Here is a 72,089-nt window from a genome sequence, read left to right on the forward strand (position 1 = left end):
GTGGATTCGCGCGTAGCTCTCGGCAAACGCCTGTGAGATTTGGTTAGCAGCAATCTCAGTCGTAGACCACGTGGCCCAAATATTTGAAGCGTCCATCGAAACGGCCGGTCCCCAAGTCTCACGCGTTCCACATGGTGAGGCAATAAAGGAGAAGAGAAATAAGCCTACAAATTGGGCCTTAACCGGTTACAAGCCATTACAGACCATCTTCATAGTTGCTCCTGGGCCGATGGACGCGAGCACGTGCCTCGCGAGGCCCAATATCCACATCATCGCGTGGACCCCGGCTCCGTTCAGAATCCGAAGCTCCGAGCTTGTCTTCTGCAGTCCTGCCGTGTTCGTGACAGTTTGCCTGAGCCTGTCATTAATTTCAACTGCTAACTGCTAAGATATATGCATCTCACCATCGGCCTGTTCGCTGGTTGGTTTCTGAGCTGGTTTGGGCTGGCTGGTGCTGGTTTGTTGTGCAGGTCGTAGCTCTTATCAAATGCTATCTGCTACTATTGATCACGGGCCCGTTCGCGTGCCCTTAAACCCGACTTGAAGCGTTTCTTTTTTCATCTAAAACAGTGTTTTTCTCTCACAAATTTCTCTAGAATTTTTTCAAACCATCTAAATTCCTCCAGAACCATACCATCCGAACGAGGCTAGGTGTGCATGCCGGATCCTGACATTTTAACCTGCTGTAGCTCTTATATATAGCACCCCACGTCCATATATAATAGACGTCCATGCTAGTGGAAAAATGGGTGTTGTCCACGGTGCCAGCCCCTTGGCACTCGCACAGCCGCCGCCCATGCTTTGAATTGACACTTGTCGCGGAGTTGATGGGGCAAGCCGCCGCGACGACGAAGTGGATGATGAGCCTCGGAGCCCAATGGCGCAGATCTTCAACGATCTGTACATCGTTGCCGCCGGCCATGGCGGCGCGCTGCTCGGGTCCTGTACGGCATCCTGCTTGCCTGGCACACCGTGGTGGACGCTGCGCGCTACGTCGCGCTGGTGCTGGACCCGGTGAAGGACCCGCGCACGGTGTTCACCGGCGTGGAGGGCGTCGAGTTCAGGCGCAAGCGCTTTGTCAGTCGCGGCCTCAGCCTCCACGACGTCAAGAACGCCCTCGGATGCGTACGTAGCAAACATCTTTTTTTTGTTATTTCGTTTCTTTCTATATAGTACTTCGGAATCGTGACCATGTTCTAAATAGCGGGATTTAGCCTCCGCAGGAATTTTTCCGCTATTAGCGGCTAATAGCGCGCTACTTCCGCTGAATGGATGTCTATTTAGCGCCGCTATCAGGAGACTGTGTGTGCTTCGATTTCGCTCCGGCCCAAATGGCTAAATCACGCGCAGGCCCAAAGTGATATGGCAAGAGCAAGACTCAATAACTCTAGCCATTCTCTCCTTCAGTCGTTCCTCTCCGAGCTCGCGAGAAATGTTGGCGGCGGCGGCGGCAGCTGTTGCTGCTGCTGCACGCCTGCACCCGACGAGCAGCGGGAGTGCAGGGCCGGCGAGCCGAGGGAGTGCGGGCAGCAGCAGGACTACACGGGCTCACAACGTCGGGTGTGCAGGTCTGTAGGACTGTAGCTGCGAGGGGCAGCCAGAAGGCAAAATTCCTCTTATTCTTCTCAAATTTCTCAAATCTTTTGCGTATTTTAAAAAAAATATAACGCCCGCACCTACCACTTTGTTTCGATCAATCATATTAAAACTGCAAACAATCATATTAAAACTGCTTCCGGCTAGATATTAATAAATTTAGACACAGGAAATCTCACCGTATCATAGATCTCATAAAGATATAAAACGATGCAGTTGATAACTTTTTCATTTAAAATAATCTATTGTCCTAAAATATTTATATTCAAGTCCTCAAATTTAAAATTTTCAATCAACCTCAGACGATGAAACGACAAAAAGCCAAAGCTGTAAGCTTATCAATTTTTTTTAATAAATTTTTTTATTTGAGTCACTTTTTCAAGGAAAATTATGTTTGAATTTCTCACATTTGAAATCCAAATTTTCAAAATTACCACGGATGGTGAAACGATCAAAACCAAAGTTGTAGTACTCGATGATATCTACAACTTTCCTATCGAAATATTTTTCATTTGAATTCGTTCAGGGTCCCAAATATTTATTTTAAAATCTAGAAAAGTGAATACGAAGGGAATATTTTTGCCCTTTAGTCACAAGCGGCTTTGAGATAGAGTGTTTAGCTACATGTGAGGCCACAGGTCGCGGGTTCGAGCCCCATGGCCGTCTTGTGATCAGTGACCGTGTGGATCTTCTCTAGATTTCAAAAATGGCTTCTTGCCCAATATGTAATTTCTAAAATACGATTTCTAGTGGCAGCGCTAGAAATGTGATCCATAGAGGCGGCTCAAAATTGATTTCTAGAGGCGGGTCTGTCCAGCCACATCTAAAAATCACTGATTTCTAGAGACGTCATAGTAGAGTCGGTTGGGCCAGCAACCTCAGGCTTCCGAGCCACTTCTACAAATTGTTGATTTCTAGGAGCGGCTAGATATTAATGAATTTAGACACTGAAAAACATACGGCATCATAGACTAGACCTAGATACACACATTCTAATAATCATTTTCTGATATAATAGAGATCAGGCGCTATAAAATACTGATTCTACAAAATTGATTTTAGGAGACAACTAGTTTTATTAACAGAGGTGGTCACAAGATATACCTGTCTCCTAGCCGATTTTCGGAGGTGGTTGTTTTATTTACGAAGACAACCAAAAATTGCTTGTCCCTCGAAATCGATTTACAAAGGTGAGCAAAAGGTTCGCCTTTGTAAATGAGTCTAAAGCACGGACTAAGGGTTTCGGTCGTCACTCTCTCTTCTCTTTCTCTAGACTCTCATGGCCCACTGCTCTTGTCGCCGAGGCGAGGAGGCATAGGAGCGGCGACGGCTCATCTGAGGTGAGGAGGTGCATGGCCCAGGAGCTCCTTTGATGTCAGCGCGACCAGATTTATCAAGGATTGTGTGGGATCCAGCAGTCGAGAAGGACGACGGGGACCTCGGCGATCTAGGAGCTCCTCCGACTACGGTGCTCGACCTAGGAGCTTTTTCGGCAGCGCCCATTGCTGGATCTATCGAGGATGGTGTGGGATCGGGCTGTCGAGAAGGACAACGGTGACCTCGACGGCCCGGGAGTTCCTTGAGCAGCAGCACTCGATCTGGGAGCTTCTTTGGTAGTGCCCACTACCGGTTCAATCGAGGAGGGTGTGGTGGGTGCTACTGCTCGGTGGCTCGGCTTGGCTGTTAGCATCTTGTTGTGATATATCATTGACCTCGTGCATGTGGGCTTCAACACTTTTTTTTTTGTTTTAGGTGATGTTTGGTTTGTTACGTACCTTTGTTCCTTGCTCTGTGTTACAATATATCTATTATGGCTACAATTTCATCTGTTTCCGCGTGTGCTTTAGTCAATGTCTACCTTTTAATGGGATTGGGCTGTGTCGCTTCTGCGTATTAGTTGCCTGCGGTGTTGCGGCTTCTGAGGCCAGGCTTCCCTTTATTTTTGGTTCGTTATTACTATTTATGTGGGATGGGATTTATGTGCTCTGATTCGGCCTCCTATCCAGGTCTGCCACATTTTTTTCAACTGCATTGCCTTGTCTGTTTACTGTCTCTTCCTATTGTCCTATTTACAAATTCGTTACTTTTTGTAATCTGCTACATTATTTGGTGGTTGTTGCGACCCTGTCATTCCTTCCGGTTCCAGGAGCCGCTTCTCTCAGCTCATAGTGTCGCACCATGTTTACTTCATGTTCCTGTTCTTAGAGTCTAATTATTCTCTCAGCTGATCCTTCAACCCGGCCAGTTCACGTTTTGTTTGATCTGTACTGTACCACCTCTGCTGCTACTAGCGCTGTACAGACACCATATTTTACAATATAGGATAGTCTCATATGTTAGCTAGTACGTTCTATAATTTTTTTTTGAAGACATCACCGGAGGGGTGAGAGCCCCACCTGAATGGATTTTCCATTGATTCCGGCGAGCCGGTGGATGGAGGGTGCCAAGGCACCTACAGGGTCGAGGACCCGTAGTCATATTTAGATTACAAATGAGGAGGTAGGAGAGCTTAGTTCATTACAAACATTGCGCACCACTTGTCAACTATCCATCGATCTTCGACTTTTAGGCGACAGCTCCAGAGGCGACATGCTTCTTTGGCAGTAGCAAGCAGCCGCCGAAGGCAAGGCTGTTGCTGACGGAAGACGACGTCGTGCCTATGGTTCCAAACTTGCCAGCAACAGAGGAGAATCATTGTAGAAAAGAGCTTTGATGGCACCTCAGCCGGCCTGGGCAATTCCCAGAGCCTGTTGACAGGAGGGATAGGCAGGTCTCTCCATCCAAGGTGGTTCCAGAAAGATCTAGCGACCGTGCACTGGAAGATGAGATGGTCACATGTCTCAGCGGATTGGCCGCAGAGTTCGCAAATGTCGTCATCCAGGACATGCTTGTTGTGGAGGTTTGCTTGGCACTGAATTCTTTCATGGAGCAGCAACCAACCGAAGAACCGAACCCGGGGGGGGGGGGGGGGAGCACGGCTTTTCCAGACGAAGTTGTCGATCATACTGACTTGTCCGGAGTGTGTCGAGACACGGTATATGCTGCCGGTGTCCAGCCTGTTCGCCGTGCAAGTAAACTTGCTGGAGCGTTCATCTGGCTGCTGTTGTAGGTTGATGGAAGCGATGATAGCCTCGACCTCAGCCTTCTCGCTGTATGCCTGGGGAGAGAGTCGCGGCACCAGGATGGTCGCAAGGCCGCGAATGCATACTTCCCTGACTGAAACATTTGGCTGAGTGCAGTGACTGAGTAGGCAGGGAAATTTGAGTGCCAGCGTGGTGCCCTCTGTCCATGAATCCCACCAGAACGTCGTAGATGCACCATCTCCAATGACGACCTTGGTTATACATCTGTATGCTGGCAGTAGAGATTTCAGGCCATCCCAGTGGTTACCATCATTGGCCCCCTCCAATGTTGATAGGTGTGTGTTGCCGTGCTCAGGCTGCCCATGCTGACTCTTCTGGATGGTGTAGGCGGTGTAGCAGTTTAAGGAGGAGGTAGGCGTTCTGTGTAGCCAGATCGCGCACCCCCAATCCTCCTTCAACTTTTGGCTTCTGGGCAACCTCCCATCGTACTAGGCATTTGCTTCCTGAGGTCTTATCTGTTCCAGCCCAGAGGAAGGCACGCCGTTTCTTGTCAATGGCCGCGATCACTCCCGGTGGGAGGGCCACAGCTTGCATCATATAGGTTGCAAGGCCGTCAAGTGCCGAATTGATGAGGACAAGCCGCCCTTGGTGGTTCAGGAGGGCTGACTGCCACCCAGCAAGCCGACGGTCCACTTTGGAGATGAGCGGGGTGAAAGCGGCGAGATTCAACTTGACATTGGACAGAGGCAAACCTAGGTATACCTGTGGGAAGGACCCCTTTTGACACTGCAGGATACGCACAACGCGCTGAAGGCGGTTCTCAGGAACGTGCATGGGCACCAGAGTGCTTTTGGAGGAGTTGATCTTAAGTCCAGTGGCCAGTGCAAAGTCATCTAATGTTGTCTTTAGCCGCCTGACATCAGTCAGCTCCGCACGGACTAGCAGTAGCGTGTCGTCTGCATATTGTAAGACTGGGCATGGACCGTCAATGGAGGGGTGACGGATGCCCGAGTCTTGTTTGATCAGCTGCTGTAAGACATCAGCCACCAGAAGAAAGAGGTATGGGGACAGTGCATCACCTTGCCGCAGCCCCCTTCTGCACTTGATCCATCTTCCTGGACAGCCATTGATTACGTTCTATAAATATATATTTATAGACATGGCAGCTCTTGATGTTTTAAACATGTTGCCCTGGTTTCCTAGGGGGCTACAGGTTCATGTTCTGCTATTACGTGCTCAGTCCCTCACGGTCCTTTTTGATGGTCTGCTCGGTGTGCTTCATGCTCATTTGTTTATCACGCATCAGGTCCATGGTTCCTTTCCTTCTACTGCATGTATGTCTTTGTTTATGCCTGCTCCTTCTGTGAGGTCACGGTTAATTAGAATTATTATTCGTGCTAATTAGTGTTGTCCTTGCTTCGTTGTTCGTACTGTATGCCTGCACAATAAAATATATGACCCTCCTTGCTCATCAGTCTATAGGTTTTCGTTGTTGTTCCCCTTTGATGGGCCCCAGTTATTCAGTTTATGTTAGTTTAGAGTTTGAGGTTCAGTTATTCAGTTTTTCCTTCAAGGTTCAGTGATTCAGATTTCAGTTTTGTTAGTTTACAGTTTGAGCTTGAGTTTTTCAGTTTTCCCTTTGAGGTTTCAGATATCAGTATTTCAGTGTTCTCTGTGATTTTCTGTTTGTTTTCTGTGATCCAGTTTCTCAGTTTTTGTTGTACATTTGCTCATTTAGGACTCATGGCTGCTAGGAGCAAATGTTGTTTTGGTAATGGTGTCCTAGAGGAACGTTGGATGTGATGAAGAGAAGATTGGTCCATGTTTTTGATTTTTCAGTTACTGACAACCATCTCTATTTTCCTTCTGATCCTAAGCAGAAGTACTTGCCCTGGGTTGATAAGTGTTTTTCTTCGAATGTTTACCTCACTTCGAATTGCGGTGATGAATTATGAATTAACTAGCATGTCAGAGTTCAGAGATGCTTCTGGCATCCATGAGAAGATCTTTCATACTACTGAGCAAAGGCGATCTTGCTCGCAAAAATAATCTGAACTATTTTCTGGGTGTCTTTAGTGTAATAAAATAGTATTCGCACTGAATTTGAATATTTGTAGCTATAGTATTAAACAAACAAAAATTGGGTTTAACTTCTAAACTGTTTTGTTATGTCTTGCATGGCCGCGCGCACTTACTTCCATTCCAGATTACACTGTAAGCTTGAATTGCACAGCAGTGTCCTATTGTAATTCCTAGACCGAAAAGCTCGATGTGTAGGATAACAAAAGGGAGTAGTTAGTTACACAGACAGAAGAATGACGCGAAATCTCACTCTGCAGCTTGCAGTGATATATGGTCCTAAGGCTAATCATGAAAAAGGCTAATCGTGAATACGCTAAACCAGACTATGACCGTTGCACTAGCTCCTCTAAATACATTAGCAGTTCATTGGTGTTTGTTTGTCGATTTTCTTCCTACAAAAATGTTCCATGAGTATATATAAGTTGTATTAGAAGTTCTTTCTCATAATTGTTTCAAAAATAATTTATCACTTGTACCTGTATGGTATTTGAAATTCAGTATATTTGTTAACCTTGATCCCTGTGTTATGTTTTGAAAATCTAATTCTGTTGGTCCGTATAAATTGTTGTATCTTATATGCAGTTTTCCAAAGAAGAAAGTATCTACTCATTTAAGCTTACTATTATTATTATTATTTTTGCAAATTTTCTAATTCCTAGATTTAATATTGTTGTAAAAGTAATTGTACTTGGCTAATATGTGTTCTGCTCTGTGAAACTGGAAGAAGATTGCTTATATACAGAGTTATCTCTATTTCAAATATGTACAAATAATCATAGAGATACATTAACACCCTGATGCATACATAGTGGGTCATATCTAGTTTTAAAATGACACTTATCATTTGTTAAAGTATCAGTAGCTTTCTTTTTATTTTAAACTTGAACTTCATGCTTTTTTTCAGGTATGTGACACTGAAACAGATTCACTACAGAACCTGAGTGAGTATTTGATGTTAGTTAAGGTGTTTCAATTCAGTTTGTCATGTCATTTCTAAGGAAGATTAGCCTCTGATTTCCACTGATAAGTCTATGCTAAATTGTAAGTTACAATAATATCTGATTATGTGTGCATAGGAAACTCTTATTATGTGTTCTAAATTCTGTTCACCTTGAAATAGTCCTGCATATCTGATATCTCCTGATTTTTTTGTTCTAAATTCTGATTAGAGCTGCCGCGAGATGTCTGCCGGTGGCGGAGAATGTTAGCACTGGAGAAGTTTCTAGGTAAGTACGGTTAGAGCCACTGAACATTCCCAAGCCTGTTATATATTGGAGACTACACCTTTTATATTCCAGTCCAAATCTTCTCAATATAGAATAAACGTCACAGTGACACACTTTCTTATATTTTTAGGAACACAATATGGTGAGTCCCATACAAAGTAAGAAGGAAGTTCAGTAACGAGTTCTTGCAGTGATGAGGCCATAACGGGGGTATGTCAGCAGTGTCATGTACTCATGTAGTAGTTTAGAATGACTACTCTAAATGGTTTCATGGACCTTTGATGCCTACATTTTTTTTGAAAGGATGACAAAAGCTGTCACAATTTTATTAGAAGAGATTGGTATATTTCAAAAAGACTGATGTTACAACTACAGCGCAACCATATCGAGCTTTGGTGACACATTTGGATCCAGTGAACCTGCACATCTTGATGCCTGTTTTTGGAGAGTTGTTATGTTTTTGTGTTATTAGTATTTCCTAGCAAAAGTAAATGCAAATCTATTCAAAAAAAAATTTAAATGCAGGTGCTTGGGGGTGGACTAGTTTCATGGATTACCTCTGCGTCTTGTTGTTTTTCTTCTGATGTTGATGTCCTTTTCCTTTGGTCTTCATTGGCTTACTCTTGTCTTCTACGCCCAAGCCGTCGCCACCGTCATCTACGTTGCTGTGAATGTGGTCTGTCTTGGACGCTGGTTTTCTTTCTTTCTTGTCCGTCAGGTGGTGTACCTGTGCTGTATGTATGCTGGATATGTGTTGTCATTCGGCTGTCATTGGGCAGTTTATTATTTTCTGGAAGACAGCAGCCGTAAAAATCTTCCAGAAGATAACGACTATAAAAATCTTCCGGATTTTGTGTCATGTGACAGTACATGTGCTGTTTTTTCAATTTGTTTAGTTGTTTTGTATCATGTGACGTGTCAACTACTGCTTTGTTGAAAAATGTGGAAGATAACAAACAGCAAAATCTGCAATGAGATGTGTAGTCAGGTGTTGGCGTCGAGCCAGGTACTTGCTAAAAATACATTGTTTTTTTGACCGATCCGAACCCGTCCATACCTGGCACTTGATCAGGTCTAAGGCTTGATTTTTCTACTGGTTTTGCTGGGGTCTGTCAGCGTGTTCGCTTGTTGGTTTCAGCCAGCCCAAACCAGTCAACCAACAGTATTTTTCTCTCATAACAAATCAGCACCAGCCAGCTCAAATCAGCTCAGAAACCAACCAGCGAACATGCCGTGTATATGTTGGGTTGGGCTATTGCTAGTGGTGGCTTGAGGGGGCTGCGTGGTGGTGTTGGGTTGGGTGCTAGGCCACATGGGTGATGGTCAGCTGGTGTTCTTTTTTTATTTTTGTTTTCTATACTAGTACGGATGTAGGGTCGGCCTGCCAGCTAAAAACTAGGCCTGCGCCCGACCCAAATTTTGCTTCCGGTAAAATATGATGGCCAACAACCACCTGCAATGGCGACGGGGTCAGGTTGGGTAGGGTTTTTTTCGGGCGGGTCAGATTGGTTTATTGGGTTTTTGGGTGAGCCATGATCAGGTCAAACTAAAATGCAATGCATCCACTAGGCCTACCTGAGCAGGAATGCTCAATTTAATAATACACATGGGCTAGGATTTTCCTTTATTTTGTTTTTGTTTTTTTGTCGTTGATCTATATTGGCAACTAAATAATCATGATATTATATGCACCCATCGGTGCATGATATATATATATATATATACTTCAAGGGATGTCCAAGGCTTGGCTTCTTGGAGAAGGACAATGCTCGAATTTGACGTGAGCGGTTCAGCCAAAACATCACCACACTTGACACAGTCACGAACATTCCAACGGCAAACTAAGGAAGTTCTATTCATTGGGCTGGTGGCCATCACCAGACACCAGACTGCTCATACAACAGGAAGAGCTAGCAGGTCAAGCTTACAACGCGAGCCTCCACATGATCACTAGTACAAGGTCTGAACATCAGAGATACAAGGTATCTAGGGATACAGACTGATCCAAGACTACAAACTGAACTAAGGAACATAGGATAGAGGACACTTGTAGGCCAAAAGGGCAAGGGGTAGGCAGTTACAAGACTTCGCCTATGACTAAAATTGCAGGCCCGAGGCCTACTAGTTTGGCAAAGGGAGCAGGCGCAGCTGGTCGATCATTCCGCCAGGGACGGCGAGGCTGCCACACCCGAGAGACTAGCAGCGACCTTGACGAGGTTCTCATCGTCACCTGAGGGGGACATAGGGTTAGAGAGCAGATGAGAACGAGCAAGGGCAGTACGAAGGCGTGCAGACGCACCGGAGAAGTCAAATTTAGCTTTCTGAAGACGGGAGGCCTTGTTCGCAGGGAGCTCGAAGCTGGGCTCCTCCTTCTCCATGAGACGAGTGCTGCGGCGGGGCTTACGAGCACTGTCTGTCGCACGCTTGCGCCGGACAGGGCGTTTACGTGCCTGGCTCTCATGTTGTTCAGTGGCGCCCGGATGGAAAACTAGGGGCCCGTCCATAGCCAGGGTGGCAAACGCACTTGCCCGTTCAGGGACCGGCGTGGTGGTGTCGGTCACCAGGCCAGTCACCGGCAGCTCAGGCACACCCCCAATTCCATACCAAAGTTTCCTCAAAAAAATTACATACCAAGGTAGAGCCAGAGCGCTTGGAGCAGTGGCCGGCTGCAGCGGGGGAGTGGTAGAATTTTGCTGGGTGTTGACAGGACGGAGATTCGGGGGAGAGACGGAGTCACAGGACGGAGATTCAGAGTCAGAGTCCTGTTCCTCGAAAACCTGCAGAGCGTGTACTGATTAGCTATCCTTCCTACTCTGTTGGAAGGACGGTAATTATTGGACAAAAATATCTGTACAATGCATACATTAATAGCTCGCATGCATGTTTGTGCACCTATTATTCTGACTATCATTGCTTCAACATATATAGTTAAATATTCTTTTTTTTTGGACAATTAAAACAGATGTTTTTTGTCGAATAGGAGTAATTGTCTTATGCTACTCTATCTTTCTTAACAGAAAGAAACTCTGATTGCGCGATGCCGTTTAGGCGTGCTAGCTGATTAATGCAAGTAAGTGAGGCGGACGGAAATTTCATAATTTGTTCCACTGGTGGTGTCAGTTTGTCCTATTATTCTATATAATAGCAAGTAAAATGGAGTACAGAATATATATTAAAATAACCGAAGATAATTAACGTGATGCCGGAAAGAAACAGCGAGTATATAGTTGTATTACGAAAATCTAGAAGGATGAAAATAGATACTATAGTGCAGTTCGGCGGTGAACTTACTTGAAAATTATTTATGTGAGCCAGCTTCGCCTTGTTCTCTTCTGATTCACACCACTCCTTCAGTTCCTGGGTGCAGTACCTAATCTCTAGGTTCTGAAGCTTGGTGAGTTGCTGTATAGATGCAGGCAACGACATGATGCTATTGCAGCCAATGACAAGGCTTTTTAGAGAGGAGAGGTCGCCTAGCCATTCAGGCAGTGCTGATATGCCATCATAGCAGCATTGCAACGTCAACGACTCAAGGGAAGTGAGGCTGTGCATGCTTTCCGGAACGTTCGTCAGGCGATATCCAGTGATTGTCAACTCTCGGAGTAGAGGGAAGTGGTGAAATATTAATAGCCTTATGCAGGAGTGGCCCGATAGTGTCAAATCCAATTTGATGGCTGGACTAGAGGAAGAACAGTGATGATTGGTTTCGTCTACCTCCTCCAATGAGGATATAACTTGGTCGCTGTATTCTATATAGCACTCATGAAATGTTGGTGGGCATGGTTTCAACCTCAACCTCGGACATTCATCTATAGTCAGACTGTCCAGCACAGGGAACATGAACTCCTCCACACCCTCCTCAACAGAGTATGTTGTATTCCACTCCTCCAACCCATCCATTTTGGAGACATGGAAGGATGACAATCGACGGAATGCTCCTTTGCCACCACAGAATTCCCTGTCGATTCTTTTAATGCCAGGCAAATTCCGGAGCGACAGCTTTTCCAGGTGCCGAAACTGCCCAAGTGGTGGCAGGTTGCTACACTTAGGCAGATCTTGCAGCCGAATATAAACAAGGTTTGTGAGGTGTCGAGAAATATCCATGAGCCAGCCTGGAAAGCTTGTACAGCTGTAACCTTTGAGGTACATGCTCTTCAAACCTGTTGGTGGCGCTAGTTGTTCCAACAAATCTTTGTCCTCCAAAGTTTGAACCGCACGCTTGGTCGACCAAGCCAATGTTAACTCCGAGAGATTATGTTTGTCAGACAACTTTACTTTGTTTGCTTCTTCTAGAGACCTTACATTTTCAAGAGAATGTATTCGTAACACACTGACATGGACACCCTCGAGCAGATGAAGATTGCTGCAACCATTGACCTCATCAGCACAAACCCAGAAGATTGGTAACATTGGTGAGTAATTTACCACTGAACTGGCCTGATCGATGAGTTTATCCGAGCACCCGTCCAGCAATAAAGACTTCAGCCCCCCAAGTGTACCTAGACTCTCTGGTAGGGACTTAAGGAAAGAACATTCCGTAAGATCCAGTGTATGCAATCTTTTGAGGTTACCAATACTTTCTGGAAGACATGCAATATTATAATTATAAGATAGGTCCAGGTGCTCCAGATTGGTAAGGCCACGGATCCCATAAGGGAAGACATAACTAGCCCTGCCGTGTATGATTGAATTGCTTAGGCCCAAGTACTTGAGATTCGTGAGGTTGGCCAAAACATCTGATAAATCTTGAAGACCAATATCAAATACCCATACCCGTGACATATTCAGGTGCTGTAGTGTGGTGAGGCCACGCACACCTCCCAGGTGCCGCATTTTGGTGCAGCATGACAAATCTAGATGCAACAAATTTTGGAGGTTCATCAGTGACTCTGGAAGTTCTCTGATTTTTTCACAGTCTGACATGTTTAAATATTGGAGTTGTGTGAGGCCACACAAGGGTTCAGGTATTGCTTTTACACTTGAGCATCCAGATAAGTCAAGATGCTGCAAATTCCTGAGCTTACCAAGCGAGTCTGGCAGTTCCTTTATCCCAGAGCAGCCTGACATGTCAAGATGCACCATACATTTTAAGTCGCAAAATGACTCTGGCAGTTTTGATATACCAGAACAACCAGACAAACATATATATTGCAGACATCCAAGCTTGCCGATTGATTCTGGCAGTGCACGAATCTGAGAAGATCCATTTATGTTTAGGTGCTGCAGTTTTGATAGCTCAGTGATACACTCCGGGAGACTCTCGTTTTGCATTCTTGGAGCAATAAAACACCTCAGGTGCTTCAGTTGGCCAATTGAAGCTGGAAACAATGTACCAGAGCATTCACAGAAACCCAAAGCACGCAGGCAGTTCGCAAATGAAAATGCACCACTCTGTATATCCAGTTCGCCACTATCTGAGAATCGAAGTAACCTAATCTTCGAAGGAAAAGTACTTGCCAACTTCATTGTCTGGTCATAATTGAGCAATAAATAGCGACAATATTTCTGGCCAAGTGTATTTCTCTCCTGTGCAGTGAAATCTATTAGCTCGTCAACCATTGTCAATCTTGCCAGGTCGTGCACCAGGTCATGCATGGTGTACCGCACCACTTGCTCTTGAGAAGTCTGAAAGGATAAGTATATAACAACATTGATGAGAGATGTCAACTGATGCTCACATCTTATAAAGAGAAGTTAAGTCCTTCTCGCACACATGCAAATAAACTGCATGGAAACCTTGTTTATTACTTATGAAAAAGATTAACAATATTTTAAATTTTCATGACATAGGCATATTGCTACACAAATTAAATGAGAATGGAGAGAAGGAATTAAGTAATAATGTATTGACAAAAAAATAGACATCCAACTACAAGTTGCACAGAATTCTAGTGTAATTCGTGTGCAGAATTTTTGTTTTAATTGCATTGCCTTTAGGACGTAGAAATAATAGATCCTCTAGTAAAAAAAACGTAACGTCTTTCTGAACAAGGTTCCGTGCAAAATTAATTAATTTTCTACAGTCTAAGATATTTAATATCGAATATCAATTATATCAATTAATTAGGCTTCACAATTATACATCTTAAGCATGTAAGACATAAGTCCGACCAATTAATTAGGCTTCACAATTAATTGCCTGAAGTGTCAATTGTTTGTTACTCTGTACTTGAGTAAGTAGATAGAATACAATGATATGTAGTTATGCAAGTATAAAATATTCTTCATTGCATTATTAAGAAAGTTTCTTATATACAAATACAAAGAATGTAAACGGTTCTCCATGAAGTGCTTCAGCTACATCCCAAATTGTTATGGTTGTTGATTTACTAGGTATATGCATGCTCATACGTTACTACAGAAAAAAATAATTTTCTCACGTTCATACCCGACAAGCATGCTGAAAAGGCTAGATAAACTTCAGTTTATACCTTCCTGCTAGGGGGATTGCTATGGTACTCCCATTACCCATAGTAGGAAGGTAAGAGCTAGAATAAATCACGGCCCATGACTTTTTAACTAAATGAAACAATTAAATAATAAAAAGAATCAGAGAGAAAAAAAAAGGAAAATTTCACTATCTCAGGAAAGGCCTAGCCGGACTCTCGATCTCTGCATGCATGCATGAACTTTTGGTTCCGTAATCCATGCACCGATCTGCTCCAGAACGGATCCCGTTGTTCGTAGTTCTAGCTCATTAATCTATGCATACATGAACTTAGATCAACGTATCACTATGGAAGTATGTGAAAACACGTTCGAACATGTTCTAGGCAGAAGAAACAGACTATCAAAAGCTAACACTCAATGGATATATAAAAAAAAAAACACGTACCAAAACACGTCGTGTTGGCTAACACAAGCACGTACCAAGACATGTTCCATTCATAGATTAAAACTAACGCATGTTTCACAACTAGTAATCAGAATCTGTCACATTCCAAAGTTCCAAAATAAACAGATTTGGCATATCCAACAAATCATGGATGCAATATTTTTTCCTCATTTATCCTATTTTACAAATAAAAAATTAAATAAATATATATTTCACATATTACTTCCTGAAAGGTATTATAACCGTAGCAATGCCCTATAATTTGTGAGTACCGTAGCAAAGCCCTGGCCCGTCAGATTTAAAAAAAGGGCTGGGTTGAGCGTGGTTATCAAAATTAATACTAACAGATATAATAAGTACCGGAGGAGCTTTAACTTGACCTGTAGACAAAAAATTACAAAAACTAGAAAGATCAAAGTTGATTGCCAAACTATAGATTCATGGTGGAACGGGATGTAACTACAGTCGTTATAACTTATGCTCAGGTTTAAACTAAATACATATCGAAGATACTGTATCTTAATATTACTAATGGGAGGTCCTCAACCACTACCGAAAACGTCAAATTTGCCGAGTGTTTTTATGTTTGCCGAGTGTATTCCCTCGGACACTTGGCGAATAAGTTCTTTGCCGAGTGCTGTACTAAAAATACTCGGCAAAAAAAAACACTTGACAAAGAGGAGGTTTGCCGAGTGTCAAAAAAAAACACTCGGCAAAGAGGGGGTTTGCCGAGTGTTTTTTATACACTCGGCAAAGAAATAAAATCTTTTTTTCTGGAAAAGAACGAAACGAAAAAAAATGAAAAAAAAACTTTGACGAGTGCCCAGATCTAGGACACTCAGCAAAGGACGAAATCGTATTTAATTCCCCGGATGGCGCCCCTCCCCTCCCCCTTGTTCTTCCCCCGCGGCCGCCCCCTCGGCCCCGCCCTCCCCTCATCCCTCTCCGTGTGTGGTGGCGGCGGTCCTCTCCCGAGCGCGCTGCGCGCGGCCCTCCTCTCCCGGCGCGGCGGCACCCTCCCCCTCCCTCTTTCGGCGCGATGGCGCCCTGCCCCCTCCCTCTCTCGACGCGGCGACGCCCTGCCCTCTCCCTCTCCCAGCGCGGCAGCGCCCTCCCCCTCCCTTTCCCGGTGGTGGCGCCCTCCCCCCTTCCTCTCTCGGCATGGCGGCGCTCCCCTGCCTCTCCCTGTGCGGCGGCGCACCTCCCTCCCTCTCCCTGTGCGAGTGACGGATCTACCGGCGGCGCTCCTCCACCGCCTCCACCAGATCCGGCCCCGACGCGGGCGGATCCGGCGACGGTGGCTCACGGGGAGGCCGGATCCGGCCCCGGCGCGGGCAGACGGATCTGGCGTGCGGCCCTCCTCTCCCGGCGCGGCGGCGCCCTCCCCCCTCCCTCTTCCGGCGCGGCGGCGCCCTGCCCATTCCCTCTCCCGGCGCGGCGGCGCCCTGTCCTCTACCTCTCCCAGCGCGGCGGCGCCCTCCCCCTCCCTTTCCCGGCGATGGCGCCCTCCCCCTTCCTCTCTCGGCATGGCGACGCTCCCCCTGCCTCTCCACCGCCTCCACCAGATCCAGCCCCGGCGTGGTGGCGGCCTGGGCGTGGCGGCGGCCTGGGCGTGGTGGTGGTGCGGCATGGTGGCGGCACGGCGAGGAGAAGACGGCGGCTTGTTTTTTTTTTATTTTTTCTAAAAATTGTTTGCCGAGTGTTTTTTGCGCACTCGGCGAAGTCTTTGCCGAGTGTCCGACAAAAAACACTCGGCAAAGTTAGTTTGCCGGTAGAATTTTTGTTGTGTGCCCTTTGCCGAGTGTTACACTCGGCGAAGTCTTTGCCTAGTGTTTTAGTGGCTTCCCGTTCCCCATAGTGAACAAAGCCTGCACATTAATCCTCACAACATGCATTAGAAACGAAATTCTCACAATAACCACAAACATTTACTATTAATCAGGTATTCCCTATTTATCATAGAGAATAATAGCCGTTGAATTGATTCTGTTGTCTTAAAAAGGTATCTACTTGTGCCATTATTGAAAACATACATAACCACATAAATATACATTGAAACTACTAGTATCTGCCATTATGAAAGATAATTTAAGGTAATCCCTAAGCTTTTAAACTAACTACCCCTATCATTATGAAAGATAGTATAAAACATCCTCTCTAATTTGCATCCAAATTACCCACATATGCAGTTATAAAACATAAAGAAGTCCTTTAAATCTACGTCTACATTACCAATCTTAATCTTAATATTACTAATTAGAGGCCCCAATGAAGGCTCTACGTTAATTCTCATGTTAATCAGAAACGTCCAACCATCAAATCAAAAGACTAGCCATTTATAGCCACTAGATCTATTTTGTTTTCTAAGAAATTACCCACCACTGCCATTATTATATTATAGATTAAAAAATAGTCCAAAATCTTGTTGTTAGGGAGAAGAAAAAGATTCAGCCTACCATTACGTTTATGGTCAGTTATCTATTATTACCAAAAAAAAGCTAAATATATTAATAGTACGTAAAAAATCTTGACCAGCCACGTTCGCAATACGTTAAAAATTACACCTATCATATGGGCCTCACCAACTATCGTTCACTTGGTTAATTATTTTTTAGCGTTAATGGCCGTAGATGGAGTTATATACACGGGCTATTACGTTCTTGCCCCTACTTTGACGTCCAGTTGTGATTTTATCCCTGCTTTTGTCATCGTTGTGATTTTACCCCTGTTTTTTTGAAAACGAAGCTTGTTTACCCTTATTCCGTGAACAGCAGGTAATGATGTCAAATGGGCTCAGTAAGGACAAGTTTACCCATGCGAAATTGCCCCTACTTATCTGAATTCCATGTACACGTAGCATTTTACTGTTTATTCTACTGTGTACGAATCACGGGTACACGTAGCATTTTACTGCGCCACAGTGGCTGACGCGTGGGTCAGGTCTGTGGGGCTTGGCTGCCAGCACTGTTTCGTGAGCCGATCTCGTGGACTCCTCTCTCTGTCTCTGTATTTCAGTTGACCGTGTCCACACAGAGGAGGAGGGGGATGGTCACTGCCGTGTGGGGCCCCAAGGGTGAGGTGGCGCCTCCCCGTTGGCCCAAATGACGTGGCCTGGACACGGCTTTGGATGCCGCGGCCTCTGTGTCGGTCGTCCCAGTCCTTCATTTATGAGAAACAGAGGGAGAGCGGGAGAGCGGAAGAGAGAGGGAGGGAGAGAGAGAGAGAGGAGGAGGAAGGGGCAAGGCCGAGTCGGGGCAGCAGCAGAGAGAGGGAGGGGCATCCCGCCGGCGGTAGTAGGGACAAGGGAGCGGCGCAGGGGAGAGGAAGAGCGCGGCGACGATGGCGGCTTCGGCGTGGGCGGAGAAGGAGAGCGAACAGGGCGAGGTGGGGGCGCGTGGCACCGGTGACGGCGACGGCGTGCGGCGTAAGCGAGAGAGTGGGGCGGCAGTGGTGCGGCGCGGTGGAGCAAGGTGAGGGCGGCGGCAGTGCTTGTTGCGGCGGCGCAGAGCAAGTCAAGGGAGGGAAAGGAAGCAGAGGAGGGACAGTAGGGCACTACGACGGCGGTGGCCTCGGCGCGATGGCGGTTTCACGGCGCTTCGACGGCTTCGGGCTTCGGCATCCATGGCCTCGGCTCGAGGTGCTCCTACGAAGGCGGGGCGCAGTGCTCCTATGCTTGCCTCGGCGGCGGCCACAACCGGCCTTTTATAGGCGCACGACCACGAGGGACCGTTGTAGAGCCGGCAGAGCTGCCCCCACTGCGGCACAGGCATGGACGGCCAGCAGAAGAGCGTGGCGCCACCGGCCTACTGGCCGCACACGAAGCCTCGCCCCGCGGAGACCTCGGCGGAGGCGATGATGGACTGCGCGACGGGGTTGGAAGAGGCGGAGGTGTTGGAGGAGTTGGAGTTGGAGGAGCCCGGGGGCCACGCCCGTCCCTTGTCGTCGCCCAGCCGCACCCCACGCTCAGCCGCTGGGAGCTGCACCCCACGGCCGCCGCTGCTAGGGTTTTAGAGGATTGACGTGAGGAGAATGAGAGAGATAGAGAGGATACGGTAGAGGATGGGGGCATGGGGGAGGGTACGAGTGGATAAGGGGTATTGTTGTCCTTTGGTCTTACTGTGAAGGGTTTTATTGTTTTTTAATTTTTTTATTTCAGATACAACTAGCAGAGTTAAAAGTAAGGGTAAACTGGGTCTTAGTAGTTACAAAACAACGGTAAAATTACAATGATGACAAAAATGAGGGTAGAATCATAATTGGACATCAAAGTAGGGGCAAGAACACAATATTTCCCTATATATATATAACTTATTATGTAGCCACTTTGAGTTACGATAATTACTATATTAATTTACGAGATTATAGTAACTCCTTAATAAGTGGTTTACTATAACGTTATGGTAAATATCACCATGTGTTATAGTAACCCAACTATCGTAAATATGTATTGACATTATCGTGAATTAGTATATAAAATTATCGTAAATGAAGGTGGCTACAGAATAACTTATTTTGTAGCTGACTACTGAATATACTATATATATATATAATAAAGAGGCGACAATTTTTATAAAACCATGAAGAAATAGGAATCCATCTGTTCATTCTTTTTTCATGGTACTTCCACGTTCATTCTCATTAGAAATGCAAAAAATCCTAAAAATTCTCACAATAATCATAAATATTTGGTCAATAATTTGGAACTACTCTGTTCTATAAAAAATTAACCCACCTCTACCATCTTACATTACTAATTGGAGCCCCCAACAGATTCTTCACATTAATTCTCACTAGATACGCTAGAAAAGGAGATAAATTCTAGAAATAATTTGCTAGAATCTCATCATAATCAATAATAGTCATTGGATCAATTATGTTTTATAGCTAGGAAATTATCCACGTCTACCATTATGAAAAATACATAAAATGACCCTCTAATTTTACATTGAACTTACCCACTCTGCTGTTATGAAAATAATTCAAAATAACCCCCTAAATTTATATCTAAATTACCCACTCTTGCCATTATGAAAGATATTTCACAATAACCCCCTAAATTTGTATCTAAATTTCCCAACTCAGTCATTGTGAAATATAATTCAAAATAATTAACTAAATTTATATCTAAATTACGGACTTCTACCATGATGAAAAATAATTAACATAACCCATAATATTTATTATAAAGTACCCACCTTGGTATGATGAATGTTAATGCAAAGTAAGCCCTAAGTATGTATTCAAATTACTCATATATGCTATTATGAAAGATAACATTTAGTAACATCTTCTAATTTGTATCTCAGTTATCCACCTCAATTGTTATAAAAAATATCATTCCATTCTACATCTAAACACTACTATAAGTTATTGCAAGCAGTAATTAAATATCTATAAATTATGGTACATACATCTATAAATTACACATTTTTACCATTGCAAAGTTAAAACTAAGAATAGTGCTATGCATGATATCCACCAAATAGAGATATATACATCAAAGTAAATATCTATTTTAATAGCTTATCAAGCGTAAAAATGTTGTCTGAACAAAAACATAATAATGACACTAACAATTCACTTTAAGTTATAATGATACTCTATGATAATAAAACTCATAGGTTATTGTTTTAAATAATTTGTACATTTGGACTGAAGCCTTATGCCATATCAATATGGTAATTCTATTTTAAACACTCAATATTTTAAAACATGTTTAAACTGTATAAAAACTCAAATACCCCCTCAAATCTACATCTAAATTGTCATAGTCTTCTCTTAAAATTTAATAACTATAAAGCATATATGTTTCTACATTACATACTTCTATTAATATTAATACATTAAAATTTGATTGTAGTAAACATACATTTTGTGCCATCATGCAAATCTATTTCGTATGCATGCGTGAGCAATAAATATATAAGTTATGATTCAGCAATCATGAAAAATATTTCCTTAACTCATATACCAATGATACTAAATAATTATTTAAAATTATACTAATAATCATGAGATAATATTTATATAAGTTGTTACTTATATATATTTGTACATTTCTTGATATATCTATATTAACGGTAGAACCATTACTGTACATATTATTTCTTGATAACAAAATTCAAACATCATGAGAAGCGAACGAGATTTGTGTGGACCAAAGGTGGCTTTATATTTCTAGCCTTCAAGATTCCTTTAGAACAAACAGTCGTTATGAGGCTTAAATATTAATACCGCTTAAAATTAGCATAACTATCCAATCCTAGATCCCACATCAAGCTCTACCAATGATCTTAAGCAATGCGGGGCGTAGGTTTTAAATGGTTCTTTAGTCATCATAATACTTAAGAGAGCAATCTACGACCTAAAGTCCATATTTTTATAAGGTAAAAATTAAGAGTTAATAAGTAAAAGAGTTTCAACTTAAGTAGGGGATAAACATCTATAAGCACTAATAAGATTTTAGATTCACAATGTCATAAGAGATGGGCTGCACCAAGATCACCATAGTTTAAGCTAAGGTTACTACTAAATCCATGTTCAAGATACACAAAATTATCATGCAAAGGAAAAAAATTGTTGATGTGAATGACAAAAATATAGATCATGATCGATAGGTTTATCACAATTAGATAGAGGTTATAAATTATCTATCTACGCTAATTGTGCTGGAAAATGAACAAAAAAGTACAATTTTATATAAGTAACTTTTATGAGCCTTATATATTAAATAAAAACTAATGCTTAAGTCTCATAAGATTCTAGCCCGTGCGAGAGCACGTGTTAATGGACTAGTATAAGCTATAATCAAAATTAAGTAGACCTAAAGTGCATTATATATGTTTATAGACTACACAATTCTACCACTACCAAACTCAAAGTATACATGAATTCTCTGTGTCACCATGTATACCAAGTATATATGCATAAATTAGCTAAAAAATATGATAAAGTATTCAATTAAAACCATGCATTGACAATAATAAATGTTCCATTTTAGATAATATTAAACCTATACAAGAATAAAATTCTTTAGTTGTTACTCCCTCCGTCCACAAAAGAATGCTATTATGGGAAACGTACTAGTCAAACTAGTTCAACTTTGAACAAGTTTATAGCAAATAATATTTGCATTTATGTCTCCAACAAAACTAATTATGAAAATATATTCTATAACTAATCTAATGGTACTTATTTTGTTTCATGAGTATTAGTATCTTTTTATATAATTTTAGTCAAAGTATAAACTGTCTTACTTCTCAAAATGCGAGAATTACATTCTTTTGCGGACGGAGGTAGTACATCAGATAAGTTTATACATTTGGTCCGAGGCATTATGGCATAGCAATACCAATAGCTTGACTGTAAACAATCCATTTTTTATAAAACAATTCTACGTACTACAGATATAATTTTTTAATAGTTGGAAATTCAACCAGTGGAGTTGCTATGGTGCAGATGTGCAGGCTAAAAAATTGTTTATGCCTTTGCATTAACAAAGGGTGTAGTCTATGACCTTAGAATCCATATTTAACAAAATATAAAATGAAAAGTTTTGGATAAAAGATAAGCACTACAGTTCAACTAGCATGTTCGGCTTACCCAGAAACCGGCTTTTTCGGCTTGTTTTTTTCAGCCGGAACAGTATTTTTCTCTCACAACAATTCAGTCAGAACAGTGTTTTTTAGCCAGTTTCAGCCAAGTTTCAGCAAGCCGAACGGGGTAGTTGAAAGCCAAGATACTTTTTATCTGTCCTTGGAAAGGAACATATGAATTTGATACGAAATATTGGTACATATCTAGTTATAATTTTGGTACCTCTCCGATTGCTGTAAGAAATCTAGGATTAAAAAGACACGTCACCAACGGGGAGATGATAATTTTACACAATGGTTTGCCACAGCTGGTACATATGGTAAAAACCATGCAATGTTTAACAACCATACAGTTGACAGTATGAATGGCTATATGGGCTGTGTGATGTACTTATAGTAAAAACAAGTAAGAAAAGGTATTGTTCTAGGAGTTATATTGTAACATACCGAGGGTATCTTTGAAACTTCAAGGAAGGACATTCTCAAAAGTTGTTCGATGTATTCCTTCCCCTTCTTTCTCTCAATGAAACCCAGCACGCTCCATTGGTGAATCAAGTCATGTTCAACAATACTGTGTCCTTTTGAGAATATGGCACAATAGGAAAAGCACATCCTCAGCTGCTGTGGCATCCTGTGATAACTCAACTTCAAGGATGGAAGCACTCTATGGTTTGATGTTTCATTCCAGATATCACTGTCATTTATATTTTTCCACTCAGATAGATCTTTGGATTGTAACATGCCCCCAAGTGCTTGAGCTGCCAATGGCACACCTCCACATTTCTTTGCAATATCCAATCCTATCATCTCAAATTCCTTTTGGTTACACTTACTGGATCGCTTAATTATTTCCCAGCATACAACATCCTTCAAAGGCTGTAGCTTATATAGTAAGCATACAACATCCTTCAAAGGCTGTAGTTTACTGGTGGAAACTTTCTTTGCAATTCCTTCCTCTCGTGTGGTTACTATGACATCTATCGTACTGCCCTTCTTGCCCACACGAAGCATATTTTTCAGTTTGCTCAACTCATCGTCATCTTTCTCCCATAAGTCATCTAGAACGATAAGAACTTTCTTGTTACAGAGTAGGTTATCAAGGCAGTCCATTATCACCTGCAGATCTGTATTCTGGAGATCCCTATTTTGGTGGGCTCCTTCTCGTTGTAGTTGAGAAATTATAGAGTTTCCTATTTTCAATAAATTGAAATCTTGGGAGACATAAACCCATATACGACAATCATACCGCTTCTTGAACTTCTCATCGTTGTAAACCAGTTGTGCCAAAGTAGTCTTGCCCATACCTCCGAGGGCATAGATATGAACAATCACTGTCTCACTCTCATCATGGTTTGATCTTGCATGTAACAACATGTTTACGATTTCCTGTTTTTCTCCTTCCCTCCCTTCTACTTTTTCAGGCAAAAAATATGATGTTGTCACACGTTTGTCAGGAAGCTGAACATTAGTGCTAGTGCCTTGTGTGCTGATGCTCTCAAAATTACCAAATTCCATCTTGATTTTCATCAGCTCTTTTCTCAAACTCTTCATCCTATTAGCGATGGCAATCTTCTTGTATGCAGTTGGGATACACGAGAGCACCCCAGGGTTCTACAAGAATTTCATTTAATTTTCAGTTGGGTGATACAATTAGGAAAGATGCATTGCATTATAAATTAGTAATTATGAGCAGTTTTTTATAACTTAAATTATCAAGAGTTGCCAAAAAAATTACACACATCTTGGGGGTGTTTGGATCAGGGAGCTAATGATTAGCCCATGTTTTCGGTACCAATTAGAAAGCCTAAATATGTGCTAATTCTGGGCTAATAAGAGTTAATGAGGGCTAATTGGTGGCTAGAGTCCATTAGCCCTTATTAACCTATAATTAGCTCATGTTTAGTTTATTTTCACATAGTGGCCTAATTTTTAGCCCTAAGATCCAAACAGGCCCTAAAGCAACTTAATATTAATTGTTTTTCACAATTATTTTATCCACTGGTCTGATATGGTCCCGGCCCTATATCCATACCAATGCTACACCCAACCCATGTCCACACGATTATTTTGGATCCAATCCGCAAGCGCTGTTGTGGTGCAGACGGAGCAGGCACGGTGTGTCGTCGTGACATACGGCTAGTCAGCACCAGAGCGCAGTAGGTTGCGAGTGCGCCGCACGAAGCGGCCGGTTGGGTTCAGTGCTGCGACGCCGTGACGTGCTGCTTGGCGCCGCACCTGCCACTTGCGCCGTCCTGGTTGTGTTTCCATCTGGTTGGACGAAATGGCACTACCGCCATCGTTCAGCACGTGTGAACGAACAGGCGAAACGACAGCAGATCAGGTCCATAATATTTTGGTATATATAGGCCGAACTCAACGTGGCTATGGATAAACCCGTAGACAAATTAATTATGAAGATTTAATTAACATTAAGTTGCTTTAATATGCATACGAATTTCTTTGGGAGGTCCACCAGAGCAATACTCTAATTAAAATTTTGGTACCCAAGTATCAAAAGTTGATACCTCAGGTTCCATATTTGACAAAACTCTCTATATATATGACAATAGTAAAGACACTTATTTCTTCTATGATCCTCAAAATTTTAGAGTTCTCTTTTTGACACTAGATTCAAATTTCATTACCTATTTGTTAGTTAACACCATTAACCAACGTATGAAGAGCTCTATTATCCCTGATGTAGACACGTAGAATGTGGTCAGATTGTGACCAAGTTCAATCATGTAAGCTGCACCAGTAGAGAACAGATTTTCCGTTTTTGGCTTTAGTCTCACCTGGAATTGGGCCCGGGATTAATAGGAGAATTAGGTGGTGTTTAGTTCCCAAAATTTTGCAAAATTTTTCAAGATTCCCCGTCACATCGAATCTTTGGACGCATGCATAAAGCATTAAATATAAATAAAAAATAAAACTAATTACACAGTTTAGACGAAATTCACGAGACGAATCTTTTAAGCCTAATTAGACTATGATCGGACACTAATTGCCAAATAACAACGAAAGTGCTACAGTACCATTTCCTAAAAAATTTCACCAACTAAACAAGGCCTTAGTCCCAGTTGTAGCCACCAACCGGGACTAAAATCCCCAGCCCAACAGCTAGCCCTGCAAGCTTTTGCAGGAGGGGACTTTAGTCCCAGTTGATGGATCCAACTGGAACTAAAGGTCGTCCTTTAGTTCTGGTTGAAGCCACCAATCGGGATTAAAGGTCCCGCAACCCTTTTATTCCGGTTGGTGGTTCCAACTGGGACTAGAGGATGAGCTTCTAGTCCCGGAAGCCCCACCAACCGGAACTAAATGTCCCCACTATATATATTCTGATTCTAGGACGGTCCAGCCTGAAGCCATCTAGTTCAATTATTGCTCTCGGCTGTTCGTGTGTGCTCTTGCTTGGGGTGAGCAAGTTATTGCTCTCGGCCAACTAGCTCTCTTGAGAAGATCTTCGATCCTCTATTTCATTCTACTTTCTAAAGATCAGCGACTTCATCTACTAATCTTTCATTGTTAATAATGTAGCTCATTTCATGGTTCAGAAATAAATAGAGAAATTTATGGTTTTTTAGATTAGGAATAATAATGGTGGATTTTATTTTTATTTATACGTCATTTCTAAGTAACCTTAAATATTTGTAATTATTTCTAAATCTTTGTTAGCAACATTAGTTCTTGATGAGATTTAATAATCATTAAAATAAATTATGTGCCAACAAGTAGGGTGCAAAATGTTTGCAAAAATGTTATGTTTACTTGGCACGTATATATGTATCTTGACACATTTTATATATGTTTTCTCTAATATATATATTGCATGGTATTTATATGGGGTTCTATATTTATTGGAAGCTTTTTAGTTTTTTTAGGTATGATGAATGGCGGCGGACTTCCCCTGCCACGGGAACCAGGTTTTCACCCTAGCGATCTTCCATTCGCGCCACCGCCAAATAGGGTCGTTCTACGGTTCCCAGACCCATCTATAGTATGAAATATTTTTACCATCTAAGTTTTGCATGCTAATATGATACTTGCATATATAAATTCATTCATAATATGATTGTTGTATATGTCACAGACTATAAACCCGATAGAGTGGCTGGAATTAGCACTATACTTGCTTGGGGTGTGAGACATCTTCGAGCAAACGACAAGTGAGGTTGTGAATGATGAGGGTGGTGAGTTATGGACATGTAGTATCGCCTTTGACATCCCTATTAGGTATAGTCTAGATCATCGCGGAGACGTCATGCAGAGGGGACGATCGAGGATGAGCTAGAGAAGCGCCCAGTTCGATACCGTGATGCATTGTTTATAGTCACTTGACTGAATTGGCTATCGTGTGCCTGGTTACTCTTGGTTCAAGATACAAGCTTTACGTGAGCATAATCTAGACGTGGTGCAAGTAAGCGAAAAGGATGGCGAGATTCAACCGAGTGGATGTGGTAAGTCGTATATCAGAGTCATGTTTATTTATTGTTATTATTATATGACTGCTCTCTCATATTATTTGTTTCTCCTCTTGCAGGTTTTGCTCCATGATTTTACCTATACTACATGTGGCTTGCAGGCCATTCTAGAGCAAGCTATTCAGCGACTGGGGTACGACTGGGAATACGATGGACCCCTAGGCCAGTATACCACACAAGGACACCAGTTATGCGTGAAAATTACTCAGAACCGAGCCATCAATAGTTCGGCAGTAGGTTACATCTATGGGCGACCATGTCCTCGGCATTGTGAGGAAAGAGAGAGTGATTAATGTGGGCATTGACTTACATAGAAAATGACCGCAGTTATTGTATCTGAGACATCCACTACAGTTAGTGGAGACGGGGGAGAGTTGCGGCCGGTTTGTAAGGTTTATGTGTTAATTAGGTTTGTTTGTATGATTATTATGTTTAATTAGGTTTATTCGTACTGTTTTTTTAATTAGGTTTATTTTGTACAGTTATAATTAGGTTCATTTTGTATGACTTATGTTTATGTGTTAATTAGGTTTATTTGTATGACTTATGCTTATTTCTCACATACATTACGGCGTCGTATGCGATTCAAAGTTTTTCTCACGCCTTTATGTGCCACAAGTTAAGGAAACACTACTTAAGTTTCCAAAATTAACATCACTAAATTTAATATATCACTAAATTCATATCAAAATTAATATCACTAAAATATATATACACAATATATCAAATTTCATATATAATAACTAAAGTCCAAAGGCCACGGGTATGAATTTTGAAACCGAGAGACCTTTAGTCTCGGTTTTTTGTTCAAACCGGGATTAAATGGACCTTTAGTCCTGGTTGTTGATTCAAACCAGAATTAATGGGACCTTTAGTCCCGGTTGGAAATAAAAACCGGGACTAAAGGTCCCCACCTACCGCCACCACTCCTCCCACCGACCAACGCGCATGATCACCACTGCTCCCGCCTACCACCGCTGTTCATGCTTATAAAACTGTCCACCGAGCGTGCGAGACTCTCCACAGCCACTCTATTATTTTGTTTGCTTAATCCATGACCACCGGTACCTTATGTGTCCACAGCATCTCTATTATTGTTTGCCCAATCCAGGGTCCACGTAAATGGCATCTGTGTGGGAGGAAGTCATCCACGTACAAATTTTATTATGCGTAGTCAGTAATGATGCACACAAGAGGTACTAGAAGAATGTTTCTGAAGATAGAGCCACGCCGAAGCTTGGGGACGCTAGGTGTGATGCCTGCACAACGTAATTGTCTGCGCTCTGGACTGTCTGTGCCTTCATGTCCATTCAAGGCATGAATGGACTGTTTGCCCGAAGAGGCATGGGTTCATCACTGTCTCTAGAAGGCGTAGTTCGTCAGCCATCTCCGACATCCTCTAGCACCTATTTGACCCATGTTTGGTGCTAGAAGAATGTTTCTGATATGGTTATTTTATAATATATTTGTACACTTCGATTGTAACCAATATTTTCCTAAACGGTAAACAGTCTTTACACGGTCGCCCTTCGTTTAGCGTTTAGGCTGTTTACACGGTGTTTAAATGAAGTTAAACGGTCTAAACGGTTTTGTACTTTTAAAAAAATACATATAATTATATATGTGCATGTAAAAAATCAAGTATTCTAGCATTTATACATATTTATCCGAGTAAAAATCAATTATTTCGGTATGTATATATATTTATGCATGTGAAAAGAACCAAATATAGATATTTATGCATGTAACATATCAAGTGTACACATTTATAAATATAATAAACTTAAGTATACAAATTTATCCATACAAAACTGAACTAGATTTACCTCGTGTTCGCCTAAACGGCCATTTAAACAGTTGTTTAGCCCGTTTAATGTTGTTTATCTCCGTTCCGTTTAGGCCGTTTTTTCCCCTTTTTTACCGTTTAAACGGTCAACCGTTTAATTTCCGTTTACCCCTAAACAAAACAGTTTACCACCGTTTACCATTTACTGGCCGTTTAATCCGTGTAGGCGAACACTGATTGTAACATTGACCTATTCGGAAAAAGGTCTTGGTTATCGTTTATGTACTTTTATTCTAAGGTCTTTATTATCGTGTATGTAATTTTATTGATAGGACCATAAATATTTATTCTAAGGTTTTCTAAGATAGTTATTGTTTTCGATGTCGCATGCGCCTCAAACTTTTCTCAAGCTTGTGCGTGCCACTGGATGAGCAAACGATAAGTTTAAATGAATTTTTGCATGACGGTGTGAACTAATTGGAGGTTGAACTGTGGACACCCTCTAAAACGATCAGAAAAGTTACTAAATTTCTATACTGGGTCTCATATTGCACAATGAACCAAGTTTGGTGGAGGTTGATAGAAAAATATCTTATTTTCAAGGCGTAAGTCAACCTCCTTTCTTAACTTTCACTACTACAGAAATGAGATCTAGTCCCGGTTGGGAACTAGCTCTACTCCCGGTTTTCCAACCGGGAAAATAATGCCTCCTACCGCTGCGCCCTGTGAGATTCGAACCCAAAACCTCATGCACTGCCTCGCGCATAGCTTACCACCCCACCTACACAACACATCTAACAATGGATGTGATGCTTTCCTTTTGAACTAACACATCCGGGGACCTTTAGTCCCGATTGGTGTTACCAACCGGGACTAAAGGGTCCTTTAGTCCGGGTTGGTGTTACCAACCGGGACTAAAGGGTCTACATTTAGTCTGGGTTGGTATTACCAACCGGGACTAAAGGTTGGAGGACTTTTAGTCCCGGTTTAGCCGTTGGGCAGGGACCTTTAATCTCGATTGGAGACACCAACCGGGACTAAAGGCCTTCTAGTCCCGGGGGCAAAAAATGCCGAGGCTAATGCCAAATTGGGACATCGTTCTAAAGTATGTTCTCTAGTAGTGTTTAGCACAAAATAAATTCAATAATAGCCAAAATTGATCAGATAAATCTAATATTGGTCGTGGGGCCAAGCTTTGGGCATTCATTATTAACGTTAATGTGATGGAAAAACTCAATTTATGTCGAAAAGCAATAATTTATAAGATTTTAACTAAGCACTACATTTTTAACTCTGCTAGCAATACATTTTGCAATTTTTGGAGGTATATTTATTTTACTACGCAATTACCAATTGTCAGCCTATATATAAAAGAGATATACGAAACAAAAACTGTTGTCTGGGCGGAAACGAAACTACCGGGCAAGCTGCAGTTTCGTGGCGCGCCAAAAACAACCTTTAGTCCCGGTTTGTGGCTTAAACAATGACTAAAGGTCCTGGTTTAAGCCACAAACCCAGACCAAAGGTCCTTTAGTCCCCATTGGTGGCAACAACCGGGACTGAAGGTCCTAATCTTATATATACGGTTGTGCCTCCTCTCTTCCTCTTTCTCGATCTGTTTCCTTACCCACCGCCGAGTGCTCATCCATCCTCTTCGTCGTCCGCCGTCCACCGTCGTCTTCGCGTCGTGCGCCCGCCGTTGTGTCTGCCTCTTCCTTGACCTCGCCGCTGTTGACAAGGCCACCCCGGACACATCGGAGCTCCCGTGCTCCCCGCAGTGCACCACCACTATCAATCTCTCTGCGGTCCCTATCCCCAGCCCCCGCCCCCACCGCAATGAACCCTAACCCTATCTCCTCCGTGCAAGGTGCGCACCACGCTGTCGTCCTCGCCCGCGTCGTCGTCCTTGCCACAGGAAATTGGGCCGGGGAGCCTATCCACGCCATCGCACATCGCCGACCCTGCCATGCCTGTGCTGCCGAGCCACCGCCGCAAGGCCGCACTGCGGAGCCACCGCCGGAAGGTCGCGCCGCCGTCGCAAGGCCATCCCCGTGCACCCAACAGGTACAGCCACCCTTCTCTTGCCTTCGTGCTATGTGATAAATTATAAGATATGAATCTCTGGTTATATAAATTATATGATATGAATCTTGATATGTGAACTTTAGTGAGATTGGCTTACTTGTATGAATCTTGATATTGATTAGTGATATGACCTAGTAGTGTGAGTGCGGTGATATTGACTTAGTGATATCAATCTTGATATATTTACTTTAGGCCCCGTTTGGATCCTTGGAATTGAATTCATTCTAATAAATTATAATTTAGGGTCATATTAATTAAGCTAATATGGTTGTATATGGAATATATTTGTATATTTTTTTGTTAGTTTTGCAAAGGAGATGCTTATATGTTGCATTTCTGCTATATGGAAGCGAGTTAAAGAGCGTGCTATAAGTTATAGAGCAGAAACATAGCATGGTGATCTATAGAATCGATTCACATCTCCCACCCTATGAATTTGAGATAGGCTTATATGTGAACTTTACAAAGTCGTGGAATCTTAAATTCCAAGCAAAATAGCCTAATCCATTAAGTACATTCCAATTCCTCCAAATTGAAGGGATCCAAACGACCCCTTAGTGATATATTTGCTTTAGTGGTATATTTTGATATTTCGATATATCAATTTTGATATATATGTGGAAAGATACTGACTTTGGTAACATAAATTTTGACATATTGATTTTAGTGATATATTGTATATATATGAATTTTGTTATATGACAAATATTGACTTCAATGATATGCATTTGGTTATTTTATACACAAGAATTTTGATATATTGACTTTAGTGATATGAATTTTGATATATTGACTTGAGTGGTATGAATTTTGGTATATGAAAAATATTAACTTCAATGATAAGAATTTTGATATTTTGTATATATATATGAATTTTGATATATTGACTTTAGTGAGAAGAGATGGCCGGACGTCTGTCTCCGCCAGATATACTTGGTTGGGGCTATGCATATAATCGGGGATTCGATCCAATATTATCGAATGTACCGTTCAATCGTCCTAGCATAGTAAGCGACAATATATTTTTCAGTAAATTAATATATTTTATATACACTTGTACAGATTGATTTTCTAATATATATATATATATATATATGTGTGTGTGTGTGTGTGTGTGTGTGTGTGTGATTCTTAAATGTACCGTAGGTAATTGAACTGATCGTTTGGTTTGAAGACACTCTTCAATTTCTGGTTTGAGGGAGTGAATGTTGAGAGCTTCGATGTAGATAATGGACGATTCATCCAATGTCAAATTGGCTTTTCCATCGCCGCTTGGAGGGGTAGAGGTGTTGTACAAATCTTAGAGATGGAAATGAAGGCTCCTCACAAGATTAGTGCAGAAAAATATGCTATCGTGGCATGTTTATGTACGCTTGCGAGTAATGGGTGCACACTGTCTACGTTATCCTCCTTGATGATACAAGCTATAAATGCGGGCTCCTTTCATGATGTTTCGAGCTTTTGCGCACATCTTTCTCGAAACAACCGAAATGATGTGGTAACTCGAAGTGGATCTCATAGCTTACATTATTTATGATTATGTCTATTTGGTTCTCATATCCATTTTCACATCAACAGTTACAGGTTTAGGATTATGACTTAACCTACGCAGGTTGCAGCTTTGAAGCCATTCTAAACTAGACAATTGATCAATTGGGTTATGATTGGAATATGCCGCTGAAAGGCCAACACTCACTACAGAAGGATTCCAGGACAAGTTGCTTGTGACTTAAAGAGAATCTGACCTAGCCACATCTCGACCACCGCTAGTCGTCCTTAGAAGACCATGTACTCGTACTTGTGAAGCAAGGGAGAGTGCACTACCTAATGCTTTGCTCTATGTCGATGAAATTTTCATGTACTACATCGGTGACCTACACTTCTTCGAGTTCGTAGTACGACGTAGTCAAATTTGATGATCTACTTTTGTGTTTGCATGAACTTTGGCGTGTACTAGAACAATTAGTTTGTATGGACTTGGTTTAAATTATTGTGGTTTGTATTAACTTGATGAATGGTAATGATCTCATTGTAATATACAAGCTCTTGTTAATTAGTTTCATTCTTATTTATGGACGTACAATAGTAGCACATAATACGTATATGAAAAGCTATTTGAAATGAAAACAAATTGAATGGAAAAGAAACCAAAGAAAAAAAGAAACAAAAAGAAAAAGAAAAAACATTTAGTGCCGGTGATACCAACCCAGAATAAAGATGGGCGCCCCCGGGCCCTTGCTGGAGGCCCCTTTAGTCCCGGTTGGTAATAGTCCCGGATGATATTACCAACTGGGACTAAAGGTCCACTTTCAATCCCAGTTACCTGACTCGAGACTAAAGGCCGCAATCCCCATTGGAAAACCGGGACCAAAGGGGTTTTCGAACCGGGACTGATGCTCAGTCCTGCACTAGTGTTAATACGCCTTATATTTGGGTATGCTTTATATACTACTACATATTCGACATTCACTGCCGGCACTATCAGTGCCGGTTCCAGTGAACCGACAGTGATAACCCTTCCCTGCCAGTTCTGGGCATCAAATTCAAAAAAATGATTGGGGTCCACGACAACATGCAGTGAAAGTCCACGTCACTGCCGGTTCGAGCCAAGAACCGACAGTGATGGGGTGCTATCACCGTCTGTTTGTAGCTACAACCGACAGTGAAAAACTGAGTATAAAAAGTGTTGTCCTCTCCTCCCTCCTCTCTCCCATCCCGAGCACACCCATCAAGGAGGCACGCATTTCCCCACTCCCTCCATTGTTGCTGCCATTCTTCACCGTGAAGCTCTAGGATTTTGAAGCATGGGCAAGATCTTCTTGCTTTAAGGTTAATAACAAGCATCCACTTCTTTGATTTTGTTACTTTACCGTTGTTTTGGTGGCTACATTGCTTTACTCTCATTCTAGTTGTTTCTCTATTTTAGAGAGCACTTTCCAATTAGATTTTGTGGAAGGCATCCAAGCAAATTATGGTGAATCCATCGTCCAAAAGGTTGGTGTCTATGAACCCATTTAAATTCCCAGATAATTACATGTTGGGTTCGATGATTGTTAGTATGTGATGTTAAGATTAGTTCTTATAAGGAGTAGAGTAGATTTTTTAATAATTTTGATGAGCAAATTAATACATGTATCACCTACCAACACATTGTTTGTAGCTACATTGTTGTTCATGATTAAGTCTCCAGTTTTAGTTTTTTTTAAATTAGTGTCTCCATTTTTATGTGGCATGGAGTAGAATAATTGTTCTTGATTAGTGTACAATAATTGTTTATTTATGGGGCTACAATTTTTAGTCTATATGGGGCTACTAATTTCAAATTTTCAACAATTAGTGTAGAATAATTTTTTTCCAAAATGGGGTAACTAAATTAAATTAGTGTAGAATAAATTGTACTTTCGAGCTACAATTGTTGTTCATGAAGCTCCACTTGTTATTGATTTCTCTGTATTGTCCCCATTTTTAAGTGGCATGAAGTCTAAATGTTTTTTATGCAGAGATGGATCGAGAGTGGATGTACGATGTGTCACGAACACACACGCGGTACATGGTTGGCGTCTACAACTTCCTCACCGTCGCCGCTGCCAAAGCCGATGCTGGGGGTGGAAACCGTGTATTCTGCCCATGCAAAGATTGCAAGAATCAAAGAAAATGGGGTAGAATTGAGTCTATACGAATGCACTTGATTACCAGGGGTTCATGCCAAACTATACGATATAGAGTATGCATGGGGAGGTTGGTGAGAATGTTCCGCAAGAAAACAATGATGATGTGGCCATCCTTGACATAGCCCTCCACAAGGCTATTACTAACCAGGAAACCGGTGTCAAGACGCAACTTGTGGCTACCGTTAATAATGATGTGATTAGGAATACATTAGCTCACAACACCGAGTAGGAGGATGGCATTTCTCAGCTGCTACATGATATAGAGAGCGGATTTCTTAGTGATAGACAGTTGAGAAAGCTAGAGATAATGAGACAAGATGGCAAAACACCATTGTATAAGGATTGTCTAGTGAGGAAACTAGAAGCCGATATCATGCTATTAGAGTTCAAATCTACGAACGGAATGAGCAATAAAGGCTTCGATCAGTTGCTAGGTATACTAAGGAAACTACTCCTAGAAAAAAGGAGTTGCCAGAAAAGACACACCTGCCCAAGCAAATGATCTGTCCAATCGGCCTCGAAGTTGAAAAAATCCACATGTGTTCCAATGATTGCATATTGTACCATGGAGACAAATACAAAGACTTGGATGTGTGCCCCAAGTGTAAAGGTCCATGGCATAAGGAAGGGCCGTAAAATGAGGGTAACAAGACCAGAGGAGGGCCCGTAAAGGTCGTTTGGTATTTCCCTATAGCTCCTCGGGTGCATAGGTTGTTTGCAAATGCAAAGTCAGCCAAGCTATTGCGCTGGCATGGTGAAGAGCATAAGAAAGATAAAATGATGAGGCACCCCGCCGAAGGGAAGGAGTGGAGGACTATCAACACTATGTGCTATAAGAACATTAGTGGAGAGGTAAGGCACCTTTGGTTTGGTTTGAGCACACATGGGATAAATCCTTTCGACCAGGTTAGAAGTAATCATAGCACCTGGCCAGTGACCCTCTGTATATACAACCTTCCACCTTGGCTTTGTATGAAGCGGCCATACATCCACTACTGTTCCTAGGGCCAAAACAACCTGGGAATGACATCGATGTGTCTCTAGAACCAGTGATCGATGAACTAGCAGAGATGTGGGAAAAGGGTGAAGGATGTTTCGGATGAGTACAAAAAGGAATATGTCATGATCAAGGCAGTACTTATCACTACAATCATCGACCTACCAGGGCGAGGTTGCTTGTCTAGAGAGAAGACAAAAGGATATATTAGATGTGTCGACGAGACCGATGCGGTACATCTACCGAAAAACAAGAAGATGGTGTATATGGGACACCGTAGGTTCCTATCTAAGGATCACCCTTACCACAGGAACAGAAAAGATTTTGATGTGACTATTGAGAAACATGGACCTCCAAAATATCGAGATGGTACTGCGATACTTCGAGAAGTAAGCAAACTTAATGTTGTCCTTGGGAAAGGGGACAGGGCAGTAGAAGCACCTAAAGGGAGCATCTGGAAGAAAGAATCGATTTTCTAGAAACTACCTTACTAGGCACTGTTGAGTGTGCGTCACTGTCTTGATCCCATGCACATTACTAAAAACGTGTGCGGTAACACGCTTAACACCTTGATGAACACCAGGGGACAACGAAGGATTCACTAAACACAGGCCTGGACATGCAACACTTGGGACTCAGGAAGTAGTGGCATCCCATCGATCAAGAGGATGGCCAGCTGAAACTTTCGGTTGCATCATGGACGTTGAAGGTGGAAGAAAAGCATGTGCTTATTTCTTTCTTCCATGAACTCAAAGTCCCAACGGGCTACTGTGCGAGCCCGAAGATGCTAGTGAACATGAGAGAAGTCAAGTTTAACTATGGGTGTATGAAGGCCCATGATTGTCATGTCATTATAACTCAGTTGCTCCCTATTGCCCTGTGTGGTATCCTCCCCCAAAGGTCGGCGCCCCAATCATAAAGCTATGCTTGTTCTTCAACACGATCTCACAAAAGGTCATTAATATGTCCAAGCTAGACCAGCTACAGAGGGAAATAGCCGAAACTCTATGCAGGCTTGAGAAGATGCATTTCCCGCCGACTTACTTTGATATCTCAATGCATCTACCCGTTCATCTTGTTGACCAAATTAGATGGCTTAGCCCAATGTACCTGCATTAGATGTTCCCTTTTGAAAAGTTGGTGAAAGTTTTCAGAAGGTATGTTAGGAACAGATTTAGACCAGAAGGGAGCATGGTAGAAGGATGGTCAACAGAGGAGGCCATTGAGTTCTGCACGTATTATCTAGACATCAATAGGATCGGAGTTCTAGAATCTCATCATGAGGGAAGACTAGGGGGCAAAGGAACAATCGGTGAGAAATCTATCATAGTAGACGACCCCGTTGCTTTCAGACAGGCACAATTCGCTATTCTCCAACAAGACAAGGATTTGATGCCATACATTGATGAGCACAGGCAGTCGCTGCAAACTTCATATCCGAGCAGGTCATAGGCTTGGCTTCATAAAAAACATAAGCTAGAATTCATCGACTGGTTGCAACGCCGCTTGATCTGTTGGGACTGCTTGCTTCAGCTATGCCAGATATGCGCTCTCGATACACAAATAATGACGTTGGGAACTATGTAAGTACCCTACTCACACAACAATATTATAATTAACTACGTCTTCAACATTTGAACATTTCCCATGGTTTATGCAGGTATGTATCAAAATATTGCTTATACCCAAAATACGTATATAGCCTTCTTGGACCCCGAGCAAGTCAATGAGAATACATGCAGAGGCCTTCGTGGAAATGGCGTGGAAGATCTGACAACACGTTTGATTGAGGTTTTCGAACAGTTCTTGATGCACAACAAAATGAACATACTTCTAATCTACAACTGCGAGTATGCGTTCTCGGCTCTTATTTTCGTGCTTATTTTTTTAGTTAAGATTATTCGTTAACTAGAACTTTGTGATTGCAACAACCATTTCATCTTCATAGATATCGATATTCCTAAAAATCATATTGAGGTGTGGGACTCCAAGAAAAAGGCACTTTCTAATATTGATCCCCTAATCAAAGTGCTGAATAAGTAAGTGAACCTAATAACATATTATTTGCTAATCACACATAGCACATTCTAATGTTGCCCCTTTCACACTTTTATATTGTGGTGCAGTGTCCAGGCAAGAATGATGGGGGGGCGAAGGTCCCATTCCAGGTTGCAGAAATGAGAATGGAGACCCTAAAGAAGCCGGTGGGAAACGATGAATGCGGGTTCTACATAATGTGGGCAATGCTCTACTACCTCGGCGGGACATCAAATAAGGCAGATGAATTGTTGTGTATACTTTCCTTTTCATTTATATCAGTTAATTCAACAAAACGATACACTATTTTGTCTTACATTTATGCCTTTCGATATCATCTTTGTTGAACGACAACGCAAGAAATTTAAGCACGAAAGGTTGACCGAGATGGAGATCATAGGATTGTCAGGGGAGCTAGCAAAGTTCATCTTGTCCGAGTGCTTGGCAAAAAAAAGGAACATTCTCCATTGCACGGTCCAGGAAGTACAAGACAGATTATGGGCCAGAGTTGATCGCTAGACTATTGTAATTTTGAGATCTTCATAAGTACAATTTCATCTGTAACCGTAACATGTGTAATGTTTAATATTGAATGATTTTTAATATTTAATATTGATAGATTTGTAATATTTAACCATAGCAAATATATAGCAAAACCCAATTCCATAAAAAACAATAAAATAAATTATAAATAATAAATTACGAAAAAGAGATCACTGCCCAGTTAGTAAAAAACTGGTAGTGTTCTCTCATACTACACTGCCGGCTTGAGTGAGAACCCGTAGTGTTTTCTAATACAACACTGTCGCTTAAAGCCACCAATCGGCGGTATTCGTCAAGACAACACTAAACCAGCAATGTTCTCTGCCGGCTCGAGCCACAAACCGGCAGTGTTCTTTGTGAGAACACTGCCGGCTTGTGTCACAAACTGGCAGTGTCGGTCGAGAGTGCACTTCTGGGTTATGCCAAAAACCAATAGTGCTGGTCGAGAGAACACTACCGGTTCGTGTAAAAAACCGGCAGTGTTGGCTCAACTAAACACTGTCGGGCCGTTTCACAAACCGAAAGTGAATCATCAAAACACTACCGGTTTAATAGAACCGATAGTGACCTGAATCCCCATCACTACCGGTTTGATTGTGCCGGTTCAAAATCCGATAGTGAAGAGGTGTTTTGAACCGACACTAGTGTGAAGATCTGGGGTAGTGATATGGACATGCGTGTTGGTGAAAATACCAAATATTCATGCATGCACAAGGTGAAAAGAACAAACAATTAAAGTCCCATGATGCAGGCATGTGATTCTTCGTGTCACCACCTTCGTTTCAAAAAAAAATCATTCTAGGTATGGGTTAAGTCATTTTTTTCGAGTTTTACTATGTTTATAAAAATATTATCAATATTGATATCTCCAAATAGGTTTATTACAAAAGTATGTTCCATAATTTATCTAATAATATTTATTACGCATCATAGACATTACTATATTCTTTTATATATTTTGTTAAATTTGAGATTTATTGAATCGTGAGAGCGAGATGGATATTTTTTTGGATATAATAATGTAAAACCACGCACCTTTGCAGTTGCTTGGTCACGTGTGTCTTGGTAGTCTTCGAGCACGTCGGAGATGTCTAAGGCGACGTCCTTGAGCCGCTTCAGCTTTTCCGAGATGACCTCCTCTCGGCGTCCTCCAGCTTTTCCGAGATGATTTCAAGAACATTCTTCATGCCCTCCAGGTCGTCGGTGAAGTTCCACAGCAAACTGGCCTGATCCCCGATGGCAGAGCCCAGCTTAGCTGTCGCGATCTTAACGAAACCGGATGTGAGCAGACCAGCTACTGCTTCCGCCATGGCTACAGAGCTCTGAATCGCTCTCAGGCTCACGGCTTGTGTGGAATGATGTGCGCAGGCGGCCTGCGAAGTGCGTAGCTTCTGGTTGCTGGGGTCAGGAACTCAGGATGCTTGGCTGTGTTTAGTTGCCAAAAAGTTTCTCAAAAAATGCTATAATAGTCATCACATCGAATCTTGCGATACGTGCATAGAGCATTAAATGTAGACGAAAAAAACAAATTGCACAGTTTGGTTGAAAATCACAAGATGAACGTTTTGAGCTTAATTAATCCATGATTGAATACTAATTACCAAATAAAAACGAAAGTGTTACGATAGCTAAATTTCTAAATTTCGTGAACTAAACACAGCCCGGCAATGGTAATGCACTGCGATCCTTCTCTGTCTATGGGTCTGGTGCTAGCTATATGTATGGGTGGCCGGTACCATTGTGGCTTCGGCTGTGTGGTCCACCATGTGAAGTTGGAGCTCCTTGTTACTGTTGTGGCAAAGCTCGGCAATGATGACACATGGTTAAGGCGAAGCTTGTTAGCTCGCTCGACTCGTGGCTGGCTCGACTCGACTCGGCTCGGCTCGTTAAGATAACGAGCAGCCAAGCCAATATTTTAGCTCGTTAGCTATAACCAGTGGCGGATCCAAAGGGGGGGGCTGGGGGGCTCCAGCCCCCCCTAATGTCTTGATTTCAAGCTTAATCACTGTAGCAAAAGCTTGATTTCACCATTAAATCTTCATGCAAATCAACATCTCCATTGTTTTAGCCCCCCTTATCCCGCATCGTGCATCCGCCACTGGCTATAACGAGCCAACTCGAGCCAGCTCGCGAGCCGCTCACGAGCTAAACGAGCCAAGCTTCCAGAAAAAAAAAGTATCATTTAAGGTTGTTAGATGCATGAATACTATAGTATTTTATTATACTTGTATATATATTAGCGCATATTAATTTTTTTATTCGATTAAAGGTTGTTAGATGCATTTCTTTTGTATTATTATTATTCTCAAACTTTAGATAAATACAAATATTATATTTTATATATTTTTTATACCTGGCTCACGAGCTTAACGAGCCAGCTCGAACTTTTAACGAGCCGAGCCGAGCTGGCTTTCTGGCTCATTAGGATAACGAGCCGAACCGAGCTAGCTCGTTATCTTAACGAGACAGAACGAGCCGAGCCGAAACGAGCCAAGTCGGCTCGTTATCCAGCCTTACACATGGTGCGTGTAGTTGCTGCCGTCTAGTTTTTCTCATATTCTTTTTAGTTAACTATGTGTTTGTAGCCGGTGGTGGATGTAGAATAGGATTAAAAGAGGACCGGTCTCTTGTTCTTTCCCCTCTTTATTTTTCTTCTTTCCTCCACCTCTTCTTCTTCCTCATCCTCCCTATATTTCCATCGATGCACCAGCTATAGGGGGTTGGAGCCGTACTATTTCAACAAAAAAACAATGTTTTTCTTTTACAACAAATCAGTAAATAATACTTGTAAGCCATATCTTTTCATGGCCATGGGAAATGAAGAAGCCAACTACCCATTCCGCGCTCCCATCACTTTCTGGCTTCATAGTTCTTCTCCACTGGTGCACATCATGTGACTGAGTGTTGGTTGATTCACACTTTAACACCTACTCCTTCAATTTTAAATTATAAAATATTTTAATTTTTTAGATATGTAATTTTTACTATACACTTAGATATACAATATATCTAGATATGTAGAAATAGAAAAAAAATATATCTAGAAAAACCAAAATATCTTATAACTTAAAATGGAAGTAGCACTCAAGAAAATGAAGAAACGAGACTATTTATATAGAGGTAGGAGACAAAAGTAAATACTATTTTATATATTTTCTTCCTCGACCTCACCGCCGTTGATAAGGCTGCCCCGGACACGCCGGCGCTCCCGTGCTCCAATCCATTCCCGTCTTGTCCGGCCTCCACCCCACAGTGCGCCGCCACTGTCAATCTCTCTGCGGTCCCTGTCCCCGGCCCCCGCCCCGACCGCAACGAACCCTAACCCTATCTCCTCCGTGCAAGGTGCGCACTGTGCTATCGTCCTCGCCCGCGTCGTCGTCCTTGCCACGGGAAATTGGGCCGGGGAGCCTATCCACGTCGTCGCACGTCGCCGGCCCCGCCATGCCTGTGCTGTCGAGCCACCGCCGCAAGGCCACGCTGCTGAGCCACCGCTGGAATGCTACGCCGCCGTCGCAAGGCCATCCCCGTGCACCCAACAGGTACAACCACCCTTCTCTTGCCTTCGTGCTATGTGATAAATTATAAGATATGAATCTCTGGTTATATAAATTATATGATATGAATCTTGATATGTGAACTTTAATAAGATTGGCTTAGTTGTATGAATCTTGATATTGATTAGTGATATGACCTAGTAGTGTGAGTGCGGTGATATTGACTTAGTGATATCAATCTTGATATATTTACTTTAGGCCCCGTTTGAATCCTTGGAATTGAATTTATTCTAATAAATTATAATTTAGGGACATATTAATTAAGCTAATATGGTTGTATATGGAATATATTTATATACTTTTGTTAGGTATGCAAAAGAGATGCTTATATGCTGCATTTCTGCTATATGGAAGCGAATTAAAGAGCATGTTATAAGTTATATAGCAGAAACATAGCATTGTGATCTATAGAATCGATTTCCATCTCCCACCCTATAAATTTTAGATAAGCTTATATGTGAACTTTAGAAAGTCGTGGAATCTCAAATTCCAAGCAAAATAGCATAATCCATTAAGTACATTCCAAATCCTCCAAAATGAAGGAATTCAAACAACCCCTTAGTGATATATTTGCTATAGTGGTATATTTTGATATTTTGATATATCAATTTTGATATATATGTGGAAAGATGCTGACTTTGGTAACATAAATTTTGACATATTAATTTTAGTGATATATTGTATATATATGAATTTTGTTATATTACAAATATTGACTTCAATGATATGCATTTGGTTATTTTATACACATGAATTTTGATATATTGACTTGAGTGGTATGAATTTTGGAATATGAAAAATATTGACTTTAATGATAAGAATTCTGATATATATATATATATATATATATATATATATATATATATATATATATATTTTCTGATATATTGACTTTAGTGAGAAGAGATGGTCGGACGTCTGTCTCCGCCGGATATACTTGGTTGGGGCTATATATATAATCGGGGATTCCATCCAATATTGTCGAATGTACCGTTCAATCGTCTTAGCATAGTAAGTAACAATATATTTTTTTCAGTAAATTAATATGTTTTATATACACATGTAGGGATTGATTTTCTGAGATATATATATATATATATATATATATATATATATATATATATATATATATATATATATAATTCTTAAATGTACCCTAGGTAATTGAACCGATCGTTTGGTTCGAAGACACACTTCAATTTTGGGGTCGAGGGAACGAATGTTGAGAGCTTGGATGTACATAATGGACGATTCATTCAATATATTCTTTCCATCGCCGCTAGGAGGAGTAGAGGTATTGTACAAATCTTAGAGATGGAAATGAAGGCACCTCACAAGATTAGTGCAGAAAAATAAGCTGTCATGGCAAATTACTATATTCTTTTATATATTTTGTTAAATTTGAGATTTATTGAATCGTGAGAAAGCGAGATGGATATTTTTTTGGATATAATAATGTAAAACCACGCACCTCTGCAGTTGCTTGGTCACGTGTGTCTTGGTAGTCTTCGAGCACGTCGGAGATGTCTAAGGCGACGTACTTGAGCCGCTTCAGCAATCGCTGCACTAGATTCTCCTTGATTGACCTCCTCTCGGCGTCCTCCAGCTTTGCCGAGATGGTTTCAAGAACATTCTTCATGTCCTCCAGGTCGCCGGTGAAGTTCCACAGCAAACTGGCCTGGTCCCCGATGGCAGAGCCCAGCTTATCTTTCGCGATCTTAACGAAACCGGACGTGAGCAAACCAGCTACTGCTTCCGCCATGGCTACAGAGCTCTGAATCGCTCTCAGGCTCACGGCTTGTGTGGAATGATGTGCGCAGGCGGCCTGCGAAGTGCGTACGAGTAGCTTCTGGTTGCTGGGGTCAGGAACTCAGGATGCTTGGCAATGGTGATGCACTGCGATCCTTCTCTATCTGTGGGCTCTGGTGCTAGCTATATGTAGGGGTGGCCGGTACCATTGTGGGGCTGTGTGGTCCACCATGTGAAGTTGGAGCTCCTTGTTACTGTTGTGGCAAAGCTCGGCCATGATGACACATGGTGCGTGTAGTTGCTGCCGTCTAGTTTTTCTGTATGCTGTGTTTAAAAAAGTTTTTCAAAAAATACTACAGTAACTATCACATCGAATCTTACTACACGTATATGGAGCATTAAATAGAGACGAAAAAAACTAATTGCACAGTTTGGTTGGAAATCGCAAGACGAACGTTTTGAGCCTAATTAGTCTATGATTGAACACTAATTGCCAAATAAAAACGAAAGTGCTACAGATAAAATAGGATTAAAGCTCCCTTTGGCACGGCTCATCCAAAACGGCTTCATCAGTGAAGCCAAATCCAGTGAAACCAGAAAAACTGGCGTTTCCCACCTTCTAGTTCATTTTAACCTCGGCTTACAAAACTCTTCATGTTATAGTGCCTCGATTTGCGTAAAATAGATAAAGCCGAAGCTGGCATAAAAGATTTGCCTAAAAGAGGACCGGTCTCTTCTTCTTTCCTATCTTTATTTTTCTTCTTTCCTCCACCTCTTTTTCTTCCTAATCTTCCCCATATTTCTATTAATGCACCAGCTATAGAGGGTTGGAGCCGTACTATTTCAATAAAAAAACGATGTTTTTCTTTAACAACAAATCAATAAACAATACTCGTAAGCCATATCTTTTCATGGCCTTTGGAAAATGAAGAAGCCAACTACCCATTCCGCGCTCCCATCACTTTCTGGCTTCATAGTTCTTCTCCACTGGTGCACATCATGTGACTGAGTGTTGGTTGATTCATACTTTGCTACTTACTCCCTCAATTTTAAATTACAAAATATTTTAATTTTTAAGATACGTAATTTTTACTATACACTAAGATATACAATATATCTACATATATAGAAATAGAAAAAAAAATATATCTAAAAAAACTAAAATATCTTATAAGTTAGAATGGAGGTAGCACTTAAGAAAACGAAGAAACGATACTATTTATATAGAGGTAGGAGACAAAAGTAAATACTATTTTATATATTTTTTCTATCCATGTTATAATAGTTAGCCTAATAGCTAGTCAAATAGCTAGCCGCTGGACGCCCTAAACCAAAAAAGTTAGCTAGCTGGCGTTGTTGTCTAGGACATTGTCACGATGTTCAGTCGTCGTTCACTTTCACACCTAACCTGCTACTAAGGTCATGTTTAGATTATAAAAAATTTCAACACGATGAATAATAGCACTTTCGTCTTATTTGGTAAATATTGTTCAATCGTGGACCAACTAAGCTTAAAAGATTCATCTCATGATTTTCAACTAAACTATGTAATTAATTATTTTTTTTTACCTATATTTAATGCTTCATGCAAATGGCTAAAAATTGATGTGATGAAAAGAGAGTGAAAAAACTTGGAATTTGAAGCTGATCTAAACAAGGCCTAAGTGCGAACAGAGGTGCCAGCTAGCAGCTTTTGATGGGACGCTACGACGACGACGTGGCCTGCAAGTTGTGTTCCTACAAAGACTTTTGCTGTTGCCAGTCGACTCTCTTTCTCTCCTCCCCTCTCCTCTCTCATTTAATTTGGTGCCCATCACCTCTTGTCATCTTCCTCCGCATGCTTCCAGTCGGCCTGTTCGATTTACGGGTTTGCGAAAAATACCCTGAGCTGGTTTACGTAACAGAAAAATACTGTATCGGTTAGAAATTTACCATCGTTTACAATAAGCCACTAAATCTGGCTGAGGTGGGCACCAAAACCCAACTCGATCTGGGATCCTTTGTCACTGTTTGGCTGCTTGTATTAAAAAAAAAAAACTGTTGCTGGCTCTTAGCACATTGATTCGTGAGTTGCAGCTGCTCAAGCAGCAGCGGCAGCGGCTGCAAAAACCAGCTGGTGAACATGCTGCTTGTCGCTTTATGCTCTTCGTCTTAGCAATCATCCACAGCAAAAACTAATAAATCAGACTAAAAAATACTGTTCTCTAATTAGTGAGAGAAAAACTCTATATTATAACTAATAAGTTAGGCTGATAAATTGAAGCGAACAGAGACCAAGTTGGCAGTGAATTTTGGAATCTTCCGGGTAGTCTGACTAAAGCAATCTTTTACATATAAATCCTGCCTCCAAAAGCTGGGCAGCTAGCGTGCCACGTCGTGTGCTTTTCGAAGCCGTTCGATCGAGCGCGCGGACGGCCCAGATCAGACGAGCCGTGGTCATTTTTTTGAAAAACCCCTTCTATTTTTCGAAAATCAACCCGCGCTCCAGAGGCCCTCTCAGTATATTTTGCAAAAAACACCTCTGATTATTTCGAACTCAACCCGCAGTCTAGATTGGATGGGCTCCAGGTTTTTTTGCAAACAAGACCTTCTCTTTATCGAAAATCAACCCACACTCTAGAGACCCTCTCAACAATTTTTACGAAAACCTCCTCAGATTTTTCTCAAATCAATATACAAGCCAACTTAGATTATATCTCTTTTTTTAAAAAATAAATTAGCTGCCTGTCTCTCACCTCTATCTCGCCCTCCCCTTTCTCTCTCTCCCCTTCCCTCCTGATGCGGCGACGGGTGCCAGGCAACGGCGCCCCTGCGGGCGCTGCGCCGGCGCGAGTGGGGCTAGCGGTGGCGGCGTGCCCTCGGCGCGGCGCCTCCCGACCGAGGCGTGGGTGCGGCTGGCCACGGGTCACCGGCGCGAGCGGCGACGCGCAAGCCACCGAATCAGATCCCTTGCGCGGCAGGCCATCGGCGCAGATCCCTGCAACCAGTGAGCTACCAAAGCAGCGGGCTCCGGGCGACGCGGGGGCTCCCAGCGCGACAACGGGCTCCAGGCGCTGCGGCATCCAGACGCGCGCCGGCTCCTCTACATGGATTAGTACCAATGTGCAAGTTTTTCAGCCTGTTCGTTTGGCTGTGGCTTGTCGTAAATGATCGTAAATTTTTAGTCGGAACAGTATTTTTCTCTCACACAAAACAGCCAGCAGCACTTTTTCACGAACCAGCAATGATATGAGCCAGCCAACCGAAGAGGCTGATTATTAGCTTGTACTGTTCATCCTCTTGTCGTAGCAGCAAAAGAATAGGTAGACACTGCGGTCATTATTGCTGTGGCCCGCACGCGCCTCCTCCCGCTACCGGCTAGGAATCGAGCGGGTTGGACTTGGACAGACATGGCATTGTTTGCGTGTCTTTAAATTTAGCTTGATTCACTTATTTTTTTCATTCGAAACTATGTTTTTCGCTCATAAATTCCTCTAGCGTTCCTCCAAATCATCCAGATTCCTCAAGAATTCAGACAAACAAACAAATCCATGAATACATGCTTTCAGTTTCAGTTTTAGATAACATAACGTGGCCACATTGAGCTGAATAAGCCTACCCAACCCAATCAGCTGATAGACGCATTAAACTAACTACCCCATTTAATTTCTTCCGTCCTCTCCAAGAATCGCATTAATAAAGGAGAACTGCTATAGATTATGGCATATTTTAGTATGAATTTTTTCATATAAATTTTTACCTATTTTTTTTAGAAATAAATAAAATTATATCTTTATTATAATAAAGTCTTGAAAATACATAAAAATTATAAAATAAAAAAATTACTAAATTTTTTATCAGTATACCTATATTCCTATTGCCGCTGGATTAATCAAAACAAAAGGCCCGGCTTTGCCGCGCCAGCGTTTCTAGTTCACACGGTAGCCTGCTACTAAGTGCGAACAGAGGTGCCAGCTAGCAGCTTTTGATGGGACGCTACGACGACGACGTGGCCTGCAGGTCTTGTCCCCGTGCATGTTGCGAAGTTGTGTTCCTACAAAGACTTTTGCTGTTGCCAGTCGACTCCCTTTCTCTCCTCTCCTCTCTGATTTAATTTGGTTAGTTTATATGAGAGAAAAAACTATTTTAATTAGATATTTATGATAAGCCATAGCTAAACCAACAGGCTGAGTCTTGCTGAGGTGGGCACGAAAACTCAACTCGATCTGGGATCCTTTGTCACTCTTCGGCCGCTTGTATTTAAAAAAAAAAAAAAAACTGTTGCTGGCTGTTAGCACATTGATTCGTGAGTCGCAGCTGCTCAAGCAGCAGCAGCGGCTGCAAAAACCAGCCGGTGAACATGCTGTTTGTCACTTTATGCTCCTCGTCTTACCAATCGATACACCGCAAAAACTGATAAATAAGACTAAAAATACTGTTCTCTGATTAATGAGAGAAAAATATTATATCACAACTAATAAGTCAGACTGATAAGTTAAAGCGAACATGGCCCAAGTTGGCGACGAATTTTGGAATCCTTCGGCTAGTCTTGCCTAAAGCAATCTTTTACATATGAATCCTGCCTCCAAAAGCTGGCCAGCCAGCGTGCCACGTCGTGTGCTTTTCGAAGCCGTTCGATCGAGCGCGCGGATGGCCCAGATCAGGCGAGCCGTGGTCATTTTTTGAAAAACCCCTTCTATTTTTCGAAAATCAACCCGCGCTCCAGAGGCCCTCTCAGTATATTTGGCAAAAAAACACCTCCGATTATTTTGAAATCAATCCGTAGTCTAGATCAGATGGGCTCCGGGTTTTTTTGCAAACAAGACCTTCTGTTTATCGAAAATCAACCCACGCTCCAGAGATCCTCTCAACAATTTTTACAAAAACCTCCTCATATTTTTCTCAAGTCAACATACAAGCCAACTTAGATTATATCTCTTTTTAAAAAAAAATAAATTAGCTGCCTGTCTCTCACCTTCATCTCGCCCTCCCCTTCCTCTCTCTCTCCCCTTCCCTCCTGATGCGGTGGCGGGTGCCAGGCAACGGCGCCCCTGCGGGGGCTGCGCCGGCGCGAGTGGGGCCCAGCGGTGGCGGCATGCCCTCGGCGCGGCGCCTCCCGACCGAGGCGTGGGTGCGGCCGACCACGGGTCGCCGGCGCGAGCGGCGACGCGCAAGCCACCGGATCAGGTCCCTTGCGCGGCAGGCCACCGACGCAGATCCCTGCAACCAGCGAGCTAGCAAAGCAGCGGGCTCCCGGCGCAGCGGCATCCAGACGCGCGCCGGCTCCTCTGCATGGATTAGTACCAATGTGCAAGTTCTTCATCCTGTTCGTTTGGCTGTGGCTTGTCGTAAACGATCGTAAATTTTCAGTCGGAACAGTATTTTTTTCTCACACAAACCAGCCAGCAGTACTTCTTCACGAACCAGCAATAATATGAACCTGCCAACTGAACAGGCTGCTTATCAGCTTGTACTGTTCATCCCCTTGTCGTAGCAGCAAAAGAATAGGTAGACACTGCGGTCATTATTGCTGTGGCCCGCACGCGCCTCCTCCAGCTACCGGCTAGGAATCGAGCGGGTTGGACTTGGACGGACATGGCCCCGTTTGCATGTCCTTAAATCCGGCTGATCCGCTTATTTTTTTATCCGGAACAGTGTTTTTCTCTCACAAATTCCTCCAGCATTCCTCCAAACCATCCAAATTCCTCCAGAATTCAGATAAGCGAACAGGCCCATGAATGCATGCTTTCAGTTTCAGTTTTAGATAACATAACGTGTCCATGACATGGAGCTGAATAAGCCTACCCAACCCAATCAGCTCATAGACGCATTAAACTAACTACCCCATTTAATTTCTTCCGTCCTCTCCAAGAATCGCATTAATAAAGGGGAACTGCTACAGATTATGGCATGTTTTAGTAAGAATTTTTTCATATAAACTTTTACATATATTTTCTAGAAGTAAATAAAATTATATCTTTATAATAATAAAGTCTCAAAAATACATAAAAATTATAAAATAAAAAAAATTACTAAATTTCTCGTCAGTATACCTGTATTCTTATTGCCGCTGCACCAATCAAAAGAAAAGGCGCGGCTTTGCCGCGCCCGCGTTTCTAGTTCACACCTGGCCTGCTACTAAGGCCCCGTTTGGTACCGCTCCGAGATGCTTCGGCTTCTGCACTGTTCATGCACTGTAGCGGGTCAGAACCGAAGCCGGAGGAGCCAGAAATTCGAGCTTCACCGGCTCCGTGAACAGTAACCACGCTACAGTGAGAGGAAAAAAGGTGGGGAGAGAAAAACAGCTCCGGGCTACAGTATATGAAATAGCGAAAGCAAATAGTTTTAAAGCCACACACACACTTTTAGTTCAGATACAATGCCAGTAGGTAGTCATCTTCAACAAAAGCATCGGATGAGAGATACGGAGTGACCATTTGCCCTTGGTTCTAGTTGTCACCCATCGTCGGGTATAGGCAGTTAATGCAATAGCCGTAGTACATTTGATCATCTGCAACAACAATGGAAACAACGCCCTGGGTACGAGAAGGTACTCAGCTAGACTTACCCGTCTTAAACCAAAATAAAGCGACACCAAGGATTATGCAAGGCTTTCTTTAGTGGGCTAGCTGACTTATTTGCGAAAAGCATAAACTATCATGAAGAAACCATTTTAAGTACTTTGCATCATCTTTATTATAACATATCCATCTAGGTAAGCACCTGTACTATAGCAATCACTTGATTAACCAATAACATCTAGTTACCAATTTAGATTTAACATATCATATACCATCCAGATAACCATCATTATTCCATAATAATTACTACGATACCGTAGCTCAAGTCAAGTGCTCACTATCCAGGAGCGATGACGATTCGAATCGATTCCTAACCAGCTGGTGATTTATTCCTCACACATACCATGCTTCCTCCGTCAGGGTCGCTTAGATCACCAATGACACTTTCCAAGTAGACGCGGGATAACAGTCATGGACCGCACTACCCAGGGACCGCCCGACTGCTAGGACGCACCTTGGGCTCACTCTTCGCGTCCCCGTCATACCCTCTTCAGCACCAGTCTGCCAATACGAGTTTATCCCGGCTTGAAATAGTGTCACTAGCTTCGCGGTCGAAAGGTACTTTATTCGGCCAGCTAAATATGAGGCATGCGTTCAATATGACAAGAGGGACGAGCAATGATCGGTCCTTAATCGACACAGACGGAAAACTAACAGCACCCCAGAACCCTGTCTGGTTGCCTCCAACTTTTTTCGTCCGGTCTCTAATTATGTAACATACATGGTTAATTCCAGAATATCATTCTTTCCATAGCTAAATTCTTTCAGTAACCACCTATAATGTAGGTGACCGGATCTCACCGATCGCTACCGGTCTAAGCAAGGCTAAGCAGTTATTCGATCCTGACCTAATAGGGTAAAGTTAATAAGGTAGGCAAGGATAGTAATAAATGCATCAACGGTTTCAATCAACTCCTACAACTTAATGCAACAATATATAAACTCATATATATAGAAAGAATTGCTTTTATAAATTAGAAGACTTAGAATGCTCCGGGGTTTGCCTCGTTCGAACGAACTAGGTTGATGATCCACGCACTCGGTCAAGTCCTCTCCTAACTCCTCTTCCTCTGGCACCTCCTGTGTCTGGACTTCTTGTGGATCTGTCCCGGTCTGCTCTTCCTGAACCACTACTAGCAACTTCTCATGCGATCCTGTATAATGCAGATGTATGAGTGCTAATGCATAGGTGCATCAGAGAGATGACATGTAATGATCATGATGCATGAAATGTAGATGAACATGTTTAACTTTATTAGACATAGTAGAAGTAAAGTCCCTCTACAAGGTAGCCAACATCATCCAAGAACATGTACTACTATACTACTACTATAACCACTGTATTAATATGCCAAGTCACCACAGCAATCTAAGATGCTTCAAAGACACACTAAAGCAAACATTATTAACTAATCATGCATTAAAGAAGATTAGTTTATTTCATTTTTAAACTAGGGCTACAATAGCAACATATATTTCTGGTGCTCATAAAAATCTGAAAAAATTACAGTAGCATATTACTACTCTAAGTAGACTATCATGAAATTTTCATGGCATTTGGATAAGTAAAATTGCCTACACAAAAATGACAGGCTATGGCATAAATAGGAACATGAAAATACTTTGTACTATGAAAAGTATCAAAAAACAGATTTGGTATTTTTTTCTATGTTCTACACAGTAAACAATGACTGCAAAAAAATTTTCATACACATGTTTTATACAATTTTTGCTCTCTATATAAAATAACAAAAATCATCAATAAATGGCACTTGAACTACACATTAATATTTCTCTACAGAACATACATGACATATATTTTTCCTACAAAGTACATCTCAAAAATAGATCAAGCAACTTGGAATCATATTTTTCTGATGTATATCCTATTTATTAGACATTTTCTAAGAAATCAGCGTTTATTCAATTTAAATAAAGCTACACAGAAAAGTATCACAAATTTGACATGAAATATTTTTAACAGATAGATCTAGTCACAAGAAACCTAGCAAAACTTATTTCAACAAATTTGGAGCTATTTTGAGCAAGTTATAAATTTACAAAGCATTTAACAGAAATCTGAAAATCTTTTCTTTAAAACTGAAATTCCATCGACCCAAATCTGCTAGGTACACCCGGTGCAGTGCACCCAGAGGTGCTGCCACGCGGGACCCGTGGTCAAGCCGGGCCCACGTGTCAGCCGGAGCCAAAGCAGGGGCCGTCGCTGACCGGTCGGCTTTCGCCGCCGGTGAGCTCGCTGGCGGAGAGGTCACCACCAGCGGCTTCCCCGCTACGAGGTGGACCCGATGCGCTAAGAACGGGCACTGGAGGAGCTCGGAAGCGAGCTCTCCGGCGTGCATGACGACACGGCGGCGCGGCATGCCCGCGGGCGGGCACTTCCCGGCCACAGCAAGGCACGGGGAGGCGCGCACAAGGTTCGCGGGGGCAAGGCGGTGCTGATGCGCGAGAAAGGGAGGAGAGAGGTGGAGCGGGTCGTACGCGCGGGCACGAGCTCCGGCGAGCTCAGCCATGGTGGTGCGGAGAAGAAGATCAGCCACCACAGCCTCTCACCTCGACTACGGTAGCCGCACGCGGGTGCAAACGAAGGAGCTTGACGAGGTGGAACTGTTGGCTGGAGGAATTGAAGAAAGAGGCGTGGGTGGAGGGGCACGTTGCTGGCGGAGCGGCGGCGACGCTCGGTGGTGAGAGCTCCCGCGGAGCTTCAAAATGGAGAGGAAGGAGGAGACAGGATGGAGTGCAGAGTGGGGTGGCGTGCGCGCGGTCGGACAGCCATGAAGCAGCGCGGCCGGTCGGAACGGCGCAGGCCGGTGGTGCCGCGCGGCGTGCTTGCCGGCGCATGGCCACCACGCGGCGTGCGTGCTCTGGCGCCGGTCGGGAGTGGGCGCGGTGAATGGACAAGGCGCGGCACGGAGGCAGGCCGGGCCGGCCTATGCGGCTGGGCCGAAAGGGAGGCGGCGGCCCAATAAGGTGAAAATGTGATTTTTCAAATTATTTTCTATTCCTATTTCATTCAATGCAAATTTTGAGCAATTTTAGAGCAGTTTCAAACTTTGGCCCAAAAATAAAAGTTGCTCAAAAATTTATTCTCTACAACTTTGCTTTTATGACCAAAGCCAAATTCTAAATAGATTTTGAATTACAAAATAAAAATCAATATTAATTCAAAACCCTAATTTTGAAGGATTATTTTTAAAAGCAAAATTTGGCAAAAATTTAAATATAAACTTTGCTCCAAATTGTATCCTAAATATTGATAAGCTATCTTAATGATCAAACCAAGAAATCATATCACCCAAACATGCACATGTCATTTTAAATAGTTTAAACATGATGAATTTCAATTTAATTTCAGCACCACATGAAATAACACTTCCTTTCTTTAGAATGGAATGCATAGATGCTGCTTATGCATAATGAAATGATGATTATGCTCATGAGATGGAATGTTAATGTATGCTTAACACCGAGGTGTTACAGCCCTCCCCACTTATAAGAATCCCGTCCCGAGATTTTGAGTTACGAACCATTTGTTATAAAAATCCTTATAAGTGTTTTGCAGATATTCTCCTGTTTCCCACGTCGCATCACCATCATCGTGATGACTCCACTGTATCTTATATATTCTCACCACTTTATTCCGAGTGACTCGGTCCTTAGTGTCCAAAACTCGAACTGGTTGCACACGGTATTCCAAGTCTGATTTGAGCTGAATGCTCTGAGGTTCTATTCTCTCTTTCGGAACACGCAAGCACTTCTTCAACTGTGATACATGGAAGACTGGAAAGATCGAACCCATCGCTTCTGGTAACTGTAACTTATAAGCCACGGGACTTTTCTTCTCTATGATCTTGTACGGTCCTACAAACCTAGGAGCAAGTTTTCTCTTAACTCCAAATAGTTGTACTTTCTTCATTTGAGTAACCTTCAGATAAACGTAGTCACCTACCTCAAACTCAAGCGGTCTCCTTCTCTTATCGGCATAACTCTTCTAACGTGAATGTGCCGCTTTCATGTTTTGTTGGATAATACGGACCTTTTTCTCAGCCTTGTCAACAAAATCGATTCCGTAAAACCTTCTCTCTCTAGGCTCAACCCAATTCAACGGTGTCCTACATTTTCTGCCATACAATGCTTCAAATAGAGCCATCTTGATACTCTCTTGGTAACTGTTGTTATAAGCGAACTCTGCCAAAGGTAACCATGATTCCCATGAACCCTTAGACGATAACACATAGGCTCTAAGCATATCTTCAAGAACAGCATTAACTCGCTCTGTCTGCCCATCTGTCTATGGGTGGTAAGCTGTACTCCGAATCAAGCTAGTACCCAAACCTTTATGAAGATGCTCCCAAAAATGAGCGGTAAACTATGACCCACGGTCAGACACGATAGTCTTTGGTATACCATGTAATCAGACAATCTCTGCAATGTACTTCTCAGCATACTGAGGTGGTCGAAATGTTGTTTTGACTGGTAAAAAGTGAGCTGATTTGGTAAGGCGATCTACAATTACCCAAATCGAATCATTCCCCTTTAGTGTGGTGGGGAGACTGGTGATAAAATCCATACTTATATCATCCCATTTCCAATCTGGTACTGACAAAGGTTGCAACATTCCTGCGGGTCTCATGTGAAGAGCTTTCACTCTACAACACATGTCGCAACGAGCAACATACGCTGCAATCTCCTTCTTCATCTTCGTCCACCAATAATGAGGTCTCAATTCTTGGTACACTTTGTTACTTCCAGGATGGATAGACAGCTTAGAGTGATGAGCTTCATCCATCAATTTGTTCTTGAGCTCTCGATCTTTAGGTACAACCAGACGGTCCTTAAACCATAACACTCCTTGTTCATCCACTCTAAAGTGCTTGGTCGATTCTTCCTTCATTTTCTTCTTGATATGGAATATTCCCTTATCTATTTTCTGACCCTCAATGATCTTGCTTTCCAAGGTGCAACTAACCTGGATATTATGCAACACAGCAGGATGCAACAAATTAAACCTATCTTTAAACAATGGTTGCAATACAAGAGAATGTGACTTCCTACTTAAGGCATCTGCCACTACATTTGCCTTTCCCGGATGATAGTGCACATTCATATTATAATCCTTTATTAGTTCTAACCATCTTCTTTATCGCATATTCAACTCAGACTGAATAAATATGTACTTGAGACTCTTATGATCTATAAAGATATTGCACATATTCCCAAGCAAGTAGTGTCTCCAAATCTTTAGAGCATGCACAACAGCCGCAAGCTCTAAATCGTGCGTAGGATAGTTAACCTCATGCTTCCTCAACTAACGTGAGGCATAAGCAATGACCCTTCCATCTTGCATTAGAACACATCCTAAGCCATTCTTTGATGCATCGCAAAACACATCAAACGGCTTCTCTATCCGGTTGCGCCAGAACAGGAGCAGTGGTTAGCAAATTCCGCAAGGTGCAGAAAGCTGCCTCACACTCCTCTGTCCAAACAAACTTATGATCCTTCTGTAGCAAACTTGTCAATGGCTTGGCAATCTTCGAGAAGTCCGGTATAAAACGACAATAGTAACCGGCTAATCCAAGAAAACTCTGAACCTCATGAACGGTGCTAGGTGCCTTCTAGTCCATAACCTATTGTACCTAACTAGGATCCACTGAGATTCCATTCTCAGATAACATCTGACCAAGAAAAGGAACTGTCCTCAGCCAAAACTCACATTTACTAAATTTAGCATACAACTAGTGATCTCTGAGTCTAGTCAAGACAATTCTTAGATGCTCTTCATGATCCTATTTGTTCTCTGAGTATACTAGAATGTCATCAATGAACACAATCACGAACTTATCCAACTCTGGCATAAAGACCGAATTCATCAGATACATAAAGTATGCAGGAGCATTTGTCAAACCAAAGGACATGACAAGATACTCGTATAAACCATATCTGGTGGAGAACGCGGTTTTGGGTATATCTTGTGGTCTAATCTTGATCTGATGGTACCCTAATCTCAAATCTATCTTAGAGAACACCTTGGCTTTTGACAATTGATCAAACAAGATATCAATCCGAGGTAGAGGATACTAGTTTTTAATTGTCACCGCATTCAGTGGCCGGTAGTCCACGCACATTCGTAAGGAGTTATCCTTCTTCTTCTTCACGAACAGTGCGGGACATCCCCATTTCAATGAACTTGGATGAATTAAACCCTTAGTCAACAGATCTTGAAGTTGTTTCTTCAACTCGGCTAATTCATTTGGAGGCATCTAATAAGGCCTTCTTGAGATCGGTGGTGTTCCAGGGATTAATTCAATTGCAAACTCAATATCTCTGTCCGGTGGAAGATCGGGTAACTCATCTGGAAACACGTCCGGAAACTCGCACACTACTGGAATCTTGGCTAGAAGAGTAGTTTGGACTGCACAAGTTGTACATTTAGATCTATTCTCCTAGGTAAGGTTACTTGAAATGTACCTTCTCCAACAGGTTCCTTGAGAGAAATGCTTCTTCCTCCAACATCGATTACTACTCCGATCTTATTCATCTAGTTCATTCCTATAATCACATCTAGAACTAGACCTAGCATAACTATCAAGTTAAGCATATACTGCATGTCTACTATACTTAGGGTTACCCCCTGGATTATCTGATTAGTTAACAGATCAGCCCTAGCTGAATTTATCCGATAAGCACATTCCAATTCAACTATCTTTTGCTCATACTTTCTTGCAAATGCTTGACTTATGAATGAATGAGATGATCTAGAATCAAACAAAATGACTGCAGGATGATTGTTGATAGAAAACATACCGGCTGTCATGGGCTCCCCTTCCAGGATGTCATCAATGGTGGTGTGGTGCACACGAGCTTGGTACTAATTCTGCTGCCTCTTGGGATATGGGCAAAACTTCACAAAGTGCCCAGATTGATTGCAGTTGAAATACGGTCCTCTTACTTGAGTAGCAGCTCTAGATGAACTGACTTGTCCGGTCTTGGCTTGTGGCACCACCATCTTGAATGGCTTCTCATTCCTCTGAGGTTGCTGAGCATTCTGATTCCTCCATTGGGGTGGCCTGAACCTTGCACCAGGGGCAGGCGGACGATACGCAGAACGATTTGCCATCGGGGCCCTTGACTGGGATGGACCTGACTCAAAAGCCCTCTTGCGAGTCTTGGAAGTAGCATATACATTGTTGTTCTTTTCTTGCTTTAAGCAGTCACTAACAAAGTCATTGAAACCAGTTCTTGTGTTGGTATCCACGTGCTTCATCATCTTGGGATTCAGACCTCTCTTGAAACTAGCGATCTTTTTGGCATCGGTATTCACCATGTCAGAGGCATAGCAACTTTGATTATTGAATGCATATAGATACTGGGTCACCGTCTTGGTGCCCTGGTTCAGTGCTAGAAATTCTCCAAACTTCATTTTGGTCAAACCAGGTGGAATGTAAACTCCACGAAAAGCCTCAGTGAATTCCCTCCAAGTAATGTGGGCATTGGGGGGAAAAGTGGTGCGATGGTGCTTCCACCACATTCCTGCAGGGCCTTGTAGCTGATGAGCTGCATACTCAGTTTTCAACACTTCTGTCATCCTTAGAACATAAAACTTATCTTCCATGGTGTTTATCCACTCTTCCGCATCCAATGGCTCTGTCGCTTCTTTGAAAATTGGTGGTCTAGAGTCCATAAAGTCCTTAAAACTGCTATGCTGATTCGCTTCATGTCCACCTGGGTTTAACCCACGGCGGGTGTTGTCAGCAATATGGCGCAATGCAGCTTCCATGTTCTATTGCATGCCCTCCATGTTGCGTTGACTTCCAAGGAACTGTGCGAAGAACTATTCCGCGGTATACGATGGAGGAGGAGGTGGTGGTGGATCACGGTTCTCATTCCCAGCGGCACTGCCACCTGCCTCAGTAGCGTCATACATGGTACAGCGAGTGTTTGGCATCTGCATATTTTAGCAACAGTAATTATTAGGCAATGTTGTAGAAATTGCAGGTGAATGAAAAATTATGCCGTACTGAATTCACTGAAGAGAATAAATTCATACGATAAAACAGGGGCACAATAAGTCATTCCAATTAACACAACATTACTAATTAGATTACTGAAGCGCATACATCGCGTCCAATACAACCAAATTGCCAGCATACATACACTGGACTTTTGACGTTCAGATATCGCCACAAACACATCCAAGTTTTCTAACATTACATCAAGGTCTTAGTCTTTCTACTCATGAGTACATGCCAGACATGTCAACCATGCAAAAGGTCGTTGTAAACGAAACCCTAGTAGCTAGCGCAACAACTACTAGCCTACTCATTGTGGTCGCTGTCTAGGTCAGAGATGTCGACATCATCACTATCTACATCATCGTCGTCATCATCAGCTGGTGCCTCAAGCTCTTTGGGATCCTCATCCTCATCTAGATCCATCTCTGCAGCTCTAGGCGGAACGTAAGGGTGGAGCTGGTTATTCAGCTGATAAACCTCCTCATGTAGGTTGTCGTTGTACTCTTCTGCATTGGCCAGCTACTACTCTAGCTCAACCTGTCGAGCTCTCAGAACATCTTCTACGGACTAGGCTTCATTCCTCTGGTGGAGCACATGGATCAACATGCGCTCAGCGTTCCAGTTGGCGGTGGTCAGACGCTCGACCTGCTCTCTCAGTGCACGCACGTCTCCCTCATAGGCTCTAGTCCTCTGGGTCACTTGATCCCTCTGACGAGTCAACTGAGCCATCCCTACACTAATTCTCTCAATTTCAGCATCGTGATCCCTCGGAAGCTGATGTCGGTCATCGCGGGCATGACCAAGAGCACCAGACACACGTCTTAGGCTACCTTCTACTCCATCGAAAGCCTTCATCACTACGAACATGGCGCTCATGGCAGGGTTATCACTGTTCTGTCCTTCTACTACACCAATCTCCAGAGATCTTCCTCTTACTTGCTGCCATGAGTCAGTGGAGGGGTTGCCCCTCGGAAAGACTCCAACTAAAGCGGCTACCAACTCCTGAGGAAAACGATCCATGATATCCCTCAGTATCCCAAAGGCTGCCCTGTCAGCTACTTCTTCAGCGGTCCTGTCAGTTGACTCATAACGCCAACCAGTCCACTCAGAACCATCACCTCGGGGATGAACCACGGCCTCCACAGTAACCAAGAGACCTTCCCCTAACTGCTCATTTGTCTAGAAGTAGCGGGGCTCCATTCCATCAGGATAGCCTACATAGCTGAGCACTCTCCACAAGAGTGTAGGCATCCCAAACTCTCCAAGAAACGTGTGGTGCTGATGGGTACGTGGAGCAAGCTGATGGCGGGGAGCTCTGCCTCTGGTGGACTTGCGAGCGGTCTGCTTTGTGCGTGCCATCTGTAGCAAATTTTGTTTTATTACTCATGTGAGAACAAGGTTAAGTTGTCATTTTTATCAAAATGAGATAATCAACTTATAAGGGGAGGAACAATGCCATGAATGATATGTAACAACATGATGTATGCACGTTTCGTACGTTCTCACAAACTTAGGAAAAAGAACTATTGCTAGAGGCATAGACGGTGGCATACAACGGTCTCTGATAAACGTAGCTAATACGTACTACACGACAGCGATGTTATGTACCTGCAAAAGATCCACTTCAGCCCAAACCCTGACAGTATGAAAAATATGTACGAAAGCAGTAAAGTAATCTACTCGTTCTACACGCATCCCCAAATATGTGTACCACGGTAGCAACTACCCGAACCATCGTCCTATCGACGGCATCGTCACCATAGGACGGAATTTCCCCACACATTGGATACCTTCATACAAACACGCATATGGCATGTAAATAATCCGGCATCATATAAGCACTTCCCTAGATCGGCAATGTATCCGATCATGCTCTCACAACTCTCACTTACCGAGGCGTAGAGGCAATGGATCCATACATTACCACTCAAGTGAATGGCACTCATACAATAGCACGCCGTATGAGCAATGAAATAGAAATATGATGCAAAGACCCCCAAGTCAGTACTTAAATAAGCCACCTAGAGTCCTTAACTGGGCATAAAGGATATGACCACTGGCACACTCTTAAGTTTTTAAATTAGAGGCTGAAACACCTATATACTATAGTTTGCAATTAGTTTTGTAACACAAAACCCTTTTGTTTTAAATACACGCATGAACAGTAACATGCTAAACCTTGCTCTGATGCCAGCTGTAGCAGAACTGACCAATTATACGAGATTAAGTAAGGAAATCTTCCACCGAAGTAGATAATTTAGCAAACTTAAGCCCGTATAACCCGGTAGTCTATGAAACCATGAAGGATTTCAAACCAATCGACATACAAACCAAGATCGTACAAGTTTAGCAAGTACCGTCACATGTTATATAAAGTTTGCAATGACAGTTGGATACATCAGAGTTTGGAATATAAAGTTATTACAAACCAAGTTCGATCTGAAATAGCGGAAGCAAATAGTTTTAAAGCCACAGACACACTTTTAGTTCAGATACAATGCCAGTAGGTAGTCATCTCCAACAAAAGCATCGGATAAGAGATACGAAGTGACCATTTGCCCTTGGTCCTAGTTGTCACCCATCGCCGGGTACAAGCAGTTAACGCAATAGCCGTAGTACATTTGACTATCTGCAACAACAATGGGAACAACGCCCTGAGTACGAGAAGGTACTCAGCTAGACTTACCCGTCTTAAACTAAAATAAAGCGACACCAAGGATTATGTAAGGCTTTCTTTAGTGGGCTAGCTGACTTGTTTGCAAAAAACATAAGCTACCATGAACAAACCATTTTAAGTACTTTGCATCATCTTTATTATAACCTATCCATCTAGGTAAACACCTGTACTATAGCAATCACTTGATTAACTAATAACATCCAGTTACCAATTTAGATTTAACATATCCCATGCCATCCAGTAATTACTACGATGCCGTAGCTCGAGTCAAGTGCTCACTATCCAGGAGCGATGGCAATTCGAATCAATTCCTAACCAGCTGGTGATTTATTCCTCACACAAACCATGCTTCCCCCGTCAGGGTCGCTTAGATCACCAATGACACTTTCCAAGTAGCCACGGGATAACAGTCATGGACCGCACTACCCAGGGATCGCCCGACTCCCAGGACGCACCTTGGGCTCACTCTTCGCGTCCCCGTCATACCCTCTTCAGCACCAGTCTACCAATCCGAGTTTATCCCGGCTCAAAATAGTGTCACTAGCTTCGCGGTCAAAAGGTACTTTATTCGGCTAGCTAAATGTGAGGCATGCGTTCAACATGACAAGAGGGACGAGCAACGATCGGTCCTTAATCGACACAGACGGAAAACAAACAGCACCCCAAAACCCTGTCTGGTTGCCTCCAACTTTTTCCGTCTGGTCTCCAATTATCCATCACACATGGTTAATTCCAGGATATCATTCTTTCCATAGCTAAATTCTTCTAGTAACCACCTATAATGTAGGTGACCGGATATCACCGATCGCTACCGGTCTAAGCAAGGCTAAGCAGTTATTCGATCCTGACCTAACAGGGTAAAAGGTAATAAGGTAGGCAAGGATAGTAATAAATGCATCAACGGTTTCAATCAACTCCTACAACTTAATGCAACAATATATAAACTCATATATATAGAAAGAATTGCTTTTATAAATTAGGAGACTTAGAATGCTCCAGGGCTTGCCTCGTTCGAACGAACTAGGTTGATGATCCACGCACTCGGTCAAGTCCTCTCCAAGCTCCTCTTCCTCTGGCACCTCCTGTGCCTGGACTTCTTGTGGATCTGTCCCGGTCTGCTCTTCCTGAACCACTACTAGCAACTCCTCCTACGATCCTGTATGATGCAGATGTATGAGTGCTAATGCATAGGTGCATCAAAGAGATGACATGTAATGATCATGATGCATGAAATGTAGATGAACATGTTTAACTTTATTAGACATAGTAGAAGTAAAGTCCCTCTACAAGGTAGCCAACATCATCCAAGAACATATACTACTATACTTCTACTATAACCACTGTACTAACATGCTAAGTCACCACAGCAATCTAAGATGCTTCAAAGACACACTAAAGCAAACATTATTAACTAATCATGCATTAAAGAAGATTAGTTTATTTCATTTTTAAACTAGGGCTACAACAGCAACATATATTTCTGGTGCTCACAAAAATCTAAGAAAATTACAGTAGCATATTACTACTCTAAGTAGACTACCATAAAATTTTCATGGCATTTGGATAAGTAAAATTGCCTACACAAAAATGACAAGCTATGGCATAAATAGGAGCATGAAAATACTTTCTACTATGAAATGTATCAAACAATAGATTTGGTATTTTTCCTATATTCTACACAGTAAACAATGACTGCACAAAAATCGTCATACACATGTTTTATACAATTTTTGCTCTCTATATAAAATAACACAAATCATCATTAAATGGCACTTGAACTGCACATTAATATTTCTCTACAGAACATACATGACATATATTTTTTCTACAAAGTACATCTCAAGAATATATCAAGCAACTTCGAATCATATTTTTCTGATGTATATCCTATTTATTAGACATTTTCTAAGAAATCAGCGTTTATTCAATTTAAATAAAGCTACATAGAAAAGTATCACAAATTTGATATAAAATATTTTTAACAGATAGATCTAGTCACAAGAAACCTAGCAAAACTTATTTCAACAAATTTGGAGCTATTTTGAGCAAGTTATAAATTTACAAAGCATTTAACAAAAATCTGAATTTTTTTTCTTTAAAACTGAAATTCCATCGACCCAAATCTGCTAGGTACACCCGGTGCAGTGCACACAGAGGTGCTGCCACGTGGGACCCGTGGTCAAGCCGGGCCCACGCGTCAGCCGGAGCCGAAGTAGGGGCCATCGCTGACCGGCCGGCTTTCGCCGCCGGTGAGCTCGCTGGCGGATAGGTCACCACCAGCGGCTTCCCCGCTACGAGGCAGACCCGATGCGCCAAGAACGGGCACTGGAGGAGCTCGGAAGCGAGCTCGTCGGCGCGCATGGCGACACGGTGGCGCGACATGCCCGCGGGCGGGCACTTCCCGGCCACAGCAAGGCACGGGGAGGCGCGCACAAGGTTCGCGGGGCAAGGCTGGTGGTGCCACGCGGTGTGCTCGCCGGCGCATGGCCGCCACGCGGCGTGCGCGCTCTGGCACCGGTCGGGCGTGGGCGCGGCGCGGAGGCAGGGCGGGCCGGCCTGTGCGGCTGGGCCGAAAGGGAGGTGGCGGCCCAATAAGGTGAAAATGTGATTTTTCAAATTATTTTCTATTCCTATTTCATTCAATGCAAATTTTGAGCAATTTTAGAGCAGTTTCAAACTTTGGCCCAAAAATAAAAGTTGCTCAAAAATTTATTCTCTATAACTTTGCTTTTATGACCAAAGCCAAATTCCAAATAGATTTTGAATTACAAAATAAAAATCAATATTAATTCAAAACCCTAATTTTGAAGGATTATTTTTAAAAGCAAAATTTGGCAAAAATTTAAATATAAACTTTGCTCCAAATTGTATCCTAAATATTGATAAGCTATCTTAGTAATCAAACCAAGAAATCATATCACCCAAACATGAGCATGTCATTTCAAATAGTTTAAACATGATGAATTTCAATTTAATTTCAGCACCACATGAAATGACACTTCCTTTCTTTAGAATGGAATGCATAGATGCTGCTTATATATAATGAAATGATGATTATGCTCATGAGATGGAATGTTAATGCATGCTTAACACCGAGGTGTTACAAAGCTGGCCAGCCAGCGTGCCACGTCGTGTGCTTTTCGAAGCCGTTCGATCGAGCGCGCGGACGGCCCAGATCCGGCGAGCCGCGATCATTTTTTGAAAAACCCTTCTATTTTTCGAAAATCAACCTGCGCTCTAGAGGCCCTCTCAGTATATTTTGCAAAAAAACACCTCCGATTATTTCGAAATCAACCCGCAGTCTAGATCGGATGGGCTCCGGGTTTTTTTTGCAAACAAGACCTTCTCTTTATCAAAAATCAACCCACGCTCCAGAGACCCTCTCAACAATTTTTACAAAAACCTCCTCAGATTTTTCTCAAGTCAACATACAAGCCAACTTAGATTATATCTCTTTTTTTTTAAAATAAATTAGCTACCTGTCTCTCACCTCCATCTCGCCCTCCCCTTTCTCTCTCTCTCCCCTTCCCTCCTGATGCGGCGGCGGGTGGCAGGAAACTGCGCCCCTGCGGGCGCTGCGCCGACGCGAGTGGGGCCCAGCGGTGGCGGCGTGCCCTCGGCGCGGCGCCTCTCGACCGAGGCGTGGGTGCGGCTGGCCACGGGTCGCCGGCGCCAGCGGCGACGCGCAAGCCACCAGATCAGGTCCCTTGCGCGGCAGGCCACCGGCGTAGATCCCTGCAACCAGCGAGCTAGCAAAGCAGCGGGCTCCAGGCGACGCATGGGCTCCTAGCACGGCAGCGGGCTCCAGGCGCTGTGGCATCCAGACGCGCGTTGGCTCCTCTGCATGGATTAGTACCAATGTGCAAGTTCTTCAGCCTGTTCGTTTGGCTGTGGCTTGTCGTAAACGATCGTAAATTTTTAGTCAGAACAGTATTTTTCTATCACACAAACCAGTCAGCAGTACTTCTTCACGAACCAACAATGATATGAACCAGCCAACCGAACAGGCTGCTTATTAGCTTATACTGTTCATCCTCTTGTCGTAGCAGCAAAAGAATAGGTAGACACTGCGGTCATTATTGCTGTGGCCCGCACGCGCCCCCTCCAGCTACCGGCTAGGAATCGCGCGGGTTGGACTTGGACAGACATGAATGCATGCTTTCAGTTTCAAGGCCTTGTTTAGATTGAAGATTTTTTCAACCCGATGAATAGTAGCACTTTCGTCTTATTTGGTAAATATTGTCCAATCGTGGACCAACTAAGCTCAAAAGATTCATCTCGTGATTTCCAACTAAACTGTGTAATTAGTTATTTTTTTTACCTACATTTAATGCTCCATGCATGCGTCCAAAAATTGATGTGATGGAGAGAGAGTGAAAAAACTTGGAATTTTGGAGTGATCTAAACAAGGCCCAATTTTAGAAAACATAACGTGGCCATGACATGGAGCTGAATAAGCCTACCCAATCCAATCTGCTCATAGACGCATTAAACTAACTACCCCATTTAACTTCTTCCATCCTGTCCAAGAATCGCATTAATAAAGGAGAACTGCTACAGATTATGGCATATTTTAGTAAGAATTTTTTCACATAAACCGTTACCTATATTTTCTAGAAGTAAATAAAATTATATCCTTATAATAATAAAATCTCGAAAATACATAAAAATTATATAAAAAAATTACTAAGTTATACCTATATTTACTATGTTCATTTGTTGGTTTCAGCCAGCCCAAATCAACCAACCAACAGTATTTTCTTCTCACAACAAATCAGCACCAGCCATAAACCAACCAACATGCCAATTCTTGTTGCCGCTGGGGCGCGCCGCGCCCACGTTTCTAGTTCACACCTAGCCTGCTAGTAAGGCCGCGTTTAGTTCCGAAAATTTTTGGCTTTTGGTTACTGTAGTACTTTCGTTTTTATTTGGCAAAAATTATCCAATTATGGACTATTTAGGCTTCAAACATTCGTCTCACGATTTCTCAGCTAACTGTGTAATTAGTTTTTTTTCGTCTACATTTAGTACTCCATGTATATGCCGTAAGATTTGATGTGACAGGGAATCTTAAAAATTTTTGATTTTTGGTTTGGAACTAATCGGTGCCTAAGTGCGAACAGAGGTGCCAGCTAGCAGCTTTTGATGGGACGCTACGACGACGACGTGGCCTGCAGGTCTTGTCCCCGTGCATGTTGCGAAGTTTTGTTCCTACAAAGACTTTTGCTGTTGCCAGTCGACTCTTCTCTCTCCTCTCCCCTCCTCTCTAATTTAATTTGGTTGGTTTATACGTAAGACAAATATTATTTTAATTAGATATTTATGATTATTTACGATAAGCCATAGCCAAACGAACGTATGACTGAGGTGGGCACGAAAACCCAACTCGATCCGGGATCCTTTGTCACTGTCCGGCTGCTTGTATTTCAAAAACAACTGTTGCTAGCTGTTAGCACGTTGATTCGTGAGTCGCAGCTGCTCAAGCAGCAGCAGCAGCGGCTGCAAAAACCAGCTGGTGAACATGCTGTTTGTCGCTTTATGCTCTTCGTCTTAGAAATCGATCCACCGCAAAAACTAATAAATCAGACTAAAAAGTATCGTTGTCTGATTAGTGAGAGAAAAATATTATATCATAATTAATAAGTCATGCTGATAAGTTGAAGCGAACAGAGCCTAAGTTGGCGGCGAATTTTGGAATCCTCACGGTAGTCTTGCCTAAAGCAATCTTTTACATATGAATCCTATCTCCAAAAGCTGGCCAGCCAGTGTGCCACATCGTGTGCTTTTCGAAGCCGTTCGATCGAGCGTGCGGACGGACCAGATCAGGCGAGCCGTAGTCATTTTTTGAAAAAACCCTTCTATTTTTCGAAAATCAACCCGCGCTCTATATGCCCTCTCGGTATATTTTGCAAAAAACACCTCCGATTATTTCGAAATCAACCCGCAGTCTAGATCGGATTGGCTCCGAGTTTTTTTTGCAAACAAGACCTTCTCTTTATCGAAAATCAACCCACGCTTCAGAGACCCTCTCAACAATTTTTACGAAATCCTTCTCAGATTTTTCTCAAGTCAACATACAAGCCAACTTAGATTATATCCCTTTTTTTAAAAAAAATAAATTAGCTGCCTGTATCTCACCTCCATCTCGCCCTCCCCTTCCTTCCTGATGTGGCGGCGGGTGCCAGGCAACGGCGCCCCTACGGGCGCTGCGCCGGCGTGAGTGGGGCCCAGCGGTGGCGGCGTGCCCTCGGCGCGGCGCCTCCCGATCGAGGCGTGGGTGCGGCCGGCCACGGGTCGCCGGCGCGAGCGGCGACGCGCAAGCCACCGGATCAGGTCCCTTGCGCGGTAGGCCACCGGCGCAGATCCCTGCAACCAGCGAGCTAGCAAAGCAGCGGGCTCCAAGCGACGCGGGGGCTCCCAGCGCGGCAGCAGGCTCCCGGCGCTGCGGCATCCAGACGCGCGCCGGCTCCTCTGCATGGATTAGTACCAATGTGCAAGTTCTTCAGCCTGTTCGTTTGGCTGTGGCTTGTCGTAAACGATCGTAAATTTTTAGTCGGAACAATATTTTTCTCTCACACAAACCAGCCAACAGCACTTCTTCACGAACCAACAATGATATGAGCCAGCCAACCGAACCGGCTGCTTATTAGCTTGTACTGTTCATCCTCTTGTCGTAGCAGCAAAAGAATAGGTAGACACTGCGGTCATTATTGCTGTGGCCCGCACGCGCCTCCTCGAGTTACCGGCTAGGAATCGAGCGGGTTGGACTTGGACAGACATGGCCTTGTTTGCGTGTCTTTAAATTTAGCTTGATTTATTTATTTTTTCATTCGGAATAGTGTTTTTCGCTCATAAAATCCTTCAGCATTTTTTTAAACCATCCAGATTCCTCAAGAATTCAGACTAGCAAATAGGTCCATGAATACATGCTTTCAGTTTCAGTTTTAGATAACATAACGTGGCCTTACATTGAGCTGAATAAGCCTACCCAACCCAATCAGCTGATAGACGCATTAAACTAACTACCCCATTTAATTTCTTCCGTCCTCTCCAAGAATCGCATTAATAAAGGAGAACTGCTATAGATTATGGCTTGTTTTAGTATGAATTTTTTCATATAAATTTTTACCTATTTTTTTAGAAATAAATAAAATTATATCTTTATTATAATAAAGTCTTGAAAATACATAAAAATTATAAAATAAAAAAATTACTAAATTTTTTATCAGTATACCTATATTCCTATTGCCGCTGGATTAATCAAAACAAAAGGCCCGGCTTTGCCGCGCCAGCGTTTCTAGTTGTGCCAGCTAGCAGCTTTTGATGGGACGCTACGACGACGACGTGGCCTGCAGGTCTTGTCCCCGTGCATGTTGCGAAGTTGTTCCTACAAAGACTTTTGCTGTTGCCGGTCGACTCCCTTCCTCTCCTCTGCTCTCTGATTTAATTTGGTTAGTTTATACGAGAGAAAAATACTATTTTAATTAGATATTTATGATTGTTTATAATAAGCACAGCTATAAGCTGAGTCTTGCTGAGGTGGGCACGAAAACTCAACTCGATCTGGGATCCTTTCACTCTTCGGCCGCTTGTATTTAAAAAAAAAACTGTTGCTGGCTGTTAGCACATTGATTCGTGAGTCGCAGCTGCTCAAGCAGCAGCAGCGGCTGCAAAAACCAGCCGGTGAACATGCTGTTTGTCACTTTATGCTCTTCGTCTTAGCCATCGATCCACCGCAAAAACTGATAAATCAGACTAAAAATACTGTTCTCTAATTAGTGAGAGGAAACCACTATATCACAACTAATAAGTCAGGCTGATAAGTTGAAGCGAACATGGCCCATGTTGGCGGCGAATTTTGGAATCCTTCAGGTAGTCTTGCCTAAAGCAATTTTTTACGTATGAATCCTGCCTCCAAAAGCTGGCCAGCCAGCGTGCCACGTCGTGTGCTTTTCGAAGCCGTTCGATCGAGCGCGCGGACGGTCCAGATCAGGCGAGCCGCGGTCATTTTTTGAAAAACCCCTTCTATTTTTCGAAAATCAACCCGCGCTCCAGAGGCCCTCTCAGTATATTTTACGGAAAACACCTCCGATTATTTCGAAATCAACTCGCAGTCTAGATCGGATGGGCTCCGAGTTTTTTTTGTAAAAGACATTCTCTTTATCGAAAATCAACCCACGCTCCAGAGACCCTCTCAACATTTTTTACGAAAACCTCCTCAGATTTTTCTCAAGTCAACATACAAGCCAACTTAGATTATCTCTTTTTTTAAAAAAATAAATTAGCTGCCTGTCTCTCACCTCCATCTCGCCCTCCCCTTCCTCTCTCTCCCCTTCCCTCCTAATGCGGCGGTGGGTGCCAAGCAACGGCGCCCCTACGGGCACTACGCCGGCACGAGTGGGGCCCAGCGGTGGCGGCGTGCCCTCGGCGCGGCGCCTCCCGACCGAGGCGTGGGTGCGACCGGCCACTGGTCGTCGGCGCGAGCGGCGACGCGCAAGCCACCGGATCAGGTCCCTTGCGTGGCATGCCACCGACGCAGATCCCTACAACCAATGAGCTAGCAAAGCAGCGGGCTCCAGGCAACGCGGGGGCTCCCAGCACGGCAGTGGGCTCCGGGCGCTGCGGCATCCAGACGCGCGCCAGCTCCTCTACATGGATTAGTACCAATGTGCAAGTTCTTCAGCCTGTTCGTTTGGCCGTGGCTTGTCGTAAACGATCATAAATTTTCAGTCGGAATAGTATTTTTCTCTCACACAAACCAACCAGTAGTACTTCTTCACAAACCAACAATAATATAAACCAACCAATCAAATAGGCTGCTTATTAGCTTGTACTGTTCATCCTCTTGTGGTAGCAGCTAAAGAATAGGTAGACACAGCGGTCATTATTGCTGTGGCCCGCACGCGCCTCCTCCATCTACCGGCTAGCAATCGAGCGGTTGGACTTGGACAGACAGGCTCCGTTTGGGTGTCTTTAAATTTGGTTTGATCCGCTTATTTTTTTATTCGGAATAATTTTTTTCTCTTACGAATTCCTTCAACATTTCTCCAAACCAACCAGATTTCTCCAGAATTCAGACAAGCAAACAGGCCCTGAATGCATGCTTTCAGTTTCAGTTTTAGATAACATAACGTGGCCATGACATGGAGCTGAATAAGCCTACCCAACCCAATCAGCTGATAGACGCATTAAACTAACTACCCCATTTAATTTCTTGGGTCCTCTCCAAGAATCGCATTAATAAAGGAGGACTGCTAAAGATTATGGCATGTTTTAGTAAGAATTTTTTATATAAATTTTTACCTATATTTTTTAGAAGTAAATAAAATTATATCTTTATAATAATAAAGTCTCGAAAATACATAAAAATTATAAAATGAAAAAAATCACTAAATTTCTCCCCTTGTTTAGTTCCACCTCAACTCTTAAAAAGTTGTTACAGTACCTGTCACATCGAATGTTTGCGGTCCGTGCATATAGCATTAAATGTAGACGAAAAGAAAAACTAATTGCATAGTTTGGTGGGAAATTGCGAGACGAACGTTTTGAGCCTAATTAGTTCATGTTTAAATACTATTTGCCAAATAAAAACGAACGGGCTACAGTAACAAAAATCCAAATTCGTACGACTAAACAAGGGCTATGTTCTTATTGCCGCTCGAGTAATCAAAAGGAAAGGCGCCGCGTTTCTAGTTCACACGGTAGCCTGCTACTAAGTGCGAACAGAGGTGCCAGCTAGCAGCTTTTGATGGGACGCTACGACGACGACGTGGCCTGCAGGTCTCGTCCCCGCGCATGTTGGCTAGGCCTGGTTTAGATTGCCTCAAAATTCTTTTTTCATTTTCTCTCTATCACATCAATTTTTAATCGCTTGCATGGAGTATTAAATGTAGATAAAAAAAATAACTAATTACACAGTTTAGTTGAAAATCACGAGATGAATCTTTTGAGTCTAGTTGGTCCATGATTGGACAATATTTGCCAAATAAGACGAAAATAGTACTATTTATCAGGTTTACTTTTTTTCGCAATCTAAACGAGGCCCTACAAAGACTTTTGCTGTTGCCAGTCGACTCCCTTTCTCTTCTCTTCTCTCCTCTCCTCTCCTCTCTCATTTAGACCATGTTTAGTTCCACCAAAATTCAAACTTTGGCATTATGCAAAAAGAAGATTCTTCGTCACATCAAACTTGCGGTATATGTACGGAGTACTAAATATTGACGAAATCAAAAACTAATTGCACAGTTTGGTTGTACTTTACGAGACGAACATTTTGAGCCTAATTACTCAACGATTGGACAACTGTTACCAAATACAAACGAATGCTACAGTATACTACATTAGTCTACAGTGATTTGGGCGGCGCCGGGAACTAAACATGGCCTTAATTTGGTGCCCATCACCTCTTGTCATCTTCCTCTGCATATTTCCAGTGAGCCTGTTCGGTTGACGGTTTTTATCGTTGCGGGTTCGTGAAGAAATACTACTGACTAATTTATGTTAGAGAAAAATATTGTTTTGGTTAGAAATTTACGATCATTTATGATAAGCCACAGCCAAACGAACAGACTAAGTGTGGCTGAGGTGGGCACGAAAACCCAACTCGATCTGGGATCCTTTGTCACTGTTCGGCTGCTTGTATTTCAAAAAAAAAAAACTGTTGCTGGCTGTTAGCACATTAATTCGTGAGTCGCAGCTGCTCAAGCAGCAGCGGCGGCTGCAAAAATCAGCCGATGAACATGCTGATAAACCAGGCTAAAAAATACTATTCATCGATTAGTGAAAAAAAAAATTATATCATAACTAATAAATCAGTCTGATAAGCTGAAGTGAACATGGCCTAAGTTGGCGACGAATTTTGGAATCCTCCGGCTAGTCTTGCCTAAAGCAACAAAGCTGAGGTGCTCTCTAGACTCTGTGTTGATGATGCTTGGGTTTTAGCTAGGTCTTCAAACCGCTTCTCATAATGGTTTTTCGTGTTGTACGTTTTGTTTTCTTTTGCACAGTTTTTTAAGGTTTGTGCTCATACTCTTGGAGGCTCGAATGGATGTAAGTTGTGAGTTGTAAGTGGGTGGCTTCTTGGGCAATTCATCTTTGTTGTTTTTTCACCATTATTTTTCTAATAAATTATAGCAAAGTTTTTGCCATCCTTTCAAAAAAGACAACTTTCATGCCGAGCTTGGCGACCATGACCTATATGCCGAGTGTCTAAGGTGGTGACTAGGCATAAGTCTCGTTCCATGCATCCACTTCATGTTTTCGACGCATGGCTGGCATTGTTGATGGTTTTGGCTGTGGTCCATGTTGTGAAGTTGGAGCTCATTGTTACTGTTGTGTCCAAGCTTGGCAACCGTGACACATGGTGTGTTAGTTGATCGCTGCCATATCTTGGTGGTTGTCACCTTAGCTATCTTGATCAGATTTTGTGTGATTGATTAGTTCGCAGCAATCTCCCCCCCCCCCATGTCGCATCTACACAAAGATTGGTTTTCAAGAGCCAGG

General features: G+C 42.6%; 1 protein-coding gene, 1 long non-coding RNA gene and 1 other non-coding gene across 7 annotated transcripts; 2 read left to right on the forward strand and 1 right to left on the reverse strand.

The window, feature by feature from the left end:
• The first annotated feature begins 6,612 nt into the window (after nt 1-6,612).
• Nucleotides 6,613-6,707, forward strand: LOC136484563 (small nucleolar RNA R64/Z200 family). Its single transcript, XR_010766076.1, has one exon. It is a non-coding gene; the product is annotated as a small nucleolar RNA R64/Z200 family (small nucleolar RNA).
• A 3,116-nt stretch (nt 6,708-9,823) lies between these two features.
• Nucleotides 9,824-43,453, reverse strand: LOC136484311 (putative disease resistance protein RGA3). 5 transcript variants are annotated; one of them, XM_066481557.1, is made up of 6 exons: nt 43,043-43,182; nt 39,053-39,442; nt 22,865-24,028; nt 11,279-13,612; nt 10,287-10,764; nt 9,824-10,217 (listed from the first exon to the last, which is right to left on the reverse strand). In XM_066481557.1, the coding sequence occupies exons 3-6, from the start codon at nt 23,966-23,968 to the stop codon at nt 10,144-10,146; spliced, it is 3,990 nt and encodes a 1,329-aa protein (XP_066337654.1). In that variant the 5' UTR covers nt 23,969-24,028; nt 39,053-39,442; nt 43,043-43,182; the 3' UTR covers nt 9,824-10,143. The 5 variants fall into 5 exon arrangements, with proteins under 5 accessions (XP_066337654.1, XP_066337656.1, XP_066337655.1 ...); XM_066481559.1 differs by having other exon boundaries at nt 39,053-39,390; nt 43,043-43,171; XM_066481558.1 differs by having other exon boundaries at nt 39,053-39,408; nt 43,043-43,170.
• On the forward strand, nt 41,031-42,844 carry LOC136484316 (uncharacterized). Its single transcript, XR_010765887.1, has 3 exons — nt 41,031-41,556; nt 42,469-42,582; nt 42,732-42,844. It is a non-coding gene; the product is annotated as an uncharacterized lncRNA (long non-coding RNA).
• Nucleotides 43,454-72,089: the final 28,636 nt, after the last annotated feature.

The sequence above is a fragment of the Miscanthus floridulus genome, chromosome 9 (assembly GCF_019320115.1).
Source record: "Miscanthus floridulus cultivar M001 chromosome 9, ASM1932011v1, whole genome shotgun sequence".
Classification (NCBI taxonomy): domain Eukaryota; kingdom Viridiplantae; phylum Streptophyta; class Magnoliopsida; order Poales; family Poaceae; genus Miscanthus; species Miscanthus floridulus.

Excerpts from the sequence above, each read along its gene's own strand:
- LOC136484311 (XM_066481556.1), bottom strand. The coding sequence starts at position 43,333 with ATGGCGGAAGCAGTAGCTGGTTTGCTCACGTCCGGTTTCGTTAAGATC. Across the intron at positions 24,029-43,042 it reads GTGACCAAGCAACTGCAGAG|AACCCTGGGGTGCTCTCGTG; the intron begins GTGCGTGGTTTT and ends AAATTCTTGTAG. Across the intron at positions 10,218-10,286 it reads AGCTAAATTTGACTTCTCCG|GTGACGATGAGAACCTCGTC; the intron begins GTGCGTCTGCAC and ends TGTCCCCCTCAG.